The sequence below is a fragment of the Tachypleus tridentatus genome, chromosome 10 (genome assembly GCF_004210375.1).
Source record: "Tachypleus tridentatus isolate NWPU-2018 chromosome 10, ASM421037v1, whole genome shotgun sequence".
Taxonomy (NCBI): Eukaryota; Metazoa; Arthropoda; class Merostomata; order Xiphosura; family Limulidae; genus Tachypleus; species Tachypleus tridentatus.
The window spans coordinates 158,586,973-158,659,061 of NC_134834.1; the positions used below are offsets into that span (position 1 = coordinate 158,586,973).

A 72,089-nucleotide genomic window follows, 5' to 3' on the forward strand; every position below is an offset into this window, starting at 1 on the left:
AAAACATATAAAAAAATTATTTTTTCTGCTGTTTTGAAACAAATGACATTTTTTATAAAAGATAAATAGTACCTTTTTTGAATGCATTTAGTTTTTCATTTCAAATAAACTGAAAATACCATAAGTACCATTGCAAATTGAACTGAATAACAATTTTTCTTTCTGTATTATCTGTTAAGAAGTACTATAACATAATACTTCTAATATTTAGATACCTCCTTTTGTCTATAGAGAAACACAAATATGCTAATATCACTAATAATTACCCCCTTTGTTTTGATGGAATCCATATGTTAAGAAAGATTAAATTAACATGTAGTTTCATTGGCAACAAACCAAGAAATGCAAATTTCTGGATATGTTATATTCTGTCATATTTGATTATTTGGGTAGTCAGTATGTTCTCACTCTAAACCTTTATTTAACACTGAAAGTTTGTTTCTCTTAGGTTTTCAACGTTTAAAACGAAAAATGGTTAATACAGAAATCAGTGCAACTCCATTATATGTATTAGATATATTCTAAAGCAGTAACTACATTACAGAGGCTGAAATACAGCATTATTAAAAGAAATTGAGAAAGAAATGTAGCCTGTAGGAAGTAGTTTCCCAAACAATTAAAATTATCTATAAACTAATACTAATAACTCTTAACTCAGTATGCAAGATATAGAAGAAAATTACAATTTTTCCATAAACTATTACAAACAACTCTAAATCAGTGTGCAAAATATGGAAAAAAAATTACAATTTTTCCTCAACTACATTAGGTTATTTGTTCATAGCTGTCCCTAACTTTTAACTGATAGACTTGAGGAAAGGCAGCTTGTCAACAGTTTTCTTATGACCTGATAGTGAGATTTCATTGTCACTTTCATAGTAGTCTGGGTATATTAATTACTAGGCTGTTCCCAGGTCACTAAAAGAAGTGACAAACTATTAACAAGTAAATCCCTGCAAAAGTACAACTTAATTATAAGAGAATAGTTGAAAGAATTTTTTTCTTTGAAATAACAGAAAAACTAGTTCATAAAAAAATAAATAAAAAATAAATATACATTTTTACTATAAATATGGAGAAATGTCTCCTCAGCCATTTTCCTGAAGATTTAACTAAACCAAATATACACAACATAACTTTGTAGCCACAATGTATTCATTTATCCTTGAAAAAACATCTGAAGAGAGTGGAGAATGAAACCTCCACAAATTCCCTATAGAAGAAGGAAGTTTACCCTACACCAGTTTGTTTTCAATTTTAATGTTTCATAATTACTGTGTTCTGTATAAAAGTGCTTTGTATTTCTGAATATTAGATGAATTGTCTTTACTACTAAGATTAAATATTGTTAGTAGCTCATAATTAATGTTAGCTAACATACCATTTTATCTATATTTATTATGAACCTTAATGAAGTAAGTGCTACAAAACAAAACTGACTTTTAGAATGTGCAAATACTTGAAATTAAAAATAGTTTAGTTTTTGCCTATTTGCAATAATATATTGAAATACAAACAAACAAGAAGTACCAGAGCTTTCTTCAGTTTCATATATATAATAATTATTTGTTATTGTATTAAGTTCATAGCGACAACTGAATATTCTGCAGGATTCTGTCATGTTTCTTCTCAATCTATTTAAAATCCATTTGCATAAGTGAAAACAATTATCTTTAATTAAATAAAAATACAATTTTTTTTCTGACTTTCATTTAAACACTTAAGTTAATATTCTAAAACATTTTTATGATTTTTTTTGCTAGAACAATGTTTAAAAGCTAAAGTGTGTGTGTGTTTGTTTGGCTATTAAGGATAACAATACCTATGTTAATTTTACTTTTAAAAATGTAGATAAAGAGCTTTCTGAACACTTAAAGAATAAAAAAAGTAATTTATGATATAAATATTTATAGTGTTGTAAATAAAATAATTTGGGTTAAAATTCTAGAAGCAATATTCATTACAAATCAGTATAATTACAGTTAAAAGGTTAACATTCATGTGTTATGAAGCTATAAAAGACTTGATTGTGGATATGGGCAGTTACTTTATGGAGTGGATGTTATTACTATAATATGAACAAAGCAATGAAATAGTAAAGACTAAGTCAGTTGTAAAATTACAATATTACTTCAGTAGTAATGATAGTAGAAATCACAGATCTAGTGGTAAGATTTAAACTACAGTCTTTACTGGGACTAATGGATAGTACACCTCCAGGAGTTACAATTATTACACTAATACTTGTATATTTTGACATTTTTTTTCTAACTGGCATGGTGAATGAATGGTTTATATAGTTTAGCTGTTTCTTCTGTTTAGTGGCACAGAAATACTCCAAACAGATGATTAGACACCCTGTTCACTTGGAACATTTTGTAACATATTTATTTAAAATGTTAGCATTTGATATGGTATATATCTAATATTATGACTTTTCACATTAAAAAAAAACAACAATATAGTGGAGTATCTTTAAGTTTGAACTAATTAGGACTGAAACAAGTTGATAAGAATCACTTGGAGAAAGGTAGATATCTAGCCTATTGACGACATTTTTACCAATATATTTTGTATGGATTCTTGTATTAATTCAGTGTGTGTTTTGGAATTTCTTTATCCATGAACTTCTCCCCAGTTCTAGAGCTGGCAGGTGAACTTGGGATAGTTCATATTTACAGGTCATGACCCCTTTCCCCAACAAAGGGAGATAAAAGGTGCCCTGAGGGTCATTTAAGTATTATTTTGGTTTAGGAATAAGTTTTCAGGGTTGATGAACTTAAATTTGGTATCAATGTTTGTGTTCCTGGGGTGTTATGTTTAAAAAATATTTATATTCTTACTCAAAAACTAGCAGGACCAAACGTCGTGCATTGTGTCCTGGACTACATGGGTTGTTTCTTCCACTTATGTTTATGTAATTGTTTTTACTAGATACCTCACTTCACTTACCATGGCTGTGGTATGAATTGTTGAAAGTATTTCTGGGTGTTGCTGGTTATTCAAACTGCTTTGTTTTTCAATGCCATTCAGTGCAGAGGATATCTTAATCTTGGAAATCCTAAACCTCTAGTTTGAACAATTTTTATTATCTGAGAGTATTAATATTGTGTCCAAAAGAGCTGTTGCATAGCCTTCCAAAAAGTGATCAGTTTCTGGTGGCATCATGCTTGCCAAAAAGCACCAACAAATGTCAGTGTAATTCTGATACATAATGTTTCTTCGATTTTACTTCAACTTTAATTGCCACAGACTGTAATTGATTTTTCAAAATCGTTTTAACATAAAGTACTCAACCTGTTAATTTGGAACCCATACAAATGTTTTACTGAAAAAAGGTTCTTATCGTAGTGGTGGATAACTCACTTTTCACTTGTCAACACACTATCACCCAGCATAATAGTAACGCTGTCGTTTATATTTTCAACCTTTAAAGTAATGTCTGTTTGTTTGTTTTTGAATTTCGCGCAAAGCTATTCGAGGGCTATCTGCGCTAGCCATCCCTAATTTAGGAGTGTAAGACTAGGGGGAAGGCAGCTATTCATCACTGCCAACTTTTGGGCTACTCTTTTACCAACAAATAGTGGAATTGGCCGTCACATTATAACGCCCCCACGGCTGAAAAGGCGAGCATGTTTGGTGCGACCGGATTACGAGTCGAACGCCTTATCACACTTGGCCGTGCCGGGCCTTAATTAAAGGAAAGTGGGTAAGGGATTTGCAGGACTGTTAGTGAGTATGCAAGACTACCGCACCGATCTAGCATCACCGATGTGTTCACTGGGCACCAATGTGTTTTACGTGGACTATGAAAATGATGGGAGAGTGTTTATCAAGTTAACTCGACCATCGTGTTAATACAGTAAATATTAATAACAGCTATGGCAAATAATTCTACAAGAGAGGGGAAGAGGTCTTAAGCTTTCGACCTAATATACCGATACGGATTGACTGACTGACTGATTGATTGTCATTACTCGCATACACACGATACAGCCGTATTAAGTATCATTATTTACATTAATATCACACGATGTCAAATGCTCTTTCATTAGGAGAATTTAACAAAATTTAGCAAAATCGTGTTTAAAAGTTGATAATCAATAATAAGCATCCACCTGTATGATTCTTTGTAAACTTTAATTAGAAACTGCTAATCTAGTTTGCTTGGCCTAATCAATAATTGTGTATCTGCATGTACTTTTTACCCTGTATTAATCGTCTTTAATCCGAATGACAAAAACTAAAAACGATTTATTTTGACTCTTAGGTGAAGCTGTAGTAAAAATTTCAAACCATTAATAACTCGTGAATTTTTGAATAGACATGCGCCAAATAGTTCTCAGATTTGAGCCGTATTTTGTTGAATAACTTTCATATGTGGTTTATATTTACACCAAACAAGAAGTCGTAATTATAGGTTAAAGATCTATCAGTGTATCAAATTTGAAACAAAATCCATAAAATTTAAGTGTGTTTTCCATCAAATAAATCTTCGTACTTATGGATATTTCATATCTTGTGTATTTATTAATGGAGTGCTTTAAAATTTGGTGTGTTAAGAAAGGTCCAGTAGAGCACGTACACTGATAATATATGATAATTTGAATTTCCACAGTCCGAACCAGAGAAAGTGCTAAACTGTCACTTATGTTCATAACACAGAGTATCCTTTAGGCTGTTTTCGCCGCACGACACACTACCGTGTGTCTTAATTTTGTAAATATTTCCTGACGGATTGGACTTTTTGCAGCATGTATTTCAGTTTTGCATCTGGGATGAACAGGAACCTAAGTCACGCTTTCGTGTTAAGTTTTTACAAATTTTTAGAAGGGGTTTTCAGTATGCCAACATTTTCTACAGAAGGAATGATACTTGTAATTAAATTCTACGGTGTTTGGGCGCTTTTGTATTTATTATTTCTCTATCTATGTTTTTTCTCAATTAATTTACGGTTTGTAGAACTATTTCGGAGGGGATCTGGTTATTGACTGAAATAAATCTTACGAAACCTTTTTTTTAACATCAGTATTTTTGATATAATAGTTGGGATTCTTCTTAAGTGCACGGATACGAGGGTAAATGAGAAAACCTCTTCTCGTTGAAAGACTGCGTGTAAAATCAATCCATTATCAGACCGTAAATGATAAATCAAGCTGTTGTGAATTATTCGGAAACATTTTATGTGGAAGAGACAGCAAATTTTGATTCTAAGCAATGCGTCAACATGTCGACAGGGAAAAGAAAACTGTGGTCATAATTTTGTACTTGCTTGTTCAATTACTAATGATGTATTATTTAAAGTAAATAAAGATGTTAGAACGTAAGTTATAGGAATTATATGGAATACGTCTAATTAAAAATCCAATAAGCAAACCAGTCGACCACCGATTACAAATATTTAATCTCTCAGGAAAAAGGAAAAACTGAACTTTATCAGGTATAAGAAAACTGGATAAAGTGTATTTGGTTTCTTTGAATACATCACATGTATAATTTTCAAGATATGCGAATAAAGTTATAGGGTTTATAGAATGAACTGCTTAATGCGTACGTAATATTGACATTATAATTAATACAAAATTTTGTAACAAAATATATGAATATTTCAAATTATAAAATGTCTTGCATGAAGATACAATGTGTTCAGAAAGAGACGCTGTAGTTTTAATTCTTTATATTTACTGAACTCGCTACTACCATATGTACTTGTATTAGTGAAAACTGTAAATGCAAAGGTAGTCGCCAAATTGCTTTGTTTTGACTTTGTATTTAATATAATAAATTGTTTTTTTCAAAAGACTGATCTGTTTGCAATTTTGTTTCATTATAAACGTGATAATCCAATCAAATGACTTTCCACGTAGACAAAACTAAATGTTTGGCCTCTGGAAATCTGGACGTGATAGAAAACTTTCAATTTGGGGGGAAGCAATGAAATTCAATAAAATACAAATCTTTTGTACAGGGTGGCCCGTAAGTCCCTACCCATCCATATATCTTATGTATCCAGTGTATCTGTGTGCTGTCCCTCATTCTCGCTGCTGTATCCGACAAAATCGTCTAAACGTAAAACGTGCCAAAATCCTAGGCTAGAAATTAAGAAATATTTTCGTAAAAATCTAATTTGGAACCATTTCCGTGTCCTGGGTTTAAATATAACTTCAAAAACCCGTTTTAACGGTCTAAAAATTGGTGTATAGAAAAAAAATGTTGCATATAAACCAACTTGTAATATTTGTCAACAAAGTTGTATGGGTGTAGCTTACAAATTTATAAGTGATAGAATAAACTAACGTTTTCGAAACTAAAAGTATGTATTTTAACAACCTTTAGAACTACATTTCTGAACTAAACACAGCAGGAAATAATCTCCAATATTTCATTTACTACAGAAATATTTTACAGAGAGTTTAATTACAGAAGGTAGTTTGATCAAAACCCGTAAAGCCTCTATGAACAAAAAGCAGGGACGACAACAGTTGATCATTTATACTGAAAGATCTTGACTAGTTGAATAGAGTTGTAATCTTATTAGTGGGTCGTCATATATATATATATATATATATATATATAAAATGGTATTGAGCCATATGTTGTGTGTATGTGAATGTTTATATAAATTAGACAGTATCTGTTTGTGTGAGTGGGTTTATACACTCCACTCTATAAACATTTGAACTTGGTCTACACTTACATAAAACTACCACTACATACTACCACAATAGTGGCAGAGACCATTTGCGGGTAAATTAGTAACTTTATTGCAAGAGTATTTCTTTAAATACAGAATTCCTAGAATAATACAAAATAATTCTAATCGCGGAAACCGAAATCTATAAGTCCACTTTTCTTAGGTCTAATACTAGTTAATCCGTTAAATACAGCCTATATTCGATAGAAATAAATCAACATTGTAATTTGTGTATGTTTATTGCTTTACTTTAGCTAGGCTAATCTTTACCGTACTTAATGCTATCACTAAATAAACTTAATGTTATTCTACGACCTAACGTCAGACTTGTTTAAAAATTCTAATAAACTTTTAATATGCTGTTGTTAAAAATGCCTACCAAAGGTTATTTACATTTGTTTACATCCGTTAAAATGTATACGCATGTGCACATTTATATAGCATTATTATAACAGATTGTTAATTAATTTCCTCGAAAGGGAGCCGATGGCCGTTCAGAGGGGTCACCTATTTGAATTCACACCATTATACAGTAGTGTGTCGTCTGTCAGTCATTCTTTCAGAGGCCCGGCATGTTAAGGCGTTCGACTCGTAATCCGAGGGTCGCGGGTTCGAATTCCTGTCGCACCAAACATGCTCGCCTTTTCAGCCGTGGGGGCGTTATAATGTGACGGTCAATCCCACTATTCGTTGGTAAAAGAGTTGGCGGTGGTTGGTGATGACTAACTGCCTTCCCTCTAGTCTTACACTGCTAAATTAGGGACGGCTAGCGCAGATAGCCCTCGAGTAGCTTTGCGCGAAATTCAAAAAACAAACAAACAAACATTCTATCAGAAGAAACTAAAATGACGTCAGGCAAAGGACACTTTATGTTGTAATTTGAACTATTGCGATGTCAGTGAAACGTGCGTTTGTCATGAAAAATGAGAAGAATTATGTACTCTGTAGGCTACAACATAGCATGAAAAGCAACAAATAAAAAAACATTTATTACTCTTAATCTTGGTTTTATTTACTCTTGAAACAGAATGCTTTCGAGCACCCTGTAAAAGTATTTCTAGTTTATATTTTAGTTTTAATTTATGTTTAACATTATTACCGCTATGGAAAGCTTTTAATCGCACAAAATTGCCACGACATATGTTTCTGTTAGTTCAAACTGTAGATTTATTTGTACTAATACGTGGTTCAAATTGTAAGTGTCTCTTTTTAAGATAAATTGTACCTAAACGTGGTGCGGCCCGGCATGGCGAAATGGTTAAGGCACTCGAGCGAAATTCAAAAGAAAACATGATAGTGTGTTCGGTAGGCCAAGAACGTCAGTAATTCTTTAATCTGTATCATTGTTACAAAATGGTAGATTGTTATGTGATTTTTGTTTCACGTTCGTAGTTTGGGGTTGAGCAGAGTGAAATAACACTTCTGAGCAAAATCTAAAATTCTATGTTTAAGGGTAACAAGGACAAGCTCTATCTTTTGCAGTAGGTTTGAGGGATAATAACACTAAAATCGAGTTTCGATACTTTACACCTTCACAGATAGATAGCTTGTTGCGTAGTATAGTTTTGTGAGTAATAACAAACAAATTATTCGAGGCTTGGCGCAGCCAAATGGTTAGTATGCCAGATTGTGAATGCAAGTGTTAGGCTTGGAATTAATTTGCCGCAAAACAGTGCTCTGTAATTTGTGGCCATGTATAACACAATGCTTGTAATATTCCCGTAGCTGATTTTTCATTCATTTCTTCTCACTTTATGAATGATTTTTCTTAAAATCCTTGTTTTGTTAATTTTATTAAAGAACGTTTCTTTGTGAACATTATATATATGTATTTATAAATGGTTAAAATTCCCAAAGTTATTACATTAAGACATATACATTTCTAAGTTTCTTTGTTAGTCGTCCCATATTTAGCAGTGTAAGACTAGAGGGGAGGCAGCTCGTCATCACCACCCACCGCCAACTCTTGGGCTACTCTTTTACCAACGAATAGTGGGATTGACCGTCACATCATAACGCCCCCACGCCTGAACGGGCGAGCATGTTTGATGTGACAGGGATTCGATACTACGACCCACGGATTACGAGTCGAACGCCTTAACCCATCTGGCCATGCCGGGCCTCAGGAATAGAGTGTAACACGCTACGTATTAAAACTAACCTCGCCCGAGTCGCTGATTTATTATGTTACGTACGCTAGGTATTACGACTTAAAATAGCCGACAAGTTTAATTTTAATTTAGAAGTTAATTATATGTCGATATGTGTCAAATTTATGACACTTGCCAAAAATAATTGATACACAGTTTTCTTTATTACAAAAACAATACAATTAATAATAACGGTTATTACAAATAATGGTTTATATTTACAAGCTTATAAAGAATACCAAATATTCTATTTGGTCTGGAACTAAATCTTTTATCCACGTTCACGGAAAGCAAAAATTAATAGAGCAATTCTTTTTGCTTGGTTTTTTCTATTCTGATAAATCACATTACAGAAGTTTTTAACTATTTGATAACTAATACAAACAACGAGTACTCTAGTTTCATTATTATTCCCATCCAATAACTCAACGACGAGCTTGATAACGTTTATTGGTAAAATTCGGGATTCAGTTCCTGAGGTGGGTATGTTACAGTTTTGTGCTTAACTAGAAATGTGATTTACCCAGTATCAGTAAACTGTAGGCTTTTGTTAAATCACAAAGGAGAAATGCTCTGCTCGTGATTAGCAAAGCAAATTGTACATTTTGATGAAATTAAAGGTAGAAAAAAAACTAAACCCGTATTCGCCTCTGAAATTTAGCGAAAACTGAAATAAATTTGCATATTGTGATCTTTTGAATAATCTGAATAAAGAAATTGCCCCAAATCTCCACATTGTTCAGCTTTCCTTTTTATCACAATCGAAATATTCCAGGTTTACTCTTAAGTTATGGTAATAATATGGAATTAATGCTCATATATAGCAATTTTACGACTAAAACATACATACATTTCCTAAACCAAAGAACATCGAACAAAGGTCTTAAGCTATTACCATCGTTTATTCACACCAAGTAAAGAGGTGCAATGCAATTCCTGGTAATATTTTATATTTTATGTGGAACTTTACTCGACCAAGCTCTTTTGTAATGTCTGGACAGTCGTTCTTTCCAAGTGTTTCATTCTTTTGTTATTTCGTTTTCTCACTATTACTGATGCATTCAGTAATTTCTCATTTTCTGGTTTTGCACGAAACGAGTTATAGATTTCCTTTCTATCTTTCTATGAGAGCCGGTGAACACGAGACTTTATTTAAAGATTCACATAAATATTTAATATTTTCGAACTTTGACATGATAGTATATTGATGAAGAACGCATGTTCTGATGCGAAAATCTTCTGTATTTTTGTTTCCTACAGAAGAAAAAAAACATTTGTTAAGTTTTCTAAAGAATAGCTACAAAAGCTTGTCTGTATGTGAATGTTCTTTTCATCTATTTTTGTATGTGTATTGGGTATTAGAGTTGGTATTTGTAACACACCTAGACATACTTTGTTATAATACATTGTGATTTCAATAGCTGGGCGGATCTACACTTTCCTTCAATCACGACAAAGTTGTAAAGTGCAGACAAGACATTAATTTAGTTGCCGAATTTCGTTTGTGATACAACAACAAATGAGAGCTTATTTTGCTGTGCTTCTGTATGGTGTTTCAGATGATATAAAGTAAATTGAAAGATATATACCTTTCTTCATAGCGTAAAATTAAATTTTATTTTCTTAAGTCATAAATACATATTGTATTCTAACGTAACCTGATCATTGATAAAGTCAGGAAATCAATTGTTTCTGCTAAGCCTTAAACGACATTTGTTTGTTTCTTGAAGTTTCCTCATGTATAGTTTTCTTTTAAATGATTTATATTTATGGTTGAAAATACTGATCTTAACTCTCTTCCTTATATCTTCATTCCCAAGTGGCACAGCAGTATGTCTGCAGACATACACTGCTAGAAACCGGGTTTTGATACTCGAGGTGGGCAGAGCACAGCTAGCCCACTGTGTAGTTTAGAGTTTACGTACAACAAAACTTTTACCTGCAGTTTGTAAAATGTCAGGCCTGTAAAGACAAATCACAGTTTTTTAAGCTTTTTCCCGTAATATTTTACGTTGAGCGTCTGATATTATCACAGAATCGTCTTAAACTTCTACTTCAATCTGAATAAATATAAAAACTATATTTTATTAAAAAAAACCGGCGAATTGTACTTGTTTCGATTATCTCAATGAATGAAACTTAGTACGATTTCTAAAACGAAGAAAACAAGAAAACCAAACTAAACATTAATTAAAATATTACACGATGAAATCCGTGTGGACTACATTATTATGGTACTACACTGGGCATTATACCATCTTTCGTATGCCTACTTTTCATTGCAGAAATGGTATTTTAAACTTAAGAATCGCTAGGAAAGTAATCTCGTAATACTCCATACTTTATTCCTTTTCAATATGACTTTGTCGAAGCTTTTCTTACACGTTTTAACACATTATTAATGTATATTATGATAAGTTGAAGCTTTTCTTACACGTTTTAACACATTATTCAGTAAAATGATTTCAGTATAGAAAATTAAATAATTAATTAATCATTTAATAGTATGATGATCACAAAGATTATCGCTGACATCTTTACTCAGGATGTATAAAAATAATCTAAGGTTACCTAAGAATATAGATTAGTTCAACTGTATTACAGCCTTTTTTTGTCTATACAGATTGACTCTTCAGTTGTTTTGATCATGGAGGATAAATATTTATAGATGTATTTACTGGTTTTCTGGTGATAGATACTACGAAAACTATGCCGACAAAGGCAATATTTTACCTTCTGGAAAACAATATACTTCTTGAAAACTAAGAAAGAAAATGAAAGTAAAACTTTAATTAATTGTAACTGAAGAGTTAGGCGATGGTGATGAGCAAATCCAATGTAAAGACAAGAAATTGGGAAACAAGCATGTTGCAAAAAGTACCAGTAGAATAACGACTGGATGAATACATAATGTTAAACAAGTTTACACTCGTGGTTGGTTTGATACTAGAAAAAAAATTCAGTGTATCAAAAAATATCGACTATGATGGTCTTTTAGATGCGTCCCCCGCTGGGACAGCGATAAGTTTATAGAGTTACAGCGCTAAAATCAAGGGTTCGATTCCTCTCGGTGGATTCAGTATCTATATGAAAAAAAAAACACACACACTCTTTTAAATGTTGTTAAGGACCTATTCTTCCCAGATGGCCAGTCTAAAAAGGGGACGAAAATCAATTCACATTTGATATTTTGGATTTTAAAATATCTGCTGTCACATGATATTGTTTAGGGAATGTCTACGAAAAAGTAAAAACGTGAATAGTGCGCTTCTGTTTGGCATCTATAGATCGTGGCACAACTGCTATGGAACACAAAGTCCCAGAGAAAAGAAACTCTCTCTTCTGGACTCTTTTTCAACACAGCAAAAGGCACATGTCCCAGCGAGGGACAAATATATTTAGATGAACCATAAAACACAATATTACTTTCACACGATTAACTTAAATGGTGTTAGGTAAAACTATATGGCAAAAGATTTGTTTGGTTTGAATTTCGCGCAAAACAACACGAGGGCTATCTGCGCTAGCCATTCCTAATTTAGCAGTGTAAGATTAGATGGAAGGGAGCTAATCATCACCACCCACCGCCAACTGCTGGGCTACTCTTTTACCAACGAATAGTGGAATTGACTGTCACATTATAACGCTTTCACGGCTGAAAGGGCAAGCATATATGGTGTGACGGGGTGTGAAAAATCGTTGCTAAGGACTTAAACCTTTCTGACAAGAAAATACTAATAGTTTACACTTACAAACAGGTAAGAGAAGTGTTTCTAAGTATTGTGGGGGCTTTGGTTGAAGTGATTCTTTATAAACAGTAACTTGTAGTTTAGATACTGTGTTTCTCCGCATTTAATCAACCAAGTGGTATATTTAACTACAGACTAAATAAACATATCAGTGATAGTCATGGAGTGTTGAAATGTTTATATGAATTTACAGAATGGCACTTTTAATATTCCTTGGTGGTTCATCGGTCAACATGATGGGTCATAACGGTAAAATTCGGGTTTTGATTAGTGTGTGAGCACAGTGTAGATAGTCTATTGTATAGTCGTGAATTTTTATTTTGTTTTGCGACACGTTTGTTCAACTTTCCAAAAGTACAGCATAATGATAGATAAACTCTATTACAATAGTATGGCTTATCAGTGAAAATAATTTTACAAAATTAAAATGATAAAAAACAAAACAACAACAGTTCACATATTTTCAAAGTAGAAACAAAACGTAGAAATCACACAATATAAATTTTCAAAGTTTTCAGAAATCGAATAATAATAATACAAAAAGAATATTTAGTTAACTGAAAAAAACGAGAGCGAACGTTTAACATTCTATAAAAAATAGAATATTGTTTTCTTTACAAAATGTAGAAAAGTGGTTACATAATCAGAACAACTACTGTTAAATATAAAATTTAATTTGTTTTATAATAATTCACGTGTGCTGTTATTGTTTTTGTAATAAATGTACAAGGGTGTGAATTAAGTGCTAATAAAACTCTTGTGTAGAATAATAAAAAAAATTAGCTCAACTGGAACATCAGGTCAGACCTTAAACGATTTCAAGTAAAGAAATCCAGCGAAGCTGTTATTTCAAACTCCGAAGGATTATTTCAATAATTTACTTAATTAACATTCTCACGAATATTTACGAAACTGTAGATTTATTATTGATCCTGTCAAGTTGTTAGCGTTACGAATTTAATTTAGTTTCACAGCTCAACTCTACAAAAAATTGTTTGTGTTTTTGTTTTTCGCGCAAAGCTACTCGAGGGTTATCTGCGCTAGTCGTCCCTAATTTAGCAGTGTAAGACTAGAGGGAAGGCAGCTAGTCATCACCACCCACCGCCAACTCTTGGGCTACTCTTTTACCAACGAATAGTGGGATTGACCGTCACATATAACGCCCCCCCGGCTGAAAGGGCGAGTATGTTTGTTGCGACCGAGATTCGAACCCGCGACCCTCGGATTACGAGTCGAACGCCTTAACACACTTGGCCATGCCGGGCCCGCTACAAAAATACCTTCCTTATTTCGAGGCCGTGAGTGCACTACAATAGAAATGGTCAGATCCTAGTATACGGTCAAAGAAAACTAGCTCAACGGGCAGCAGTGGGTGATGTTGATTAGCTACGTTTCATCTAATTTAGGGTATTATTTCAAAATTCTTTAGTGCGGGAATTCTTAAACAAACAAGTGAATAGTTTAGCCAGGGTAAAAAAAGGAAAAAAAAAGTGGTAACAATAAGCATTTAACTAAAGGGGCTGAAATACATGTACGTATAAACGGGTGTAAAAATACAATATTGTTTAATTAGATAATGAAAATAAACACCCAAGATAAAAAAGCAACACACCAAACACTGACAAATAAAATACTTAAACGTTTGTGCATTTCGGTCGTTCGGTGGGCCAGCAATACATTTACGACCTAATATGGCTAAAATACGGGGCTCAATTCCCTGCGGTGGACACAGCAAAGAGCACATTGTGGCTTTGCTCTAAAACGAACAAATTTTGCACTTCGCATATGCGTATAAAGAATTTACTCGCGCTATTAAGATATAATTTTTATTCGTTTTTCACATATGACTTGTAATTTATAATTAGAAATCTAACCAGAATATAAACGCATATAAACGTTAATCTATTTGTACAGAACTCCTTCACGCATGTTTAGTTTAATTTATAATTCCTTGGAGTTCTCGCTAGAGGGAACTAGTGAGTTTTACACTGTTTTACAATGAATTTGATAGATTATAAAAGTAACGTTGACCGAACTGTAGCCTGTATACGAGCGGAGCGCTAAAGCCAGTGATGTTTTGGGCGAAATCCCTTGTTCTGACCAACCTCCTGAGCTTGACCTATGGTCAAGGGTCATCATCTTCAGCTATATCTGTTGTGACTAGTCTTATTCTTCACTTACAAGTATGGGACATCAACCTTCTCTACGATAACGGTAATTGTCTAATTTCGATGGCGTTTTAGGCAGGGTAGACATTTTAATTTGTAGGCCTTATCAAATAAATGGAAAGTTCGAAACGTTGTCTCACTCAAGAAAAGGTGCCAGGCTGTTGCATATTTAATTTCTACAACAATAATTGTGTTTTTCAGTATATCTAAAATACACTGCACGGTTTCCAAAAAAGAACATAACGCGATACATCTTTGGTAACTAACTACACGACACTGTAGTGTCACTGTCGTTTCATGGCGATTCCTGAGATGGAAGTGAATTATAAGCACTTACTAATATTAAGTCTGATGTATTCTGAAATAAAGTATACATGCCATTACAAACAACTGTTTTAATTTAAATAAGTTATTAATATTGATTCAACTTTTAAAGCTGACTGGAACATTAAAGATATGGAGTCAGTGGTTTGTAAATGTAATTTAATGTTGTTTGTTTTATTGTAATTGAATTTTATCGTTACAATATAAAAAGAAAACACAGAGGTTGATCCATGTTTAATACGTTTCAGTGTCTTTTTTTTTTTTTAATTTCGCGCAAAGCTACACGAGGGCTATCTGCGCTAGCCTTCCCTTTAGTCTTACACCATAAAATTAGGGTCGCGGATTACGAGTCGAACACCTTAACCCACCTGGCCATGCCGGACCGTATTTCTGTATCAGAAATGTCGTCTGTTCAACACATTTTTTGTTTATGTTAATATTATTTTTCCTCGAAATATCACGTGTTATAAAGAATATTACATTTATTTTATTAAATCTCACAAGTGTAATTATTAGGAAATAACAATTAAAGTCGGAAAAATGTAAATTTATTAGGCTCTGATGTTAAGTTCTTGAATGTGAAATGTTAATGTTACAAAACTACTTTAAATTGCCGGACGCTAGAAAGATAAGAGAACTTTACGAAGGAAAATAGGTTTAAGTTTTGATTGTTGTTAAGCCCCAGACTGGACTATTTGCGCTGCGCTCACTGTGGGGGTTGAACCTCTAATATTATACGCTCCTTGTTTACTGAAGAGTCACCACAAGCAATGGGCTTTGAGTTTACAGATGGGTTATTAATTCGTATTATAACCTTGTGAATACTTTTTTGTATGTAAATTGGTTTTGGAGGAAGTTAATCAACATTTTCAAATACCTTTAGTTCCATTAGGGGTTGATAAAATACCAAAACAGCAACAAACTTTTTTGTAAGATTGTTCTGGGTATATTTGAACACTTTTCTTTTTACTGTCGATTTGTTTATGTGTTTTGAATTTTGCACAAAGCTACACAAGGGCCACCTGCGTTAGCTGTTCCTAATTTAGCAAGGAAAGACTAGCAGGAAGGCAACTAGTCTTCACCATCCACCATCAACTCTTGGGCTACTCTTTTATTAACGAATAGTGGGATTGACCGTGTCATTGTAACGCCCACACGGCTGAAAGAGGTAGCATATTTGGTGGGGCGGGGATTTGAACACTCAATCCTTAGATTGCGAGTCGAGCGCCCTAACCACCTGGCCATGTTTTATTGTTGAAGTAAAAATAATAAATCCCAATTGCGATATATGACACTGAGAAACAGAAAAGAGTTAAAACAAACACATGCTAAGAGTGAGTTAAAATTAAACGCTAATTTATCAAGAAGTTAAAACGATTCCTGCTAGTTGGTCTAGAACTTAAAAATATTTTAGAGCTTTTGTCTGTAGGTTAGAGAAGAAATTGTTGTAGTGCTAAAACAACTGAGTACCAAATAAAAATCGATAATATTTTAAGACGTTTTAAAAACGCATGCCTTGCTAAGTTACTATATTTCTAATTACACTACAGTACTAACAACTTAGACTTTTATAATGCTTTACCAACACGTATGGCCTGGCATGACCACGTGATTAAAGCACCTGTTATATTGTGAAGGTCAATCCCACTATTCGTGGGTAAAAAGAGTAGCCCAAGAGTTGGCGGTGGGTGGTGATGACTAACTGCCTTCCCCCTAGTCTTACACTGCTAAATTAGGGACGGCTAGCACAAATAGACTTCATGTAGCTTTACGCGAAATAAAAAAACAAACAAACAAACACGTATAACTAGAGAAAGCGACTTTCGTTTTATATAAAGTTAACAGTGAGCCTTTTAAAAATATGTACGTTTTAACATACAGCATAATTTTAAAATGTATTTTATTAAATGTTTTAATACCATTTTAATAACCAAGCGACGTATGATAAAAATATTTTACCATTTTATTAACGATCTGGCACTTGCTGTTAAGCCAGAGTGGTCCCACGGTTCCTGACACCAATTCCTGGGGGAGAGTGATAAGGTGTGTGTTGGATGGCCTGAGAGAGTGGACACTGGGAACTACAAACAGCTAGTGTTCTCTAACACTCTGATAATTTGTTTATGAAAGACAGTTAATTTCGGATTACTAATTATTCTATATATATTTATATACATATTTTATATTTTTGAAGTGCCAGGATTCAGCTCCAATGGGTCAGGCAGTACAACATTCTCGATCATCACATGTTGGTGCTGAAAAAGTTATTTGTCTGCATTAAAATCAACATGGTTAATAGTCTGTTTCATTGTGTTACTTTCAGTATAGGATTGCCTCTTACCTTCATATTGTTAATGAATAATACTTATTAACCAATTTTTATGACAGCTAATGTTAGACAAATAGATTTCAAAAGAAAGACACGGAAACGTGACAGCTTTCGAATATTTGAATATTCTGTAACATATTTGCTATTGTACATTTATTTTAGTGCTTACGTTCGTTTCCTATAGTTGTGTCACGAAAACGCGGTAGAACATTGTTAAAATTTCTACAAACACGTGTGATTCCTATAAGAACAAAACGGCTAGCTGAGAGATAGAAGAGGAAGGATATTGTTGGCTCGCTACAGTCAGTGTACTATAGGCCTAAGAAGCTATAATTGTGACTAAAGCATATTAATCCAGAAACTACAGAATCTAATGGGAACATGTAAAGATTTCGAACGTTACAAACCGTTCAACTTAGTGAATTACTTTGGATGTTATTATTGCTATGAAGACATTAAATATATTCGCAGGAAGGAGTCAGCTCTTGTACCTGGTGTGATGCTTGCCGAGAAAAGACATTCGTTAGTTTAAACGGGGTGCAACAATAACAAACTAAATTAATTTGTTCGTAGTGGACCTGAATCTCGATAAAATATTTAGTTCTAGACAGGATACAAGACTTAGTATTAGGTTTGTAAAACAGTTTTATATAAACTATCATTTGTAATAACTATTACTGCCTATTTGTAAAACTCTTGTATATAAACTATCATTTGTAGTGACTATTAGTAATCGTTATTACAAATTGTATTGTTTTTATATTTGTATATTAACATATATTTGCGTTAAAAAAGGAAATTGTTATGTATCACTCTTGTTGGCAAATACCAACAAGTTGCGTAATTTGAGACGTATTAACCGTTAATTAACTTCTAAACTCAAATTTCCGGTTATTTTAAATAGTAATACGTAACAATTCTTTGTATTGAGGAATAGTAGTCAACTATTCGAAATTGCTGAAATTTCTCTTTAACATCCTTTTGTCTGAAGAAGAACAGTCAATTATTTTAAAATGTTCAGATACATCAGTATCATAGATCGTACATACATAATCATTGTTTATGTGCATTGTGAATATTCTCTTGTTAATTAGTTTGTGATTTCGTAATTAAGTAACAAAAATAATCTTCCACCGAGCTGAACAACACGAATAACTAGAAAACACGACCATCGTTTTATACTATGTATATATTAAGCCTTTTAAAAACGTGCACGTCTTTAACAACATAATTGTAAAATGTATTTTACCAAGTGTTGAATACCATTTTAATAACCTCGTGACGTATGATAACTATTCGAAATCGCTTGAGTTTCTGTTGAATATAATTTTTCCTATGGCAGAACAGTTAACTATTTGAAAATTCTCTACATTTTAAAAGATCCAGAAACTTGAGAGTTAATATTTAAATATTATTTTTATTGATGAATAATAGTCAGCTATTCTAAAGTGCTTTAATCTTTGTTGAATGTGATATTTCCTGCATTGTGAATATTATCTTGTTTATTGGTTTTTAATTTCGTAATTAAGTAACAAAAATAAACTACCACTGAGCTGAAAATAGTAATTATCATTGAAACACAAGGGACTGTTATTTTTTATTGCTTTTCTTTGAATTGTGCCTATTTGCATTGAACATTAAATGCAATATATTAGGAGCTGCTATTCATGAGTGATAAAACAGACATCGCCAAACGTTGTATAATGACATATTTTTTACATGAATGGAGATTCATTTTCTCAAATCATAATATAAAGGACAGGAGAACATCCGGAATTTTTTATATAGCATTCCAGTAAATGATGTAAGTAATACATAGTAATTCGTCAACCACTGATAGATTAGTTAGAAATTTGACAGCTTAAAACGCCAGAATTCGGACTTCGATACCCGAGACGCACATAGCAGAAATACCCAATTCTTCAGCTTTGCTCTAAAGTAACAATAACAATAAAACAAACTAACTGCTTGGGAAATTTACCAAAAAAAATTATTGTATGAGGTTTGACAAAGTAGCTATATGACATAATGGTTGTTACATGCCCAAAGATACTTGTAGCATTACGTTAAGGCACTGCTAGCTACGTGCCGTGTGATATTAATAGATGTATGAAGTATGTTACTTTCTAAACTACGTTATCAGTAAAACCACAAATATTAAAACTGGTAATTGTACGTTATTTTAACTAGATATTTTGATAACATTTTTTTTTCTCGCAGTAAAATAGTGTAAACAAACGTGAGAAGTGTAGCTTTTTTCACGTGTAATGTATGTTTTTCCTAACAAACAATGATTTATTTTCTTTAAATATTATGATTGTGCAAAATAAGAGAAAGGTAAAGGTTGGGACATAATTACTAAAACGGAAGCAAAATAAATAAATTGTTCGTTATAAATATTTAACAACTAACCAGGAGAGCTTACATAGCTAATCAACTATTTATAGCTTTGGAAATTAAGCAGTTTCCAGACTTAGGAATATTAATTTAATAAATGTGTGAGGTACTTTTGAACTACAGAGTGTTACTGCATGATTTTGTAACTAATAATTTAACAGGATTAAATATTTATTTTGATGTTTTTTTCCATATTTTGTGCTTCAGATAAACATTCAAGAACTATTTTTTTTTTTTTTTTTTAATAGAGGCAAGCATTCATTACTTAGAAGAGACTTTGCAGAAAAAAGGAGTTTCTACAACTAGTTACACCTTGGAGGGACTGCATTATTTGGTTCCGTCAAATCATACTGCCCTCTATCGACCGAAGAATAAACTAATTTTGTGGATACCCAGTAGAGGAAATATTACAGAAACCTTTCTGAAGGTATATAATGAAGAATTTTGGAAACATGTAATTATTGTTGTGCATTTTGAAAAGTATATAGTTATGTAAAATTAAGTTCTGACTTAATTACTTGCTTTAGAAGACTAAATTTTGAAAGCAGGAATGGATAAGTAAATACTTATGTAAGTTAATATAAATAATTAAAATAAAGGGAAATTGACGTGATCAAGTTGTGCCCTCAGCCTGTTCGTTAGTAAATTCTCTTTCGAGGGCGCCATTCATCATATACGTGCTTTTATATTTATCCATTCGTAGCAGCCCGGCATGTCCAAACGTGTTAAGGCGTTTGACTCGTGATCTGAGGGTCGCGAGTTCGAATCCCGGTAGCACCAAATATGCTCGCCATTTCAGCCGTGGGGGCGTTATAATGTTACGGTCAATCCCACTATTCGTTGGTAAAAGAGTAGCCCAAGAGTTGGCGGTGGGTGGTGAGGACTAGCTGCCTTCCCTCTAGTCTTACACTGATAAATTAGGGACGGCTAGCACAGATAGCCCTCGAGTAGCTTTGCGCGAAATTCAAAACAAACAAACAAATCCAATCGTAGCTAGGCCTAACTAACCCAATATTTTTGTTGTTTACTTTTGAGTTACTTAAAGAGTTATTCGGTCATTGATGAATTTTTTTGCTATCAAAGATATCTTATAACTATCGCAAATAAAACACAGAAGTAATATATTAAGCCTAGAATGACTACATGAACTCAAGAACGTAGTTTCCTTCTTTAACTTGGAATATTACATATTTTACAGAAAAAAACTGTTAAATCCAACAATAAATCAGTAAAGTAAAACATTTACAGACTGCAAGTCACAAAATATTCACAGATAGGTCACAGCAATATTCTTTAAGACTAGCCTTTATGTTATCTCCATGACCTTGTTTACCGGAATTCAAATGTTTTTTGTTTTTTTTTGTCTGAATACTTTATTATGTACATAATCAAAAACTTAATCCTATTTGTTGAATATTTGACATCGTTAAAACTGTTATTGTTATTAACGCGATTTATTCACTGAAAATATAAGTGTTGTTGATACTTACTTTTTGTAGCATAAACTTTCTGTGTTTTGAAATAAATAAATTTCACTCTGAACAGCCTGTACAATGAGCTATGAATTAGAAACGTGTAGCTTAGACAAGTTTATGTGTTTTGCCAGACCTAATCAACCGCGTATAAAAGTTTTATTAGGTACAATTTAAATTGAAACATAGTGTTTTAAATAGGTATGCAATAGACATTAATATTAGGCTTGTTAAAAACTACGATAGTGAAACCTTTTACGTGGTAACGATGTAGAATATAAACAACAACAACGTGTTTAAGTGTATATAGCATATGTGGGAGACAAATGCTGATTTCGTCGTTACGTATTATGATTTACCTCGCACGAATCGCTGATTTATTATGTTACATACACTGGGTATTACGACTTCAAATAGCCGACAAGTTTAATTTTAATTTAGAAGTTAATTATATGTCGATGTGTGTCAAATTTATGACACTAACCAAGAATAATTGATACACAGTTTTCTTTCTTAACACAAATATATTTTAATATACAAGGTACAACACAATTTATAGTAACAGTTATTATAAATAATGGTTTATATACAGGAGATTTACAAACAATATTGAGTCTTCTGTCTGGTCTGTAAATGAATCTTTAGTCGATGTTCTCAGAATTATATATAGGTTCATACACCAACGACAACATTGATTGGATTGACGTCACATTATAACGCGACCCCACGGCTAAAAGGGCGAGCATGTTTGTTGCGACGGGGATGCGAACCCGCGACCCTCCGATTACGAGTCGCACGCCTTAACACGCTTGACCATGCCGGGCCCCAACAGATAAAGGAACGAGAGCTTGTGTTGTGTACTCCTCTATCATGTAAATATTAGGTTGAGGAATAATTCGTGAGCGTTTTTAAATAATTTCATTCAAGCATTACATGCAAGACTATACAATACTTCAATGCATGAACACATTACACCCAAAACATTTATTATGATACTTTATTTCATGTAATACCTAGGTATATAGTATGCATTGTTTGAAACGAAACTGCAAGAAATTAAATGCGAAAAGCAGATGGTGTCGAAAATGCTCGATTTTGTCCACTTGACATTCCATTTAATGAACTGAAAATGAAAGCAAAAATTAAAGACATATGAAAATCAAACACACCATCTATTAGAGCAAAAAATTATCTACCAAATGACATGAAATATTTTGCGAAAGCGTTTCATTTATGAATATATTTTTTAACTTGAAAAAAACGCTCACGAATTATTCCTCAACCCAATACATAAAACAAGTAGTGAGCTACGTGACATTATTGGACTTATTAAATACTTTAAAGGTGAATTTTCAACAAATTTTATAATTGCCTTAGAAACTGTACTTTGGTTAGGTATAATTCCTGTGTGATTGCCATATTTTTAAACACTTTAGTTTTTGAGTAAAAAATGAAACAAAATATACGGGTCCTCGAACTCAAGTCCCTCTCGGTCGTTCGGCTGTTTCCGTGACGTTTTACAACTGTGACGTAATAGTTGCTAAACACGCTGGTGTTTTATGTGAATCTATCGGTGCTTTTTTCGGATTATATACTTTGTGAGACTATTTTTGTCTTGATATTGCTACTTTATGTTTTTTATGATAACGTGGTTACTGGTCAACAAATTCATGGGCCTGGCATGGCCTAGCGCGTTAAGGCGTGCGCTTCGTAATCTGAGGGGCGTGGGTTCGCGCCCGAGTCGCGCCAAACATGCTCGCCCTCCCAGCCATGGGGGCGTTATAATGTTACGGTCAATCCCACTTTTCGTTGGTAAAAGAGTAGCCCAAGAGTTGGCGGTGGGTGGTGATGACTAGCTGCCTTCCCTCTAGTCTTACACTGCTAAATTAGGGACGGCTAGCACAGATAGCCCTCGAGTAGCTTTGCGCGAAATTCCAAAAACAAACAAACAAATTCATAGTATGATGCTTCCAAGACATCGATATTCAGGCAATTTCCATCAAAGCCTCGAGTCTGGGTAATGCACTCTTCATCTTTTAATGGGTTTGACACCTTGTCGTATGAGCGACAACAAACGCACTCTCTCCTGGTTGGCATCTGCTCGCATAAACCACGCCTACATCTTGCACAAACATACGGAATATGTCATATAAATTATACATTTATGGTAAATATTGAATTAATTATTCAGACTGCTACATCTAGTTCGATTTTATAGACAGAATTATGACGTATGATTCAGATTCATTTTGTTACGAGTTATAAATACCCGGTACAATGATTGTGGAAGGGCCGAGTACTAGTTACCATAGTCGGCAAAGTATAAACAAATAAAACCCAGTCTGTGATACCAATAATTTATAAACACCAGAGAGGTTTCGAGATGCTTAAAATTGCACGTGAAATAATACAGACCATACTTGTTGTCATGACTTAGGCTTACTATTCTTCCACTGGAGATATGACCGACTCGCAACCGGCCTGGGCGCTATCAGTATCACTCACAGTTCCGCTACTCTCACTCGTGGAACTGTCCTCATCACTAGAACTTGTCAGATCTGTGTCAAAAGTAACTGTTCTCGGTTCGTTCAGAGTAGGTTCGAATTGATATGGTGCTACTCGACACTGTTCAGAACACAAAGTCAAAACAGATTCCGCCTCTGTTTCTCCGTATGCACTGGCCATGTTTATTTACATTTAACGCGCTGGAGTTGGCGATCTATTTGTCAACTATTACGTCACAGTACTTTTCCTAGCGGCAAACGTAAAACCAAAAACGTTCGGATTGCCGCTCGGAAAGGTCTCTTTTTGCAACAAGTTCTATCTAAAATGTGAACCTGCAAAATTAATCAGTATGAGTAGTTCTTTTGACTGCAAATTTTTCTTTTTTCTGTAAAATTCACCTTTAATACAGCGACGTTAGGTATTAATGACGTAGCTACAGTGTCAGACATGCTATAAATAATAATATACAGGCGTTAGATACGAAAAGAACCTGAAAAAACATTACGGTGTAAATTACTATATAGTGTTGTTAATCATGGAATTATCCAGAAATAGTATAAATTATTGTGTTATTAGAATGTAGTGTCTTTGATGTTGCAGCCATTAGATAATTTGTGAATTATCTATTTAACTATTACTGACGGTTTTTATTTTCCATTTTTCTCAACTATTCACAAACTATAAAAGGTTTATTCCCTTTTTCTCTCTGTCGGGAACGTTTTCATGCTCCTTTTTGGGTAATGCTCAGCAAAATATATCATCGCTTAGTGACAAAACTATCACCAGATTGTTCTTAGGCCAACTGTGGTTTATGTTGAATGTTTAATATTCATATTGATTTGTTATAAAAGTTTGTTTTTATTCTTAATTTTTTCTATAACTTCGCTGATGTAACAATAAAATAGTTTAATTCAGAAGTTAAATGATACTGAGTTGTAAAAAAAAGCAAAATGAAATACCAAGTAGTGTTTCAGGTAAGTCTTACGTTACATTTCTATATTAGGCTTAATGTTTAAATTATACTATAAATAGGCCTACTAACATTATAGAATTAATGTTTTAAAAAATTAAATTGTAAATGAATATCAATAAATAAATATTTGTTTGGTATTTTAACACACATATCACCTACTTGGCTTAAAAATATAAAGAAAAATAAACGTTTGGTACCATCATATATCTTTTATTCTTTGTGCAGTCGAAAGAATTAAAAATGTCGGCACTACGTTTTCCACTCACTGACCTAGAATACAGTGAAGATGTACAACACTGATATATGTCTTTTTCAGAGTTCACACTGTTTTCACGGTGACATTTCATTTTATTGCGTAGTTTTGACTGAAATGTGTTGATTAAAATAACTATTTCGAGACTGATCATATAAATGAAATTAGGTCCTTTTTCGAGGTACAGAGAGATTCGTTTTAGTCAAATGCTACAATTTTCGTTAACCGTTCAACAATGATTCGATTTTTTTTATGGACTTTTATATTCGTAAATAATCTGTAGTTAATGGTGTAGTTACCCTGTTAAATGATAAAACTTTACTAAGCTAAACAAAACAGCATTAAGTACGTATCAAATAGAAAAGTGAATTGTTAGGGTTCCCTTACGACTGTTGTGATAGCTGATATGGATAATGATTGTTGTTTGTTCACATCAACAGCTTAAGCAACAGCTAATCATCTCTGTGAAAACACGTGTCATCGTCCTTTTACCATTTGATGATGCACTTATTAAGAATCAGATGGTTGCCATGGCAACAGAAGGGGACAATCTAGTTTTCATTCAAGATGAGGGAATAAAATCACAGGTAACAAGTTAATGAATCACAATGGTTTATTCTCTTTCTTAGTTTTACTTTAAGCTTATTTAATTTCGTCTAGAGTTTCTCGAGGGCTATTCGAGTTAGCCATCCCTAATTTAGAAGGGCTAGATCTGAGAGAAGGGAACTGAACAACAACACCCCGCTAACTCCTGGATTACTCTTTACCAATGAAAAGTAGGATTGGCCGAATATTATAGCGCTCCTCACAGTTGAAAGGGCGAGCAAGTTCGGTAGTGGGATTTGAACCCGCGACACGTAGAATGTCAATTGAGCGTCCTAACTGCCAGTCTACTTCAGGCAAGTTTAATCCAAAGTGATTACAATGTTATTGATAGAATCTACAAGATCTAAGAGTATATACGTTTTAATACTTACCGTATTTGGTTAGCGTGGTGGACTGAAGAGCTGCGTGTTTCGTTACAGCCAAGAAAATAAGTCTCGTTGCATTTCTAATGTTGTAAGTGCGTTATAAGAGTGAAGGTGCTACTGTTTTGTCTTACAAGAGTAGCCCTATAATAGCTGTGGGTGTTGTTATCTAGGTGCTTTCCCACAAGTATATTACTTCAAAATTGAGGATGACTATCACAAATAGCTTTCGTGTAACTTTGCACAAAATCTGACAAAAAAGTTCTAAATCTATTTCAATGTTAACCTCTGCAATAACAACAACAACAGCAACAAAAAGAAAAAGAAAAAAACTATAATAAGTAAACTGTTAATATTTAATGCAATTTATCTCAAACATCGAACAAGAGTTATAACAAATAGGGTATTGTTCCCTTACATATGACCATACCGTACATTTAATTACACCATCATAACGTTGAACATGTGAGGTGCTTTTCTTATAGCAAAGCCACATCGGGCTATCTGCTGAGCCCACCGAGGAGAATCGAACCTCTGATTTTAGAGTTGTAAATCCGTGGACGTACCGCTGTACTAACGGGGGGGCATGTGAGGTGAAAAACAGGGATAATCCATTCAGATAGGAGAAATAACCATTGATCAAGTTTAAGAAATACAGCGTAAACAGTTGTAAATACAGGATTAATTTTTGAAATAACCTGCTTAGTGATAGATTTTTTTTTTTTGCTTGAGGCAGTAACATAAGTTTCATATCGCATAAGTTTTAGGAAATTCATCAATTATTATTAAATATTCGTGTCTCTTTCCACCGGAAGCTAGAACTCCTCTACCGAAGTGTTACCATGTAAACTGCTGCTGTATTGTGATTGTTAAAATAAGTACGCTTGCCTTTGGTCGTTCGATGCCATAGTTACGCTTCTTCCAGTAATTACTACACAATAGATATAACATTTACTCTCTGTAACTTTTTACGAAGGAAATAACAACGAACACAGTCGCGGTTTCAAACACTGCTTTAGGTAGCGTAACTTTGACTCGAGGCTTAGTTCTATAATTAGAAACCAATTATTGAACCAAGAATCAAACCGTTTAGTCAGTGGTTTCCAAGCATCAAATAAATGTTAAGTGCAATACCCCTGTTCAGTTTATTGTGATTATATATACATATGCATATATTAATTTACTTGTATGTATAACTCATTGACTTATTGGGAATAAGATGGGATTTGCCGAATTGTTCGAGGCGTTAATACGAACTTTTTGTGTGTAAGTAAAATATATTCCAAATTTTTTAATACAAGACGTCTTTGTATAGTAAAATTGCTGTTATCGAAGATAAGTTTACTGTGTTTAAAGTTGTTCTAAACGTAACACTAATTCATTCATACTGATATAACAGGTAGTTTTAAGTAAAGATATCATTTATGTATATCAACATTATTTTAATTTTTGAGTTAGTTTGAAACAAATATAAAGTATGTGCAATTCCATTTTGATTTTGTTAACTTCATTCTTAATTTGTTTCAAACACTTTTTGTACTGAAAAATCTATATTCATATATTTCAATATAAGTTTTTTTATCGTAATAGGAATTTTAGCCAAAAACGTCTCTTTAAATCATTACGATGATCTGATTCATTTTATTCAATGTTTATTAAAAATATTTCTATGATTTTTCTTTCAGGTATCAGAGTATAAAGTAGAGTCATTAAGATGGACTCCACATGGACAGCGCAGTCTGGTGGTCGCTTGTAAATGGCTAGAAAATGTTTTTCAGTGCGACCATCACGTGTTCCAAAAAACCAACATGGAAATTCAATGGTCGAAGTTTTAAAATAACTTATCCGGTAAAATCTACAATATCGACGTTTATTTGCTTTAATTTAACTTTTATAGATATATTTGCTTTTCGAAATAAGCTAATTTATAATAAAACTGAGTGATGTCGCTCTTCAACTTTGACGTTTTATAGTTGAGGTTTATGGTAAAGTGATTTGTTTCTTCTCTCTGGAAAAAACGAAATATGCAATAAAATATTTTTACGTTATTTTTTTGTATTATCAGAACTACTTTAGTACATGTATAAAGGTAAAAATATGAAGTGTTATTGGGTTAACTGTGTTTTAATTAATTTTAAGCACTGGTTTGAAAAAGCTTTTACATTGGTGTCCTTGGAACTTCTTGACGTACTGGCAGAAGACGCTGAGTTCAGGTGAACTTATAAGTAATTCACATTTGTATAATCATACATGGATTTTCTGTATATTTAAATACTTTTATTTGTGTACTTCCGGCCTTCTTACTGGATCTTTCTTCGGGCAACAGTGTATTTTGTTGCCCGATAAAGGCACTGATAGAAGAGCTGAAAACTGAGAGCTGAAAGTACTTAAAGTCCATGTATAATTCTGTATACTAATTTATATATTCTATGCAGTTTTATTTTATATACAGACATTTAATACCTGTATGTTATTACTTTTTATTTCCTTCTATAAATTAAGAATTGGCTGTCATTAATATCTGGTATTAGACGAAATGTATTGCTTGTCGCCACCAGATGTAGCAAATATATTGTTATACACTCTTCGTTACTCACACAAATGGCTGTTAAAACATGTATATCTTGGTATTTGTGTGTATGTATAAATATGTTACCAGAAAAAACAAACTTTGACATCACCTTTCACAGCTAATTGGCTTGTTATTAACTGATGTATTTTTCACATGAAATTATATACTGTACACAGTATAATACAAAACTCCATCTCCTGGCGTGGCCAGGTGGTTAAGGCACTCGATTCGTAATCCGTGAGTCTCGGCTTTGAATCCCGGTCGCACCAAACATGCTCGCCCTTTCAGCTGTGGAGGCATTATAATGTGACGGTCAACCCCACTATTCGTTGGTAAAAGAGTAGCCCAAGAGTCGGCGGTGGTTGGTGATGACTAGCTGCCTTCCCTTTAGTTTTACACTGCTAAATTAAGGACAGCTTGTGCAGATAGCCCTCGTGTAGTTTAGCGCGAAATTCAAAACAAACCACAACGCCATTCCTTGAGTAAATTAAATAATACACTTATTATCTGAGAAACATATTTTTTTTTGCGTGAAATGATCAGAAACATATTACTAAAGGATAAAGTGAAACTATTAACTTTTATTGAAAATCATTAAAAGTAATGTTTTCAGCAACTGAAATTAGTATTTAGATTTAGAGATCTAACAAGAAATGCGAATTGTAAAATTTAAGCTATATATTGTTTTTAATGCGTTTTGTTAATTATTGAATGAAAACTGTTCAAGTTAGAATTGTTCCTTTTAAAGTTTTTTTTTTATGAAATGAAATCAAATATCTTTCAATTCGTTAGGTATACTGCACCACATCCTTTAGGTGTCACTTTTGGTTCTTATGAGAATGGTTCTTGGACTGGTGTTGTGGGAGACTTAGAAAAGAGAGTAAGTAAGTTCTTATTTGAATATCATGGAAATATAAATAATTTCAAGTTTTTTACAATATTACACTTTATTCTCCATTCTTCCATGTAACCTTGATCTTTGAACTTTTAAAAATCGGACAACCAACCAGCAGGTGCTTGGGTAACTTTGATATTTCTACAGATACTAATTTTAAATGTGATAAACAACTTTTAATTACGAAAATCTTTAATAACTGTATACTAACCGTAACCTGCATAAGATTTACGGCAATGTATATGCCCCTCGTTTGTATTTTCCTTATTCTATCAGTTCTGCGCATGACATTTAAGCTAGGATTTCTTGCAGACATGATGTGTAAGACTGATAAATACTATTTGAAAAAACTTTTGTGTGATTAGATAAATAAACCCACGTAAACGTAACTTTATTTAATAAAACTACAGGTACGTGACTTTACCGAATAAAACTATATGTCAAGTAAACGAAACAAAAAAAATAAAGTAGTAATAGCGTATGAAACAGTTACGGGCCTTCAGTGAATGACAACGTTTTATGAATTGAAACAAAGACTCTCACAAAAACGAAGAATCAAAGTGTTAGTAAAGACAAAATGAAAAGCAGCTAAAGGGTGTTTATAGTGGTCTAGAAAATGAACCAAAGCTAAATGATTGCAAAGTAACGTGAATGTAAAGTTATAATGAAGGCAAACGTAGCTGAATAAACAGAAACGTTTGAATGCGTATTCCTAAAATAACAAGCATATTGTTTTGAAAAACTGCACATAACTCGAAATAGCCTATAGCAATCGTATATAAATGTAATGTTCTGTTTTTTTTTTGAAAATTACACGAGGGTTAATTTGGTTTTTATAAGAAATACTTTGGAAAACAAAAAAAAACAACAATAACTGAAATTGAAATCAAAACCAATTGTCACTTGATGACATCGATACTATACCATCTATCTTTTTACCAATACAAGATTTGTAGCGTTTCAAAAAAGCAAACGTATCATTTATACAGATACAAAGAAGTTGCTTATAGACATCTACAGATGGATACTGATTTTAACACTACGCCAACAACCATTGTTTAATATATTTGGTATATTGTTTTACCAAAACTTAATTTCACTCTATTTTTTGTACTGCTTATAAAAGGTTATATTTTTACCGAGTAAAATAAATCTTAAGTGATATTTACGTTTTTTGTTATCTAATCAAGTTAAGACACTGTTATTTAATCACTTAACGTGTTGTTCGCCAGTCAAGTTGAATTAACAGTTATTGAACACCGTTTTCCAATGCTGGAAGATAATGATATCCATTCACATAAAACAACTGTTATTCAGGCAAGTTAAATCATATTATTGTAACACCTTTGAAAAATATTAACATTCAGCAGAGAATTCTCAACATAGAATTTTCGTGCAAAGGCGAGTAGCTGTCTCTAATTTTGAATTGAAAAATAGAGGTAAGGCAGTTAGGTAGTCAACACACTCATCGGCAACTGTGGATTTACCTTTACCTGACCAAATACTGGTATTTGACTGCCGCCTTAATTGCGCACACACTGTCCACAATACTGAATGCGCTTTTGTTACTACGAGACGCGGACAATAAATTTTCGGATTCAATAACCATACGTGCTAATCATTAGGTCGTGTCAAATAGTTTCTTCATTAGTAAAACAAATCCGAATTGTACATTCTTACTCATATGCAAATAACAATAAATAAGGTTTTGAATTTTGGAACAGAGGAAAACAAAATAAGAATCCAGTTCTTCTTTTCGACAACAAATCTAAAACCAACAAAATATTAGCAAATTATTGTTTTTTATTTAGGGGTTGAACAATTTTTCTTGACGTTTAAATACTTAAAGACATATCTTAAAATGAATAAATGTGAAGGTTAAGGAGTTTAGTTCGGACGTTAGCCATGCGATAATTTTACGACGCGTTGGACACTTCTAAAACACTCTTACGTTTTGTCGAAAGCTCAAAAAGTCTCGAAATTCTCATGACTCTGAGAGCATGTAATCGAAACTTACTGTGAAGCGAAAAACTTAAGCTGTGATATAAACACCAAAACAGGGACTGGCATGGCCTAGTGATCAGTGGATCCGGACTGTGATTTCGACAGTTCGTTTGTTTCTAGTTAAGTCCAAAGTCTCACAATAGGCTATTTTGCGCTGTGCTCGCCACGGGTATCGAAATCCGAATTTCAGCGTCGTAAATCTGCAGACTTACCGCCAATCCGGGGGTTTAGCGTCGTTCTCACCTTACTGCATCAACACACTGCATCCTATGGGGCAATGGGTGATCTTTAGCAGTGTCAGTCACATGGCACTATTCGATCAAAGAAGCCCAAGATGGCGGCATGTGCCTTTGACAACCTGCCTTCCCTCTAATCTATCATTTTAAACTTAGGGACAGCTTTATAGGGATGCGTAGCTTTGTACGAAAGTTTTAAAAACAAACACGTAACGAATTAAATTTCATGACCTACCTCGTTCACAAACATTTTGGGAAAAGAAAATATTTTGGTCAATTTTTGTTGTAGATCCGTGACATAGGAGTGACGGTATTATCATGGAATGAGGCGAGACAAGAAGTAATAGATTACACTCGTTATTTCTCGACCGATTACGTCACCTTCGTTGGACCTGCACCCAGAGCAGAACGCCGTTTTGGAACCCTAATACAGCTATTTCAGGCAAAGGTATGACAGAACCAGGCTCATATTTTAAAATAAATCACTTCTTTAGAAGTATGTTTTTGAGCAAAATTTTTGGTATTTAAATATTTAATATACTTTAAACCTTTATTGTATTTGGAATTATAAATGACTTTAAGGAATGTTTGTTATTATATTGATATAAAAATAATAATACATTTAAACATACGCATAAATAAGCCATGTTTCAAATATTATTTGTGAAACTGTATACGCCTAGTGTGTAATCTTAAGATAACGGGCGAAAAACAATCCGTTACTGTTAGAGTACCGCTAAATTTTGCACACAAATATTACGCATTTTCATGTGTTTGGATGTTTAGTTTATTTAATAAGTAATAATTAGTGTAACCAACTGCTGTGTTGTACTAAATATATCGACTAGTTGTGCTCCGACTAAACAATTGTATGTTCTAGTGTTTTTTTTTGACGAGTTGTTCGTATGATCCACTACTTTATCCCAACTAACGTTCATATGATCCAATGTTGTATTCCAAATAAACTTTAATATCGTTCAGTTTTGTGCTCCGATAAACATTCGTATGATCCAGTGTTGTGTTTTGACAAATCGTTCATATGATCCAACGTAATTCGACTAAATGTCGTATCACCTGATTAAACATTTACGTGGTGTCGTATTTTGTCCTCATAGATGACGTGTGTGATCCATTATTTCGTTCTGATTATACACAAAAATATAGTATATTATAGTTTATAGTTTGATCAGGTCTTGCTCTGCGTGAGGATATGCATTTTCATTATAGCCCTACAGCGTAGTTTTTATTGCAAAAAATGCTTCGTCATAAGGCAGTAATGCCCAAAACACAGTCCTTCTCGTGGCGTGCTTTCCGTGATCCATCTAATCTACAATAATGACAGTTTTCAAGCACCCATTTAAACAATCCGATGTTACAGAAATATTTAAGCACTGCAAGCGGTCGCTTGACTGTTTTGTCTTCTTATGGAATAGCATGAATATGAGTTTAATTCTCCAGCTATTAGAGGTATGCAAGGTTGGAAGAGAGAGAGGGGCAGGAAAGGAAACATTAACCTGATGAATCCATATCCTGTCAGTTTGTTTCCAAATGGAGATTCTATTTTATTATGTTGCATACAGTTACCTCGGTCACGTGGATGGCTCTAACCACAGATATTTGTGTTTGTGGATCCTCATCTGTTACAAGACGCTGGATTTTGCTTTTTGCAGCTGGGACACGACTTATTGCAGGTCTCATCCTCGATGGCGTTGATGCCCAGAACTAATTCATGGTTCTTTAGTTTCCAGCGATATTATTTATAAGAGATATCCCCATCTTGAATATTATAACTCCGAGGTATGAACACATCTGTTTAATGATCTGAATGCATTAATATTTTATTTCGGAAAGATTGACTATGTACCATTACTAAGAATGGTACATTGTTAGTGAAATCACACTACCTAAAAATGCCAAGTGGGTCAAAATGTAATTCTGGTACATGATATTCCACGTGGACATTATCCAAGCTGTAGTTGTCACGTAACTGTCTGATTTGCTTTTTCAAACTCGTTTATATAAGTACCCAATATTGTGAAATATTATGTTACAGTTGAACATGCATATAGTTCAATAATATATAGTGTTAAAGAGCAAGGTACATACTATTTTTCAGGATAGTTCTTCATTATTAACAAAATAATATGTAAAAGTAAATGCATGGTTTTCATCTCACAATTGAAGAATTAGTATTCTGTCACTGACCTGTAGGAAATTGTATATCCTTGGTATTAATAATAGATTTGTAGAACATAAAATGTATTAACGGTACGATGCTTTGTAAAATTCTTATCAATGTTGTAGGTGTAACTACAGACAGTAACATACATTAGCTTCAGCTAATGTTTCTATCTCAAGTTTTCAAAAGAATCGCACTGGTAGAAAGTTATTATTGATCATTAACTGCTAATCTGGTGTACTTGAGCTAATGAATAGCCCCCCGCTAGTACAGCGGTAAGTCTCCGGATTTACAACGCTAAAATCAGGGTTCGATTCTCCTCGGTTGGCTCAGCAGATAGCCCGATGTGTCTTTGCTATAAGAAAAACACACAAACACAGCCTAATGAATACTTATATACCTGCATATTGTAGTTGTAGGTTGAAAATATCTATCAGTTTACCAAATTTAAAAATATCCATGAAAGTTAAGTATGCCTCTCAATTAAGTAAAGTTTCCGTACTTGTGGTGCGAAAAGAAAAAAAGACGTCTGGTTTGAATTTCGCGCAAAGCTACACGAGGGCTATCTGCGCTAGCCGTCCTTAACTTACCAGTGTAAGACTAGAGGGAAAGCAACTAGTCATCACCACCCACCGCCAACTCTTGGGCTACTCTTTTACCAACGAATAGTGGGATTGATCGTAACATTATAACGCCTCCACGGCTAAAAGGGCGAAAATGTTTGGTGTGACGGGAATTCGAACCCGCGACCTTTGGATTACGAGTAAAGTGCATTAACCACCTGGCCATGCCAGGCCTGAAAAAATTGAATAAAACTTAATCAAAATTGGAGATGTTATATCTTAGGTATTTTTGAATTGATTGCATTGAAAAATGTTATTTGAAGTAAGAGTCCAGCAGAACACATTTACACAAAACATTTATTAGTTTAGATTACCACAGTCCGAGTTTTGGAAGGTGAAAAATCGCTAAAACTATAACCCTTGTTAATAATAACACACTATGTACTGCAGCAGATTGTTTTGGCCGCACGACACACTAACGTATGTCTTGATCCAACCTTCTAAAGATACCAGTATAGTAAAGTATTCTTAAGATTTGTTACAGTATGATCAGGGATGAGGGAAACACCTTCTCTAAAAGCCGATAAAGGTTTTTCTGTAGCTTATCTGAATATTAGTACAGTGATCTGTAAGTTAAGTGTGTGGTGTTTGGGTAAACCATATATTACAGAAGCAAAATATCGTACTTAAATAAAGTAGTTTTTTTTTTTTTAGTTTTAGTCTACAACGTGTTAAGTTGGGTTATCTAACAACGTATTTTATTTATTAAGGAAGTCAAACGAAATTTCGTGGTTATTATGGATGGCCATTGCACCTGGGTTTCAGATTATTAGATATATACTACGTTTACTGAGATAACTCACTGATGACTATGAAATTATCTATACTTATCAGAGAAGATGAACAATGAATATGTGGATGAGGACACTTATATTTTAGAATGTGTCTTTAGTTAGTTGTATTCATGTCATTTTTCAAAATGTTCGTGCAGATTACCTGCATGTATTTATGAAGTTGACTTAATGTCGGGAGCTTGTAAACATGATCCTGACCTTTTTAACAGGTAGTGGCCGCATATTCTAACTGTTAACGTTTCATATCATTTTGGTCCTGTCTCCTTACTCCTTAGGGAAAAGCAAGCCAATTTCAATGGATGACACATGCTTCTACAAAATGGTATGAGTTAGGGTTTTTCTCCCTGTAGATGTCACTTGGAACAGTTGGTGACATATAATAAAATAATTATTTCTGTTTTTGTCCTCTACGGACAGTGTCAGAAAAATGTTTCACACCAGCAACAAATGAAAGTCATTATACAGAATATAGAAGCCGTTTACTAAGTAAAACCAAAAACAGAAGTAAACTTAGTTATTGTAAGACCCCATATGTCTGTGGACTTACATCACTATAAACCTGCTTTCGATACCCGCGGTGGGCAGACCAGAGACACCTCATTGTGTAATTTTATACAAACGAACAAAATGATTTTAAATAATGATTTGTTCACTTTTGTGTATTTCTTTTTAATTCACTTTAATTTCTGCATAAAATGTTTTGAACCCGCGTTTTGCAAATATTTTAAAACTTAGTTGTTGGATATCAGTGAAAGTGAATACCCCAAATGTACTTTGTTAAAGTGGATAAAAAAAACAACTGGTTTGTTTGGCTTTATTTAACTGTGTTTGTTATAAACGGTTATGCTGCTATCATATCTTTAGAGATACCTAGTAGTGTACTATGTTACTTTTGGAAAAAAACTCACAGAAGACTTTAGAAATAAACAATTTTAACAAAAAGATATACTGGTCATCCTTTGTAATTTTGTTACTCTAAACTGTATTTCTTATGAAATAAATAGATTAAGTTTTACTGATCATTGCAATTTTTTGTGAGTTTATATTATTTTTTATGTCGAATTTTTTTTAAAATCAGTCAAAAGAAGAGTTATAGGTTTAGCGTATATTTTAACGGAATTGTTGTGTTCTCCTAAAGAAAGGGTATAGATTTACTGTATATTTTAGTGGAATTGCTGTGTTCTTTTATGTATTTAATTTACAGTAATAAAATATTTTTAATGTTGTTGCATAGCTCTGGTTACTGTATATATTCGCTGGAATTTCCTCTGCGTTTGTTACAAGCCTGACTTGGTGGTTTTATCGAGTGAAAATAGAAAGAGATACATCTGAAGGAATAATAAAGATTATACTTTGTGAAACACTTTGGATCTCCATGCAGGCTGGTGTGTGGCAAGGTGAGTTATTTACATGGACTGCCTGCGTATAAGCTGTCCATAATTTGGAACTGATGAACTCTTGGGCTACTTCTGTGTGTCAAAATAAGTGGCAGCAGTGTTAGTATTAATTACTGATCATGGAGTAAACAGAACCACACTGCAGAGTTAATAACACATTTAACAAACTGCTAATGGGGGAAGTTAATACAGTAGATCGATGATCTTGGAGCAGTTAAATCAATTTAACGTAGTTAGTAAGACGTTGAAGAAATTGGATTATGAAGTAAATATGTATATTGGTAAATAAAGTTAGTATACAGGATCACACACAACACATATAATACCATAAACTATTCCTTCTTCAGTGTTCGAAAGCACTCAAGTTTGTAATTTTGTTCATGGTCAATTAACACAGTTAACCTTGGAGCAACATCAATAAAACAAAAACAGTGAAACAATATTCGAGAACAAAATTACACATGGAAGAGACTAAGAGTCAGAGTCTGAAGTAAAGAAATACAACAAGGTTAATAAGACAGTCACAGTGACTAATAAAATAACTTAAAACAAAAACTTTGAATTGGAATTACTTCTTGCATGTTGAGAAGTCTCGTTTAAAGTAAAACAAGACGTATTCGCACTAGTCATCCCTAATTTAGCAGTGTAAGACGAGAGGGAAGGCAGCTAGTCATCACCACCTACCGCCAACTCTTTGGTTACTATTTTACCAACGAATAGTAGGATTGACCGTCACATGATAACGCCTCTATAGCTGAAAGGGCGAGAGTGTTTGATGTGACGGGGATTCGAACCCGCGACCCTCATATTAAGAGTTGAGCGCTCAAACTACCTGGCCGTGCCGAGTCGGGCCGAGGATAGAAGGAAAGCAGTAGCTATTAAAAAATGCCCATTGTCACATGTAGGGTTACTGCAGTGAAATTGTACAAATTTTACTCTGTCACCTCTACGAGTCACGTTGTCCATTTTTTCTATTAACTCATAGAGACAGTTTTTAGAATATAAATGCTATGGATTAGACGACACAGTTTTCTAGAAGATGAACCAACGTTGAATGAACAAAGTAACTCTATGAATAAATTAATATTTGAGATTAGTAGGGACTAAAGCGTTGAGTAAACCATACGTACCTAAAGTTAGCATAACAATGAACAAAGTGCTTCAAGAGGAGGCCCCGCATGGCCATGTGGGTTAAGGTGTTCAACTCGTAATCTGAGGGTCAGTGGTTTGCATACCCCGTCGCACCAAACATGCTCGCCCTTTCAGTCGTGGGGGCGTTATAATGTTACGATCAATCCCACTATTCGTTGGTAAAAGAGTAGCCCAAGAATTGGCGGTGGGTGGTGATGACTAGCTGCCTTCCCTGTAGTCTTACACTGCTAAATTAGGGACGGCTAGTATAGATAACCCTCGAGAAACTTTGTGTGAAATTCAAAAAAACAAACAAACAAAACAAACAATAAAGTTAATTTTCCCAACGTTACAAATTATGTGTAATTTATTTAATTATTTATACAACTGCAGGTGCAGAGCGATTGCCCAAGGCTCATGGAGCAAGAATAACACTAACCAGTTGGTGGATGGTCTGCCTTATCGTACTAAACGTTTATTGTGGGAATATTAGAGCTTTTTTGAGTATTAATATGCCCGAAAAACCATTAAATACAATTGAAGAAATACTTAAAACAGGAGAAGGCAAATTATTAGCAATTCCTGGAGCTTCAGTTGTGTCACTTATGGAGGTAGGCCACTATTTCCTATTTAATCTACGTAACATATTAATGTTAGAAAATTGTAAATGTTGCTTATTTAATAGGTATATAAAATAATAAGTACTTCTAATGCTATTGTAATCAATTTTCTTTATATTTTGTAGCATACGATAGATCGTTAAGGGCTTCTTAAAATACTGTAAAAATAGTTTTATCTCATTGCTTACAAATTTGTTTTAGTTCAAAATAATTGTTCAAGAGAAATTTATTTTATGCAGATTTATTTACACACACACACACACACACACACACACACTTAGGCAATTTCATTTTCAAGATAAAAGTGAGTAGCATTTTTGTAATATGTTCTGTCTGTGGACAGGTTCTTATGAATTATTTAGTAAAGTCCAGTCCACGTGACTATAACTCATTTCATTCCTTTTTCAATAAAATTTGCAACAGACTACATTCAGTTATAGGCCTAACCTTTCATACAACGTTTCAAATTAAATACGAAATTGATTAATCCCAACTCACAAATAAACTTACTTGCAGAATTTCCATACTAAATGATCTGCCGCAAACAAGTTGACTAATTCATTGACAAACTGAATAGTCGGTGAATAGACGCAGTAAGTATCACTGTCACTAACGTACCCTGATCTGATAAACACAGTAACTTAATAATATAGTCAGTCTAATTATATTCTACGTACTACACGAAACTTTTAGATTCCGAGAGGCCTCTGTTTTCATGGAATTTCTACGTATTGCGTCGTCATGAGATGAGTTTCATAGCGTCCTGCCTCTAGCAAACAAATACCTGAGCTGAAATATTTAAAACGGAGCATATTAATATTTTCAGCTGTAACCTAGGTGGGCTGTTGAGAGCTGATATAGCACGTACTATTAACTGATTGTAGAACAGTTTGTTATAAAGCTAAAGATATTGCTATTATATTTAATATCGCAGTTTCTTTGTAATGCATTTGATTGTATACTGAATTCTCCCGTCACACCAAACATGCTTGCCCTTTCAGCCGTGGGGGCGTTATAATGTGACGATCAATCCCACTATTCGTTGGCAAAAGAGTAGCTCAAGAGTTGTCTGTGAGTGGTGATGAATAGCTGCCTTCCCTCTAGTCTTACACTGCTAAATTAGGGACGACTAACGCAGATAGTACTGGTGTAGCTTTACACGAAATTCAAAAATAAACAAACACAATGAGTTTAGGTGTCTTGAAAAGTTAATATGTCAGCTTGAGCACTTAAGTTTTCAAGTCCTTAATGGAAACATCATTTCATTCTATGTCATAATGCTGACGTTTTCTCGTTTGTTTATGAAATTCCTTAATGATACATAAAATTAAGTACTTTCATAATCGAATTGTTGTGTGGTTAGTATTACTACAATCGCGATGTTATCATGGTTGGTAATTAGTTGGTCAATTAGGCCTAAAGTAGTTTACAAAAAAGATCAAAACAGTGTATATATATATTAATGTCTTACAAGTATATTGTTTGGAAATTCATTCTGCAGGCCATGAACATTTCCAATCTCAATAGAATTAAACAGAATCTGTAAAATTGGAACATTATTTTCATTTGTTCAACAGGTCAAGATCAGCATGCTTTATTTATACTGCAAGATGAAAGAAGTAACATTAGAATGTTTTAATATAACGTAGAAGGAAATTGCTTTTGGAAAATTATCATAATTTGATATGAAAAGAAAAACCATTAAAGTAGTGTATCACTAAGTATAGATAAAGGAAATTAATTATGTCGGTGTTCTGTTATAACGCAGAGAAGAGGGAGTTAAGGTTCGTGTAATTTGTCACCACAGGAGAAAGTGTATTTGGATAGTTTGTGATATAGAAGGAAATGACATCAGGGTGTTTTATCTAACTGTGATTTAGGAGGAATGTACCTCGGGGTATTTTACTATTATTTAATGTAAACAAATTGATGTTAAAGTATTTTGTTGTACTTAGAATCCTCTATCAAAGACAAATTATAACCGTAGTGTGCGTTAACAGTCTTAATGTAGGGGTTATAAGACGCCCGTATTAAAGCAACGCAAAAGTCGTTTTGACTTTCTTCTCTACAGGTCATAAAAAGTTACATATGAAGAGCTACCTGGCATAGTCGCTCTATCTCAATTGTGTGAGCCGCTTTTCAGCTATACAGAGCATCCCAAAGGCGAATAGCTAGAATAATTTTTCTTCCGTTTATCATCTTTTTTCAACAGGCCTAGCGTCTACCTTGTTCTAGCATATACTGTAATTTCATCATATTTGATAGAGTAAGACAGCCTTCACGATTTTTGACTTCCCATTTTATTATTATTGTATTAAAAACTTATAAGGCTTCAGAATATGCTTTGGTAATTCACGTACGTCATTTTATATAAAAGAAGACAGTATAAGGAAAACATTATCGCTAAATAAAAAAGCTATGTAGGAATGGCTACTGAACTTGAAGAAAAGGAACCAAACAGAAGTGGAATGGAAATGGACATATCACTTGATCCAGTTAATGATCACATAGTAGACTAAACTGTTTCGACTTTACATGGTGAATAAAATCCCTGCATTACTAGCTTCCTCACTGGCAGAACATATCGAACCAGAATTACAAATCGTAAAATGTTGTAAAATAGTAGTAAAAGTAGTATTCTGTAGTTAAGTAAAGAAAGACATAATGATGAAAGCTGAGATTTTATCGAAACACCTACTTTGGAAGTGGGAAAGTCAGTAATGTAGGGATTTTATTCACCATGTAAAGCTAAAACAGTTTAGTCTGTTATGTGATCGTTAACAGATCAATTGATATATCCATTTCCGTCCATATTTTATTGTGCTCCTTTTTTTAAGTTCATTAGTCAGCCCTGCATAGTTTTTCATCTAGCGATAAAAATTTTTCCTTGTTCAAGATGCGATAACAACGAAGAGTAAAGATTGTATTTGTTTTAATGTTCAGTTTAGTGTTATTTTAAGATTCATTTTTTGTATGTGCATTAAATCAATGTTGAGACCTCTACCAATGAAGTCTATCGAGAAGCTTGGAGAATTCATGCAAAATATAACCAGGGACCGGCTCTTCAGTTTCTGCATTATTTCGAAGAGGTTAAGAAAGGTAATTACTTCCTGGGAACCGGAAGTACTTTAAGATACTTCTCACAGCTGTGTGCCACAAATATCAGTGAATGCCCTTTTCACGTGTCCACAGAACCAATAAAACTGGATTTTATGGGCTTTGGACTCCAGAAAGGAAGTCCTCTGGAATATGCTTTAAGTGAAAGGTTAGTGTAGAATGTGAAGCAAAATTTCATTGTAGCAAACCAATAATATTACGAAAACTGTCTTTTAATGCGTCAATTTATAAACTTTAGGCTAGGTTCTTGAAAGTTCAGTTGGTAACAATATTTTACACACATTTAGAGAATAGGCGACACTATTCCTGATGACGAGAACCCCACTTGAAGTAAAAAATGTATTCTCAAGACGGCTGGTATAGATATTAAAACTTTAATTAAAATACAGCACAGATCAACGTTTCGACCATCTTAGGTTTGCTACCAAACCAAAATTATCAATATAAGAAATAACATTTATTTCGTCCAACAGTGCCGAAAGTAAAAACTGGTTCCTAATTTTGTGAAGATAAAACTATCCAAGAATTTTAGTCAGTGTACAAACGCTATCCATAACTTACAGAAAAAACTTCTAGTTGCAAACTATCTTTGTTAACATCAAGATGACCGTCGATACGTTGTTCTGTACTTTATTTTAATTAAAGTTTTAATACCATACCGAGCAGTTTTGAGAATACAGAATAGGCGGGAATTTCGAAACATGTATTTAACACTATAAGTTACATGCATTTTTTAAAATGTACATTTAACTAAAATATCGACATTAAAATAAATACATAATAATAAATCAGTTGCAGCCGATTCATTAACTAAACTATATTTGTATGATATGAATGTTATTTCTGATGTCATGTAAACTGGTAATAAGATGATGAAAGTAAAAGGTTAAATACTTTACATTAAAACGATTTTGGAGCTTTTCACATCGTCACAGTCCATGTCACTAAGTCTGACAATGATTTATTTGACGATTGTGCATCTTGACAACAGCTATGCAGCGTCGTTTCCATTGAAAAAGCCTTTGTCTTTATGGTATTTGGTACAAAGCAAATCTCTCAAGATTGCGTGCTTTCCACAATTCATCTAGTATACGAGATTGCTGGTATTCCAGATCTCGTTTTAACAACGCTGTTACGCTGTATGCATTCGTATAAAATAGCTTGAATGTCTTATCCTTTAGCTGCTTGGTACATGCGAAGGATATGTTGTGGAAGCATTTTGTATCAGAAATGCTGTTACATACCATTCTGCAAAGTAATCAGTTTTCAAGTAACAAAATATTACTTACGAAATTACAAGCAAGGTCAAAATGTGTTCTTATACATCAATTTCAAAGCGACTTTATATTGTCTCTGGCTGTCACATAAGGGTTGCTGATTGGCATATTCAAAAATCGTTTTAATATAAATAAACCCTATGTAAAATGTAATAATTTCAACAAAACTGTCTACTACTACTCTGGAAGTACGTAAGATAATATATAGAAACAAAATGTTGGTCGCCGCATAGATACTAGATTAACGTTAACTGTAGGTAGTGATCAATTTAAAATTGTTTAGTTTGTTATGAGAAACATGTTAGAATTCCAGAGTTTTGAGAAAGTCTCTGTATTAGGTTTCATGGTTTTCTAATACAAGTTTTTTTTATTATATTGTATTAGTTATTATCCCTTTGTGTTACTTGTTGGATTTAGTAAATAACGTCATGGTTTAGTGATTTTTAAGACGATTTTGATTACTTATGATCGCCCTATATAATTATTATATAAATACATATATATTTACCATACATTATTTACAAACCAACTGATTCTTAAAGAATTTGTTTGTTTGTTTTGGAATTTCTCACAAAGCTACTCGAGGGCTATCTGTGCTAGCCGTCCCTAATTTAGCAGTGTAAGACTAGAGGGAAGGCAGCTAGTCATCACCACCCACCACCAACTCTTTGACTACTCCTTTACCAACGAATAGTGGGATTGACCGTAACATTATACTCCCTCACGGCTGGGAGGGTGAGCATGTTTAGCGCGACGCGGGCGCGAAGCCGTGACCATGCCAGGCCTCTCCTTGAAGAAATAGAATCCTGTTGTGTTTTGTAACGTATGACTCATTTTACTTTAATTTAAAATCACATAAAATGAAGGTACGTAATGGAAGAATTAAAATGATTTAAAGTATCTTAATTCGTTTATGTCTAGTGTCCTCATCACAATCTCCGTGGGTTTCCTTTTGGTTGATTAAAGTCACTTTGTGACCAGCAAGTAAAGTACACTTTGCCATAATAATACTTGGACTTTTAATTCTACCTTTCTTCGACATTTCCGAGAGGCCAGTTTATAACATAAATATATGGGAAATTAGTAACGTAATTATTTGATTTCTGTTTTATTGCAAAGCTACACAATTGGCATTCGTGCATTGTCTATCACGGAGAATCGAACTATGGATTTTAGTGTTGTTAATCCGTAAATTTACCACTGATCCACTGCTGGGCAAGCAACATAGTACAATAATTTTTTTTTTCAAAACAAAATTAATGTTCTTACAAATGAACTGACATAATGAGAATTTTTTGAAATTATAATAAAATATAAAAAATATAGAGATAAATTAAAGTTGAAACTGGAGCTATAATTGAAACATAAAAATTTAATTTTTATATTTATGTTTCAAACGGTTTTAAGTATGAATTCTAATCTATAATATTACTTCATTTTAGGATTGTTTGGCTGGTTCAGACAGGATTTGTCTTGAGGTGGTACCAAAAACATACTAACCTTTTCAAGCTTCAGAGTCCATGTGCTTTTGCCAATACGAAGTCCAACGATAACTTGGTTCCTTTGTCTCTGCATGACCTTGGGGTAACTTTTCTAATCCTTCTCAGTGGACTTGTTGTAGCTACAGTAACGTTTATCTTTGAGTTTCTCATCTGCAGATCTAAGATAAGTTCTTTTTTCAGACAAGCTACTTTGATTCACTCGACTTAGAATGCCATAAATGTTTCTCATTCTGATACACATTATTAATCTTAGTGAACATAGTATGATTTCATAGGATTTGAATTCATCACCAACTTACTTCTAGTCTTCTATTCATTACTGAGATTTTTTGAACAAAAACATGTTCTCGTGTGACCTTTAAACTTTGAAATAAACGCTTACACATCAGTCGTTTCTGATTATTTCTTGATGAGTTAGTTAATGTTACCAAAGATGATTTTTTAAAATAAATTTTTACAACAAAGTATAATTTTATAATTAACGTTAATAAATTTTGAAAATACATGAGTTGCTGAACATTTTCTTCATATTAACATATACTTTGTTTATTTGGTCAGTTCCTTTGAAAAACTAATGTAATTTTACCTATTATGTAAGGAATTTCGTACTGACCATTTATAATATAAAATTATAAGTTTAATATTTTTGTTTGTTTCTTTTAAAGTCTAAAGCTGTCTATGCTGTGCCAACCTTAAGGATCGAACCCTAAATTTTGGCATTATGAATGTTAGTTTTACCACTGAGCCATCAGGTAGTACTATAGTAGTGGAGGGGTGCGTCTAGTTAAAGAAAACCTTTTCTTTGTGCATACGAAACTAGAAGTTCCTTACAGTTACTAACTTTTGGCACAAAAACGTCATCAGTATGACAGTATTATGAGAAACACATGCCAAGTTAAGTTCTTGCATGTAAACGTTTCATCACGTGCCTGCTTATATGCTTGAGACTGTACAAGAGGTGTTATATAAGAGATGTAATTATAATTTATTTGCTTAATTAAGCTCTGTTGCTTAGACTTGAATGTTATGATTTACTGAACTAGGCAGCTCGTCTACTTATCTATTATTATAATCTTAATAATTTTTAGTGTTGTTGGCTATATCGTATCTGTTTGTATACATGTTGTAGAATTTACTAACCCTCCTTCCCAAAACCTGAGTTTGTTGTGTAGATCATATGATAAAGTTTATGTTATTACTTGTTTGTTTGTTTTTGAATTTCGCACAAAGCTACTCGAGGGCTATCTGTGCTAGCCGTCCCTAATTTAGCAGTGTAAGACTGGAGGGAAGGCAGCTAGTCATCACCACCCGCCGCCAACTGTTGGGCTAATCTTTTACCAACGAATAGTGGGATTGACCGTCACATTATAATGCCCCTACGGCTGAAAGGGTGAGCATGTTTGGCGCGACGGGGATGCGAACCCATGACCCTCAGATTATGAGTTGAACTATGTTATTACTATGTTTTCAGCAGAATAAATGATCTCTGTTTGCTCTGTGGTAAGAATAAAGGATTGGGACTAAAATTATGGGTTTATTCCTCCACGGTTGGCACAGCACGGATTTCCTACTGTGTAGCTCTGCATTACAACAAACAGATAATCAACAGAAAAAGATACCTTCACAGACATGTTGGGATAAATCGGAGAGGTCCGTCACAATCACTTTTTGATTTTTCTGCTTCATTATATTACTGTTTCACAAAGATAAACGGGAAGAAAAACACGTTATTAAGTATGTTTTTAATTATTTATCCAGAGGTTTTCTCTTATATCGTCCCGAAAACTAAAGTTATGAGCTATGAAGAAGTCTCAAGGTATATCTTAAATAACTTGTATAGTGACTGCCTGTAAAACATACATCACTTTTATGATATGTGTATCACGATGAATAAATATAAATATAATTGAGAGCCTTGAGTCTCAAAATGTCGCACAGTAAAGGATGACACTCTGAAACCAGAAAAAAACAAACGATCTTGACACAGTTTCAACAAGAATGTTCAACATGTCAAGGGCATTGACTTAATTTGTACGTAAACAACATTCGAGGACTTGTTGCTAAGCTATATAGCACTATGTAACACAGATTTTGTTCCTGGATAGTATGTGTTATTTCTTAATTGCTTATGTTGTAAAAGTACAGAAAATGGCCATTATTTCCTTCAAACTCTGCTTTTGTGACTTGAGTAATGAAATTTAGAAATCAACCTATTTTCTATGTAAAGATGGGCAAATTTGTATATTTTCACTTACACAAGGTCTGAATAAAACAACATATGAATAAAGATTTACATGTATATATACTAAAGTTATACAAAAAATGTTTAGAAGTGAGTAGTTTCTCGAGACTTGTGACTGTAACGTAAATCACTTTCACGTATCAGTTTTCATATATAGTCTCCCATCATGTTTTCGTTATACGCTTTTTGGTAGCGGCGTTCAAAGTCCAGTATATCTTGGTGGAAGCACTCGCCTTGCTCCTCTGAGTATGCTCCTTTGTTCTCCTTGAATTTATTAAGATGAGCATTAAGGATATGGACTTTCAGGGACATCCTGCAGCCCATAACGCCGTAGTTCTTCACCAGAGCCTCAACCAGTTCCATATAATTTTCGGCCTTGTGATTACCCCAAAAGCCCCGAACCACTGCGACAAAGCTGCCCCAAGCTTTTTTTTTTATTTTATTTCTACCAAGCTTCTTGGGGAATTCTGTGCACCCCAGGATCTTCTTAATTTGTGGTCCAACGAAGACAACAGTTTCGACCTTTGCCTCAGACAGCTTAGGTAAGAAGTCTCGAAGGTACTTGAAGGCTACAGACTTCTTATCAAGAGCTGTGACAAATTGTTTCATAAGACCCAATTTTATGTGCAATGGTGGGAACAATACCTTTTTGTAGGTCCACTAGTGGCTCACACTTGACATTGTGCCTCCCCACAGAGAACTCGGTCCATTGTGACCAGTGCTTCCTATTATTGTGCGCTGCGTTGTCTTCTGCTGTCCCAAAGGCCAAGATAACAGGGAAACTTGGTAAAGCCTCCTTGGAGACCCGTCAGGAATGCCACCATTTTGAAGTCTCCGATAACCTTTCAGCCATACTTATCGTACTTCAAGGCTTCTAGCAAGGCCTTGACGCTGTTGTATTCCTCTTTGAGGTTTACCGAATGAGCCAGGGGAAGAGACGGATACTTATTCCCGTTATGGAGCAGCACAGCTTTGAGGCTTCTGGATGAGCTATCAATGAAAAGGCGCCATTCGTTCAAGTTACAGGCAATTTCAATTGCCTCGCACAGATCGGATACATTGTGGCAGGAGCAGAGTCAACCTCGATGAGCGAAGAAGCTTGAAAATTGTCGGTGACGCTTCCTCTGACTTGTGACTTGCACACTTTTATCTAACAAATTCTAACTCCTTAAGCCTAGATGTCAAAAGCTCGGCATTCGACTTTGTTAGACCAAGATCTCTGATCAAGTCATTGAGGTCTCTTTGGTTGGGGTAGTATGGGTTTCTCTCACCAGCTGCACCTCTGAAATTGTAATCTGGATCATCAACATCTACCTCCTCTTTTGATTTGCTGTTCTCTTCTGAGGATGGCTGCTTCTTTCCGGCGAAGTGGGTACAGGGAGCTCAGGGCAGTGTGGCACTGGGGCGATGGATGATGGAAGATCTGGATACATGATAGCTGATGCATTCTTGCCAGCCCGATGTTTGGAAGGATTCACCATGCAGAAGTAGCAATTTCTTGAGTGGTCAGTGGGTTCACGCCAAATTTTTGTAATAGCGAACTTCATGGCTCTCTTTTCCCCTTTGTACCATCGTACGAAAGAGCAAAATAAAATTGTTATTATGAAGAATAAACGTATTTTAACCACATCTAATGTGTAAGAGGTTCATGCAAAATATTTGTAGTGAAATTTTTTCTATACTATTGGAAATTTAAAAAATAAATTTATAAAGATATTTAAATTTGAAAGGTCTAAAATTTGTGCATTATAAAATTTTACTATTCAAGCAAGCAAGAGTTGTCTGTCTTACCTTTCAGAGTTTTTTTGCAGTGCTCACAGGTAAAATGAGGTGCTCATGGTTTGTCTTGATCCCTGACAGGCATGTCGAAATATGTTTTGTAGGTTTCACACATTTTATCAGATGCTGTCACAGAGTACTTTTTCGCTCTTATCTTGATAAATTGGCCACATACATAGCAGAATGCGTCTGGAGAATGTTTACAGCTTCTTAATGCTATCTCTGATAAAATCAGATAGGTCTATATGTTCACTTAGGCAGCTAAAACTAAACTGAAGTGGTGAGTGGTGAGCCCTTGTATATATATTACTATGGAAAGAACTTTCTTGAAAATTCTTGTAAGTTCGAGAAAATTCTCTAGCAGCTACTCAGCACTAAATCTACCTGGAATGTTTTGGAAAATGGATAAATTTAATAATTTCCTTATCCAGGTCACAAAAGCAAAGTTTGAAGAGAAAAATAAGTCTTTTTCATTTACTTTAGGCATAATCAATTGGGAAATAACACTTTCTGCAAAGCTGCACGAGGTTTATTTGCGCTAGTCGTCCCTGTTTTAGTAGTGTAAGACTAGAGGAAAGGCAGCTAGTCATCACCACCCACCGCCACCTCTTTGGCTACTCTTTTACCTACGAAGAGTGAGATTAACCGTCATCTTATTACGCTCCCACGGATGAAAGGGCGAGCATATTTGGTGTGATGGGGATTCGGACCCGCGACCCGCGGATTATGAGTCGAGTGCTTTGACCACTTGGCTTTGCCGGATTCGCAAAATCTAAGAAAGACGCACACATTTAACTGATTTCAAATCCTGATAATAATGTCCTGTGAAAATAAATCAAAAACATTTAGTGCATGAATTATTTTTACATATATTTTTTAGGATAACGATATAAAAAGTTGGGGACCAAATGTTTGATTTCTGCATATTATTTAATTAGATTTATCATACAAGACCTCAGTTTGTAGGCTCATAACACCTGTTTATCAACTGTGTTTTGCATTTCAAAATAGATATTTTTCTCATATAGATAGTTAAGGAATAGCAAACTGATACGTGAATAGACTATACAATACTGAATTGTCAGAATAACTTTATTTTAATAGAAATATGGTAGCTCTCAGCTAGTGTACAATTCTTGAATACTTTTCCACTCAGTTAGACCCATGAACTGAATGTTTCTAATATTTCAAGTAATAGATAGGGGATTACAATCTTAGATCAATTGTTCAGGTTCGTAGTTAAATATTCATAGTAAATTTTCAAGATAACTTATCAAAGATGAAAAACTAAATCTGCACAGTTCAGATGTTGTTATTTTTCTTCTCGTATGAATCGGTAGTAAAGGGTTAGTAAAGAGAGATTTGTAAAGAAATGTTATCTGTCTTATTGTCAGGCATTCTGACGTTCTTGTAATTAAAACCTCGTACGTTTTTGGCCAAGGATAGAGAAGTGCTATCATAACCAGTGAGTAGTTCTCTCTTACAGTAGGTGACAACAACACAGTGCTCTTTGAAGTTTTACACACACACAAAGAAACACTAACTTATCATAATTTTACGAAAACATACTAGACTTTATTAAATTATCGGAACGTTTTAGGTTACATTTCGAAATAAATGCTGGAATGTTCACGCATTTAGATTACAATTTGTGTTCTAATCTTGGATGACGTGTAAAAGTGTAATTTGAAAGGTAAGATGTTTCCAAAATGCACTTCAGAAAAGACAGAAAGTCACAAAATGGTTGTAAAAAATTGCTGAAGCACTGTGGTTGTAGGAGTTTCCGACAAGTGCTAGAGAGGTTACTGCAAGAAAAGAAAAGATATTCCACGGAAGTTAAATGTTATATTAATACTAATGTCTATGATGTTGGAAGAAGTTTAGAACATGCCACCGAAACTCGAGCTTTCTTCATGAATAATCACTTAAAAAGGAAGTTATAGCTGGCAATACCACCACTTATGTATGAAGTGCCACATTATACATTACTGGATATATTTTACAAAGAATGATGGTAGGGTTCAGTTTCCAATGAATCAAATCTTTTACTATATGACAAATGGATTAATTTAAAATCAGTTATTACCTACTATAGTACTTTTAATAAAACTTACCACTTGGAATGTAGTTATGATGAGAGAACTATTCTAGAGTGGAACGTTAGAGGTTTCCACACTGTTTATCAACAAGGCAAGGACTTGTGAACATATATGAAAAAGAACTAGACTTATATGGAAGGTACTTTAATCTGGGTGATTTTTATAATTCATATATGTTCACTTTTTACACAAACCTAGCCTACTATTGGCATCCTAGAGGTGATTTTTTATTACTCTCTAACTGAAAATTGATAAGACCATGTCCAAGGCAGTTTTTCAAGCCTATACTTAGACACAGTGGTGGTCATTTTGAAAACCTTAACTTGTATATATTTGGGCATCACGTTTTGTTATGTAATGAGCAGTGAAGGTTTACGCATCACTTTGTTTTTAAAGAAATTTTAGAAGGTTTAGTTGCCTAATTGTAAAATATATCCTTTATTTTCCCGTATTATCGTAAGAAACTATAAATTGAAACACGTTGTCAAGAACGTTTTTATTTTTATCATGATGATTTAATAATTTTTATTTGTTCTTTACATCTTCAAAGATAGAACGTATGCACGTTATGCTGATAGAGTTTCTTTATCTATAGTGTCCGAGAAGGTTCCCTTGATAATTAATTATGAAACAAATACTATCAACCAAAATAAATAAAATAAAAAAGACAAGAGTCAATAATGCGTCATCCGGTGTGATGACATGTTCATAGTCTCTTTATCTATAGTGTTGAGAAGGTTTCTTTGGTAATTAATTAAAAAAGCAAAGATTATAAATTAAATGACATAATATGAAAAATATAAATGTTTTTAACTGCCATCTAGTGTGATTACTTTTTCATATGATGCCACCTAGCATTGTAGCCATAATAACGTGCTCCTACTGTTGCTGATGTAAATCTATTTTACAACCCAGCAACGTGAACACATGTTCTCTGGTGTTAATACCGTAATCCTATTATATCGCCTAACAACACTCTCTCTGGTGTTATTGATGTACAAACTAAGTCAATGCCCTTGACATGTCATGGGAATTGGTAGAAATTGGGGCAAGGCCATGTTTGTTTATTTCCGGCTCCAGTTTGCCATCCTATACTATTCGAAGCGGTGTTTGAGTGGTACTAAAAGATGAATAAATATGACGTCAAAAGACCAACCTGTTTTAGTAACTTTAAAACAATCACAACATTATTGTGAAATTATCGAAAAATGAATTTATTTTTGTTGCTAACTAAGGAATGACAAACTACTCCAGTAAGGTAGAACTAAGGAATGACAAACTACTCCAGTAAGGTAGAACTAAGGAATGACAAACTACTCCAGTAAGGTAGAACTAAGGAATGACAAACTACTCCATTAAGGTAGAACTAAGGAATGACAAACTACTTCAGTAAGGTAGAACTAACGAATGACAAACTACTCCAGTAAGGTAGAACTAAGGAATGACAAACTGCTCCAGTAAGGTAGAACTAAGGAATGACAAACTGCTCCAGTAAGGTACAACTAAGGAATGACAAACTGCTCCAGTAAGGTACAACTAAGGAATGACAAACTGCTCCAGTAAGGTACAACAAAGGAATGACAAACTGCTCCAGTAAGGTAGAACTAAGGAATGACAAACTACTTCAGTAAGGTAGAACTAACGAATGACAAACTGCTCCAGTAAGGTAAAACTAAGGAATGACAAACTGCTCCAGTAAGGTGGAACTAAGGAATGACAAACTGCTCCAGTAAGGTAGAACTAAGGAATAACAAACTGCTCCAGTAAGGTAGAACTAAGGAATGACAAACTGCTCCAGTAAGGTAGAACTAAGGAATGACAAACTGCTCCAGTAAGGTAGAACTAAGGAATGACAAACTACTCCAGTAAGGTAGAACTAAGGAATGACAAACTGCTCCAGTAAGGTAGAACTAAGGAATGACAAACTACTCCAGTAAGGTAGAACTAAGGAATGACAAACTGCTCCAGTAAGGTAGAACTAAGGAATGACAAACTGCTCCAGTAAGGTAGAACTAAGGAATGACAAACTGCTCCAGTAAGGTAGAACTAAGGAATGACAAACTGCTCCAGTAAGGTAGAACTAAGGAATGACAAACTGCTCCAGTAAGGTAGAACTAAGGAATGACAAACTACTCCAGTAAGGTAGAACTAAGGAATGACAAACTGCTCCAGTAAGGTAGAACTAAGGAATGACAAACTACTCCAGTAAGGTAGAACTAAGGAATGACAAACTACTCCAGTAAGGTAGAACTAAGGAATGACAAACTGCTCCAGTAAGGTAGAACTAAGGAATGACAAACTGCTTCAGTAAGGTGGAACTAAGGAATGACAAACTGCTCCAGTAAGGTAGAACTAAGGAATGACAAACTGCTCCAGTAAGGTAGAACTAAGGAATGACAAACTGCTCCAGTAAGATAGAACTAAGGAATGACAAACTGCTCCAGTAAGGTAGAACTAAGGAATGACAAACTACTCCAGTAAGGTAGAACTAAGGAATGACAAACTACTTCAGTAAGGTAGAACTAAGGAATGACAAACTGCTCCAGTAAGGTAGAACTAAGGAATGACAAACTACTCCAGTAAGGTAGAACTAAGGAATGACAAACTGCTCCAGTAAGGTAGAACTAAGGAATGACAAACTGCTCCAGTAAGGTAGAACTAAGGAATGACAAACTACTTCAGTAAGGTAGAACTAAGGAATGACAAACTACTTCAGTAAGGTAGAACTAACGAATGACAAACTACTCCAATAAGGTAGAACTAAGGAATGACAAACTACTCCAGTAAGGTAGAACTAAGGAATGGCAAACTGCTCCAGTAAGGTAGAACTAAGGAATGACAAACTACTTCAGTAAGCTAGAACTAAGGAATGACAAACTGCTCCAGTAAGGTAGAACTAAGGAATGACAAACTACTCCAGTAAGGTAGAACTAAGGAATGACAAACTCCTCCAGTAAGGTAGAACTAAGGAATGACAAACTACTCCAGTAAGGTAGAACTAAGGAATGACAAACTACTTCAGTAAGGTAGAACTAAGGAATGACAAACTACTTCAGTAAGGTAGAACTAACGAATGACAAACTACTCCAGTAAGGTAGAACTAAGGAATGACAAACTACTCCAGTAAGGTAGAACTAAGGAATGACAAACTGCTCCAGTAAGGTAGAACTAAGGAATGACAAACTGCTCCAGTAAGGTAGAACTAAGGAATGACAAACTGCTCCAGTAAGGTAGAACTAAGGAATGACAAACTACTCCAGTAAGGTAGAACTAAGGAATGACAAACTGCTCCAGTAAGGTAGAACTAAGGAATGACAAACTGCTCCAGTAAGGTAGAACTAAGAAATGACAAACTGCTCCAGTAAGGTAGAACTAAGGAATGACAAACTGCTCCAGTAAGGTAGAACTAAGGAATGACAAACTACTCCAGTAAGGTAGAACTAAGGAATGACAAACTACTTCAGTAAGGTAGAACTAAGGAATGACAAACTGCTCCAGTAAGGTAGAACTAAGGAATGACAAACTACTCCAGTAAGGTAGAACTAAGGAATGACAAACTACTCCAGTAAGGTAGAACTAAGGAATGACAAACTGCTCCAGTAAGGTAGAACTAAGGAATGACAAACTACTTCAGTAAGGTAGAACTAAGGAATGACAAACTGCTCCAGTAAGGTAGAACTAAGGAATGACAAACTACTTCAGTAAGCTAGAACTAAGGAATGACAAACTGCTCCAGTAAGGTACAACTAAGGAATGACAAACTACTCCAGTAAGGTAGAACTAAGGAATGACAAACTCCTCCAGTAAGGTAGAACTAACGAATGACAAACTACTCCAGTAAGGTAGAACTAAGGAATGACAAACTACTTCAGTAAGGTAGAACTAAGGAATGACAAACTACTTCAGTAAGGTAGAACTAACGAATGACAAACTACTCCAGTAAGGTAGAACTAAGGAATGACAAACTACTCCAGTAAGGTAGAACTAAGGAATGACAAACTGCTCCAGTAAGGTAGAACTAAGGAATGACAAACTGCTCCAGTAAGGTAGAACTAAGGAATGACAAACTGCTCCAGTAAGGTAGAACTAAGGAATGACAAACTACTCCAGTAAGGTAGAACTAAGGAATGACAAACTGCTCCAGTAAGGTAGAACTAAGGAATGACAAACTGCTCCAGTAAGGTAGAACTAAGAAATGACAAACTGCTCCAGTAAGGTAGAACTAAGGAATGACAAACTGCTCCAGTAAGGTAGAACTAAGGAATGACAAACTACTCCAGTAAGGTAGAACTAAGGAATGACAAATTACTTCAGTAAGGTAGAACTAAGGAATGACAAACTGCTCCAGTAAGGTAGAACTAAGGAATGACAAACTACTCCAGTAAGGTAGAACTAAGGAATGACAAACTACTCCAGTAAGGTAGAACTAAGGAATGACAAACTGCTCCAGTAAGGTAGAACTAAGGAATGACAAACTACTTCAGTAAGGTAGAACTAAGGAATGACAAACTGCTCCAGTAAGGTAGAACTAAGGAATGACAAACTACTTCAGTGAGGTAGAACTAACGAATGACAAACTACTCCAGTAAGGTAGAACTAAGGAATGACAAACTACTCCAGTAAGGTAGAACTAAGGAATGACAAACTACTCCAGTAAGGTAGAACTAAGGAATGACAAACTGCTCCAGTAAGGTAGAACTAAGGAATGACAAACTGCTCCAGTAAGGTTGAACTAAAGAATGACAAACTGCTCCAGAAAGGTAGAACTAACGAATGACAAACTACTTCAGTAAGGTAGAACTAAGGAATGACAAACTACTCCAGTAAGGTAGAACTAAGGAATGACAAACTGCTCCAGTAAGGTAGAACTAAGGAATGACAAACTACTTCAGTAAGGTAGAACTAAGGAATGACAAACTACTCCAGTAAGGTAGAACTAAGGAATGACAAACTGCTCCAGTAAGGTAGAACTAAGGAATGACAAACTGCTTCAGTAAGGTGGAACTAAGGAATGACAAACTGCTCCAGTAAGGTAGAACTAAGGAATGACAAACTGCTCCAGTAAGGTAGAACTAAGGAATGACAAACTGCTCCAGTAAGGTAGAACTAAGGAATGACAAACTGCTCCAGTAAGGTAGAACTAAGAAATGACAAACTACTCCAGTAAGGTAGAACTAAGGAATGACAAACTACTCCAGTAAGGTAGAACTAAGGAATGACAAACTGCTCCAGTAAGGTAGAACTAAGGAATGACAAACTACTCCAGTAAGGTAGAACTAAGGAATGACAAACTACTCCAGTAAGGTAGAACTAAGGAATGACAAACTGCTCCAGTAAGGTAGAACTAAGGAATGACAAACTACTTCAGTAAGGTAGAACTAAGGAATGACAAACTGCTCCAGTAAGGTAGAACTAAGGAATGACAAACTACTTCAGTGAGGTAGAACTAACGAATGACAAACTACTCCAGTAAGGTAGAACTAAGGAATGACAAACTACTCCAGTAAGGTAGAACTAAGGAATGACAAACTACTCCAGTAAGGTAGAACTAAGGAATGACAAACTGCTCCAGTAAGGTAGAACTAAGGAATGACAAACTGCTCCAGTAAGGTTGAACTAAAGAATGACAAACTGCTCCAGAAAGGTAGAACTAACGAATGACAAAGTACTTCAGTAAGGTAGAACTAAGGAATGACAAACTACTCCAGTAAGGTAGAACTAAGGAATGACAAACTGCTCCAGTAAGGTAGAACTAAGGAATGACAAACTACTTCAGTAAGGTAGAACTAAGGAATGACAAACTACTCCAGTAAGGTAGAACTAAGGAATGACAAACTGCTCCAGTAAGGTAGAACTAAGGAATGACAAACTGCTCCAGTAAGGTAGAACTAAGGAATGACAAACTGCTCCAGTAAGGTAGAACTAAGGAATGACAAACTGCTCCAGTAAGGTAGAACTAAGGAATGACAAACTGCTCCAGTAAGGTAGAACTAAGAAATGACAAACTACTCCAGTAAGGTAGAACTAAGGAATGACAAACTACTCCAGTAAGGTAGAACTAAGGAATGACAAACTGCTCCAGTAAGGTAGAACTAAGGAATGACAAACTACTTTAGTAAGGTAGAACTAAGGAATGACAAACTACTCCAGTAAGGTAGAACTAAGGAATGGCAAACTGCTCCAGTAAGGTAGAACTAAGGAATGGCAAACTGCTCCAGTAAGGTAGAACTAAGGAATGACAAACTACTTCAGTAAGGTAGAACTAAGGAATGACAAACTACTTCAGTAAGGTAGAACTGACGAATGACAAACTACTCCAGTAAGGTAGAACTAAGGAATGACAAAGTACTCCAGTAAGGTAGAACTAAGGAATGACAAACTGCTCCAGTAAGGTAGAACTAAGGAATGACAAACTACTTCAGTAAGGTAGAACTAACGAATGACAAACTACTCCAGTAAGGTAGAACTAAGGAATGACAAACTACTCCAGTAAGGTAGAACTAAGGAATGACAAACTGCTCCAGTAAGGTAGAACTAAGGAATGACAAACTACTCCAGTAAGGTAGAACTAAGTAATGACAAACTGCTCCAGTAAGGTAGAACTAAGGAATGACAAACTACTTTAGTAAGGTAGAACTAATGAATGACAAACTACTCAGTAAGGTAGAACTAAGGAATGGCAAACTACTTCAGTAAGGTAGAACTAAGGAATGACAAACTACTTCAGTAAGGTAGAACTAAGGAATGACAAACTACTTCAGTAAGGTAGAACTGACGAATGACAAACTACTCCAGTAAGGTAGAACTAAGGAATGACAAAGTACTCCAGTAAGGTAGAACTAAGGAATGACAAACTGCTCCAGTAAGGTAGAACTAAGGAATGACAAACTACTTCAGTAAGGTAGAACTAAGGAATGACAAACTACTTCAGTAAGGTAGAACTAACGAATGACAAACTACTCCAGTAAGGTAGAACTAAGGAATGACAAACTACTCCAGTAAGGTAGAACTAAGGAATGACAAACTGCTCCAGTAAGGTAGAACTAAGGAATGACAAACTACTCCAGTAAGGTAGAACTAAGGAATGACAAACTGCTCCAGAAAGGTAGAACTAAGGAATGACAAACTACTTTAGTAAGGTAGAACTAATGAATGACAAACTACTCCAGTAAGGTAGAACTAAGGAATGGCAAACTACTTCAGTAAGGTAGAACTAAGGAATGACAAACTGCTCCAGTAAGGTAGAACTAAGGAATGACAAACTTTTCCAGTAAGGTAGAACTAACGAATGACACACTACTCCAGTAAGGTAGAACTAAGGAATGACAAACTACTTCAGTAAGGTAGAACTAAGGAATGACAAACTACTTCAGTAAGGTAGAACTAAGGAATGACAAACTACTCCAGTAAGGTAGAACTAAGGAATGACAAACTGCTCCAGTAAGGTAGAACTAAGGAATGACAAACTGCTCCAGTAAGGTAGAACTAAGGAATGACAAACTGCTCCAGTAAGGTAGAAGTAAGGAATGACAAACTACTTCAGTAAGGTAGAACTAAGGAATGACAAACTACTTCAGTAAGGTAGAACTAAGGAATGACAAACTGCTCCAGTAAGGTAGAACTAAGGAATGACAAACTGCTCCAGTAAGGTAGAACTAAGGAATGACAAACTGCTCCAGTAAGGTAGAACTAACGAATGACAAACTACTCCAGTAAGGTAGAACTAAGGAATGACAAACTGCTCTAAGGAATGACAGTAAGGTAGAACTAAGGAATGACAAACTGCTCCAGTAAGGTAGAACTAAGGAATGACAAACTACTCCAGTAAGGTAGAACTAAGGAATGACAAACTACTCCAGTAAGGTAGAACTAAGGAATGACAAACTGCTCCAGTAAGGTAGAACTAAGGAATGACAAACTACTTCAGTGAGGTAGAACTAACGAATGACAAACTACTCCAGTAAGGTAGAACTAAGGAATGACAAACTACTCCAGTAAGGTAGAACTAAGGAATGACAAACTACTCCAGTAAGGTAGAACTAAGGAATGACAAACTGCTCCAGTAAGGTAGAACTAAGGAATGACAAACTGCTCCAGTAAGGTTGAACTAAAGAATGACAAACTGCTCCAGAAAGGTAGAACTAACGAATGACAAAGTACTTCAGTCAGGTAGAACTAAGGAATGACACACTACTCCAGTAAGGTAGAACTAAGGAATGACAAACTGCTCCAGTAAGGTAGAACTAAGGAATGACAAACTACTTCAGTAAGGTAGAACTAAGGAATGACAAACTACTCCAGTAAGGTAGAACTAAGGAATGACAAACTGCTCCAGTAAGGTAGAACTAAGGAATGACAAACTGCTTCAGTAAGGTGGAACTAAGGAATGACAAACTGCTCCAGTAAGGTAGAACTAAGGAATGACAAACTGCTCCAGTAAGGTAGAACTAAGGAATGACAAACTGCTCCAGTAAGGTAGAACTAAGGAATGACAAACTGCTCCAGTAAGGTAGAACTAAGAAATGACAAACTACTCCAGTAAGGTAGAACTAAGGAATGACAAACTACTCCAGTAAGGTAGAACTAAGGAATGACAAACTGCTCCAGTAAGGTAGAACTAAGGAATGACAAACTACTTTAGTAAGGTAGAACTAAGGAATGACAAACTACTCCAGTAAGGTAGAACTAAGGAATGACAAACTGCTCCAGTAAGGTAGAACTAAGGAATGACAAACTGCTCCAGTAAGGTAGAACTAAGGAATGACAAACTACTTCAGTAAGGTAGAACTAAGGAATGACAAACTACTTCAGTAAGGTAGAACTGACGAATGACAAACTACTCCAGTAAGGTAGAACTAAGGAATGACAAACTACTCCAGTAAGGTAGAACTAAGGAATGACAAACTGCTCCAGTAAGGTAGAACTAAGGAATGACAAACTACTTCAGTAAGGTAGAACTAACGAATGACAAACTACTCCAGTAAGGTAGAACTAAGGAATGACAAACTACTCCAGTAAGGTAGAACTAAGGAATGACAAACTGCTCCAGTAAGGTAGAACTAAGGAATGACAAACTACTCCAGTAAGGTAGAACTAAGTAATGACAAACTGCTCCAGTAAGGTAGAACTAAGGAATGACAAACTACTTTAGTAAGGTAGAACTAATGAATGACAAACTACTCCAGTAAGGTAGAACTAAGGAATGGCAAACTACTTCAGTAAGGTAGAACTAAGGAATGACAAACTACTTCTGTAAGGTAGAACTAAGGAATGACAAACTACTTCAGTAAGGTAGAACTGACGAATGACAAACTACTCCAGTAAGGTAGAACTAAGGAATGACAAAGTACTCCAGTAAGGTAGAACTAAGGAATGACAAACTGCTCCAGTAAGGTAGAACTAAGGAATGACAAACTACTTCAGTAAGGTAGAACTAAGGAATGACAAACTACTTCAGTAAGGTAGAACTAACGAATGACAAACTACTCCAGTAAGGTAGAACTAAGGAATGACAAACTACTCCAGTAAGGTAGAACTAAGGAATGACAAACTGCTCCAGTAAGGTAGAACTAAGGAATGACAAACTACTCCAGTAAGGTAGAACTAAGGAATGACAAACTGCTCCAGAAAGGTAGAACTAAGGAATGACAAACTACTTTAGTAAGGTAGAACTAATGAATGACAAACTACTCCAGTAAGGTAGAACTAAGGAATGACAAACTACTTCAGTAAGGTAGAACTAAGGAATGACAAACTGCTCCAGTAAGGTAGAACTAAGGAATGACAAACTTTTCCAGTAAGGTAGAACTAACGAATGACAAACTACTCCAGTAAGGTAGAACTAAGGAATGACAAACTACTTCAGTAAGGTAGAACTAAGGAATGACAAACTACTTCAGTAAGGTAGAACTAAGGAATGACAAACTACTCAGTAAGGTAGAACTAAGGAATGACAAACTGCTCCAGTAAGGTAGAACTAAGGAATGACAAACTGCTCCAGTAAGGTAGAACTAAGGAATGACAAACTGCTCCAGTAAGGTAGAAGTAAGGAATGACAAACTACTTCAGTAAGGTAGAACTAAGGAATGACAAACTACTTCAGTAAGGTAGAACTAAGGAATGACAAACTGCTCCAGTAAGGTAGAACTAAGGAATGACAAACTGCTCCAGTAAGGTAGAACTAAGGAATGACAAACTGCTCCAGTAAGGTAGAACTAACGAATGACAAACTACTCCAGTAAGGTAGAACTAAGGAATGACAAACTGCTCCAGTAAGGTAGAACTAAGGAATGACAAACTGCTCCAGTAAGGTAGAACTAACGAATGACAAACTACTCCAGTAAGGTAGAACTAAGGAATGACAAACTACTCCAGTAAGGTAGAACTAAGGAATGACAAACTACTCCAGTAAGGTAGAACTAAGGAATGACAAACTGCTCCAGTAAGGTAGAACTAAGGAATGACAAACTGCTCCAGTAAGGTAGAACTAAGGAATGACAAACTACTTCAGTAAGGTAGAACTAAGGAATGACAAACTACTTCAGTAAGGTAGAACTGACGAATGACAAACTACTCCAGTAAGGTAGAACTAAGGAATGACAAAGTACTCAGTAAGGTAGAACTAAGGAATGACAAACTGCTCCAGTAAGGTAGAACTAAGGAATGACAAACTACTTCAGTAAGGTAGAACTAACGAATGACAAACTACTCCAGTAAGGTAGAACTAAGGAATGACAAACTACTCCAGTAAGGTAGAACTAAGGAATGACAAACTGCTCCAGTAAGGTAGAACTAAGGAATGACAAACTACTCCAGTAAGGTAGAACTAAGTAATGACAAACTGCTCCAGTAAGGTAGAACTAAGGAATGACAAACTACTTTAGTAAGGTAGAACTAATGAATGACAAACTACTCCAGTAAGGTAGAACTAAGGAATGGCAAACTACTTCAGTAAGGTAGAACTAAGGAATGACAAACTACTTCAGTAAGGTAGAACTAAGGAATGACAAACTACTTCAGTAAGGTAGAACTGACGAATGACAAACTACTCCAGTAAGGTAGAACTAAGGAATGACAAAGTACTCCAGTAAGGTAGAACTAAGGAATGACAAACTGCTCCAGTAAGGTAGAACTAAGGAATGACAAACTACTTCAGTAAGGTAGAACTAAGGAATGACAAACTACTTCAGTAAGGTAGAACTAACGAATGACAAACTACTCCAGTAAGGTAGAACTAAGGAATGACAAACTACTCCAGTAAGGTAGAACTAAGGAATGACAAACTGCTCCAGTAAGGTAGAACTAAGGAATGACAAACTACTCCAGTAAGGTAGAACTAAGGAATGACAAACTGCTCCAGAAAGGTAGAACTAAGGAATGACAAACTATTTTAGTAAGGTAGAACTAATGAATGACAAACTACTCCAGTAAGGTAGAACTAAGGAATGACAAACTACTTCAGTAAGGTAGAACTAAGGAATGACAAACTGCTCCAGTAAGGTAGAACTAAGGAATGACAAACTTTTCCAGTAAGGTAGAACTAACGAATGACAAACTACTCCAGTAAGGTAGAACTAAGGAATGACAAACTACTTCAGTAAGGTAGAACTAAGGAATGACAAACTACTTCAGTAAGGTAGAACTAAGGAATGACAAACTACTCCAGTAAGGTAGAACTAAGGAATGACAAACTGCTCCAGTAAGGTAGAACTAAGGAATGACAAACTGCTCCAGTAAGGTAGAACTAAGGAATGACAAACTGCTCCAGTAAGGTAGAACTAAGGAATGACAAACTACTTCAGTAAGGTAGAACTAAGGAATGACAAACTACTTCAGTAAGGTAGAACTAAGGAATGACAAACTGCTCCAGTAAGGTAGAACTAAGGAATGACAAACTGCTCCAGTAAGGTAGAACTAAGGAATGACAAACTGCTCCAGTAAGGTAGAACTAACGAATGACAAACTACTCCAGTAAGGTAGAACTAAGGAATGACAAACTGCTTTAGTAAGGTAGAACTAAGGAATGACAAACTGCTCCAGTAAGGTAGAACTAACGAATGACAAACTACTCCAGTAAGGTAGAACTAAGGAATGACAAACTACTCCAGTAAGGTAGAACTAAGGAATGACAAACTGCTCCAGTAAGGTAGAACTAAGGAATGACAAACTACTTCAGTAAGGTAGAACTAACGAATGACAAACTACTCCAGTAAGGTAGAACTAAGGAATGACAAACTACTCCAGTAAGGTAGAACTAAGGAATGACAAACTGCTCCAGTAAGGTAGAACTAAGGAATGACAAACTGCTCCAGTAAGGTAGAACTAAGGAATGACAAACTGCTCCAGTAAGGTAGAACTAAGGAATGACAAACTGCTCCAGTAAGGTAGAACTAACAGTGACAAACTACTCCAGTAAGGTAGAACTAAGGAATGACAAACTACTCCAGTAAGGTAGAACTAAGGAATGACAAACTGCTCCAGTAAGGTAGAACTAAGGAATGACAAACTACTTCAGTAAGGTAGAACTAAGGAATGACAAACTATTTTAGTAAGGTAGAACTAAGGAATGACAAACTGCTCCAGTAAGGTAGAACTAAGGAATGACAAACTACTCCAGTAAGGTAGAACTAAGGAATGACAAACTACTCCAGTAAGGTAGAACTAAGGAATGACAAACTACTCCAGTAAGGTAGAACTAAGGAATGACAAACTACTCCAGTAAGGTAGAACTAAGGAATGACAAACTGCTCCAGTAAGGTAGAACTAAGGAATGACAAACTGCTCCAGTAAGGTAGAACTAAGGAATGACAAACTACTTTAGTAAGGTAGAACTAAGGAATGACAAACTACTCCAGTAAGGTAGAACTAAGGAATGGCAAACTGCTCCAGTAAGGTAGAACTAAGGAATGACAAACTACTTCAGTGAGGTAGAACTAAGGAATGACAAACTACTTCAGTAAGGTAGAACTAAGGAATGACAAACTACTCCAGTAAGGTAGAACTAAGGAATGACAAACTACTCCAGTAAGGTAGAACTAAGGAATGACAAACTGCTCCAGTAAGGTAGAACTAAGGAATGACAAACTGCTCCAGTAAGGTAGAACTAAGGAATGACAAACTGCTCCAGTAAGGTAGAACTAAGGAATGACAAACTGCTCCAGTAAGGTAGAACTAAGGAATGACAAACTACTTCAGTAAGGTAGAACTAAGGAATGACAAACTACTTCAGTAAGGTAGAACTAAGGAATGACAAACTGCTCCAGTAAGGTAGAACTAAGGAATGACAAACTGCTCCAGTAAGGTAGAACTAAGGAATGACAAACTGCTCCAGTAAGGTAGAACTAAGGAATGACAAACTACTCCAGTAAGGTAGAACTAAGGAATGACAAACTGCTCCAGTAAGGTAGAACTAAGGAATGACAAACTGCTCCAGTAAGGTAGAACTAACGAATGACAAACTACTCCAGTAAGGTAGAACTAAGGAATGACAAACTACTCCAGTAAGGTAGAACTAAGGAATGACAAACTGCTCCAGTAAGGTAGAACTAAGGAATGACAAACTACTTCAGTAAGGTAGAACTAAGGAATGACAAACTACTTCAGTAAGGTAGAACTAAGGAATGACAAACTGCTCCAGTAAGGTAGAACTAAGGAATGACAAACTATTCCAGTAAGGTAGAACTAAGGAATGACAAACTACTCCAGTAAGGTAGAACTAACGAATGACAAACTACTCCAGTAAGGTAGAACTAAGGAATGACAAACTACTCCAGTAAGGTAGAACTAAGGAATGACAAACTGCTCCAGTAAGGTAGAACTAAGGAATGACAAACTACTCCAGTAAGGTAGAACTAAGGAATGACAAACTACTCCAGTAAGGTAGAACTAACGAATGACAAACTACTCCAGTAAGGTAGAACTAAGGAATGACAAACTACTTCAGTAAGGTAGAACTAAGGAATGACAAACTGCTCCAGTAAGGTAGAACTAAGGAATGACAAACTACTCCAGTAAGGTAGAACTAAGGAATGACAAACTGCTCCAGTAAGGTAGAACTAAGGAATGACAAACTGCTCCAGTAAGGTAGAACTAAGGAATGACAAACTGCTCCAGTAAGGTAGAACTAAGGAATGACAAACTACTTCAGTAAGGTAGAACTAAGGAATGACAAACTACTTCAGTAAGGTAGAACTAAGGAATGACAAACTACTCCAGTAAGGTAGAACTAAGGAATGACAAACTACTCCAGTAAGGTAGAACTAAGGAATGACAAACTGCTCCAGTAAGGTAGAACTAAGGAATGACAAACTACTTTAGTAAGGTAGAACTAAGGAATGACAAACTACTCCAGTAAGGTAGAACTAAGGAATGACAAACTACTCCAGTAAGGTAGAACTAAGGAATGACAAACTACTTCAGTAAGGTAGAACTAAGGAATGACAAACTGCTCCAGTAAGGTAGAACTAAGGAATGACAAACTCCTCCAGTAAGGTAGAACTAACGAATGACAAACTACTCCAGTAAGGTAGAACTAAGGAATGACAAACTACTCCAGTAAGGTAGAACTAAGGAATGACAAACTACTTCAGTAAGGTAGAACTAACGAATGACAAACTACTCCAGTAAGGTAGAACTAAGGAATGACAAACTGCTCCAGTAAGGTAGAACTAAGGAATGACAAACTGCTCCAGTAAGGTAGAACTAAGGAATGACAAACTGCTCCAGTAAGGTAGAACTAAGGAATGACAAACTACTTCAGTAAGGTAGAACTAAGGAATGACAAACTGCTCCAGTAAGGTAGAACTAAGGAATGACAAACTACTCCAGTAAGGTAGAACTAAGGAATGACAAACTGCTCCAGTAAGGTAGAACTAAGGAATGACAAACTGCTCCAGTAAGGTAGAACTAAGGAATGACAAACTACTCCAGTAAGGTAGAACTAAGGAATGACAAACTACTTCAGTAAGGTAGAACTAAGGAATGACAAACTGCTCCAGTAAGGTAGAACTAAGGAATGACAAACTACTCCAGTAAGGTAGAACTAAGGAATGACAAACTGCTCCAGTAAGGTAGAACTAAGGAATGACAAACTGCTCCAGTAAGGTAGAACTAAGGAATGACAAACTGCTCCAGTAAGGTAGAACTAAGGAATGACAAACTACTTCAGTAAGGTAGAACTAAGGAATGACAAACTACTTCAGTAAGGTAGAACTAACGAATGACAAACTACTCCAGTAAGGTAGAACTAAGGAATGACAAACTACTCAGTAAGGTAGAACTAAGGAATGACAAACTGCTCCAGTAAGGTAGAACTAAGGAATGACAAACTACTTTAGTAAGGTAGAACTAAGGAATGACAAACTACTCCAGTAAGGTAGAACTAAGGAATGACAAACTACTCCAGTAAGGTAGAACTAAGGAATGACAAACTACTTCAGTAAGGTAGAACTAAGGAATGACAAACTGCTCCAGTAAGGTAGAACTAAGGAATGACAAACTCCTCCAGTAAGGTAGAACTAACGAATGACAAACTAATCCAGTAAGGTAGAACTAAGGAATGACAAACTACTCCAGTAAGGTAGAACTAAGGAATGACAAACTACTTCAGTAAGGTAGAACTAACGAATGACAAACTACTCCAGTAAGGTAGAACTAAGGAATGACAAACTGCTCCAGTAAGGTAGAACTAAGGAATGACAAACTGCTCCAGTAAGGTAGAACTAAGGAATGACAAACTGCTCCAGTAAGGTAGAACTAAGGAATGACAAACTACTCCAGTAAGGTAGAACTAAGGAATGACAAACTACTTCAGTAAGGTAGAACTAAGGAATGACAAACTGCTCCAGTAAGGTAGAACTAAGGAATGACAAACTACTCCAGTAAGGTAGAACTAAGGAATGACAAACTACTTCAGTAAGGTAGAACTAAGGAATGACAAACTGCTCCAGTAAGGTAGAACTAAGGAATGACAAACTACTCCAGTAAGGTAGAACTAAGGAATGACAAACTGCTCCAGTAAGGTAGAACTAAGGAATGACAAACTGCTCCAGTAAGGTAGAACTAAGGAATGACAAACTACTTCAGTAAGGTAGAACTAAGGAATGACAAACTACTTCAGTAAGGTAGAACTAACGAATGACAAACTACTTCAGTAAGGTAGAACTAAGGAATGACAAACTACTCCAGTAAGGTAGAACTAAGGAATGACAAAGTACTCCAGTAAGGTAGAACTAAGGAATGACAAACTGCTCCAGTAAGGTAGAACTAAGGAATGACAAACTACTTCAGTAAGGTAGAACTAACGAATGACAAACTACTCCAGTAAGGTAGAACTAAGGAATGACAAACTACTCCAGTAAGGTAGAACTAAGGAATGACAAACTGCTCCAGTAAGGTAGAACTAAGGAATGACAAACTACTCCAGTAAGGTAGAACTAAGTAATGACAAACTGCTCCAGTAAGGTAGAACTAAGGAATGACAAACTACTTTAGTAAGGTAGAACTAATGAATGACAAACTACTCCAGTAAGGTAGAACTAAGGAATGACAAACTACTTCAGTAAGGTAGAACTAAGGAATGACAAACTACTTCAGTAAGGTAGAACTAAGGAATGACAAACTACTTCAGTAAGGTAGAACTAACGAATGACAAACTACTCCAGTAAGGTAGAACTAAGGAATGACAAACTACTCCAGTAAGGTAGAACTAAGGAATGACAAACTGCTCCAGTAAGGTAGAACTAAGGAATGACAAACTACTCCAGTAAGGTAGAACTAAGGAATGACAAACTGCTCCAGTAAGGTAGAACTAAGGAATGACAAACTACTTTAGTAAGGTAGAACTAAGGAATGACAAACTACTCCAGTAAGGTAGAACTAAGGAATGACAAACTACTTCAGTAAGGTAGAACTAAGGAATGACAAACTACTTCAGTAAGGTAGAACTAAGGAATGACAAACTACTTCAGTAAGGTAGAACTGACGAATGACAAACTACTCCAGTAAGGTAGAACTAAGGAATGACAAACTACTCCAGTAAGGTAGAACTAAGGAATGACAAACTGCTCCAGTAAGGTAGAACTAAGGAATGACAAACTACTTCAGTAAGGTAGAACTAAGGAATGACAAACTACTTCAGTAAGGTAGAACTAACGAATGACAAACTACTCCAGTAAGGTAGAACTAAGGAATGACAAACTACTCCAGTAAGGTAGAACTAAGGAATGACAAACTGCTCCAGTAAGGTAGAACTAAGGAATGACAAACTACTCCAGTAAGGTAGAACTAAGGAATGACAAACTGCTCCAGTAAGGTAGAACTAAGGAATGACAAACTACTTTAGTAAGGTAGAACTAATGAATGACAAACTACTCCAGTAAGGTAGAACTAAGGAATGGCAAACTACTTCAGTAAGGTAGAACTAAGGAATAACAAACTGCTCCAGTAAGGTAGAACTAAGGAATGACAAACTTTTCCAGTAAGGTAGAACTAACGAATGACAAACTACTCCAGTAAGGTAGAACTAAGGAATGACAAACTGCTCCAGTAAGGTAGAACTAAGGAATGACAAACTGCTCCAGTAAGGTAGAACTAAGGAATGACAAACTGCTCCAGTAAGGTAGAACTAAGGAATGACAAACTACTCCAGTAAGGTAGAACTAAGGAATGACAAACTACTTCAGTAAGGTAGAACTAAGGAATGACAAACTGCTCCAGTAAGGTAGAACTAAGGAATGACAAACTACTCCAGTAAGGTAGAACTAAGGAATGACAAACTGCTCCAGTAAGGTAGAACTAAGGAATGACAAACTGCTCCAGTAAGGTAGAACTAAGGAATGACAAACTACTTCAGTAAGGTAGAACTAAGGAATGACAAACTACTTCAGTAAGGTAGAACTAACGAATGACAAACTACTTCAGTAAGGTAGAACTAAGGAATGACAAACTACTCCAGTAAGGTAGAACTAAGGAATGACAAACTACTCCAGTAAGGTAGAACTAAGGAATGACAAACTGCTCCAGTAAGGTAGAACTAAGGAATGACAAACTACTTCAGTAAGGTAGAACTAACGAATGACAAACTACTCCAGTAAGGTAGAACTAAGGAATGACAAACTACTCCAGTAAGGTAGAACTAAGGAATGACAAACTGCTCCAGTAAGGTAGAACTAAGGAATGACAAACTACTCCAGTAAGGTAGAACTAAGGAATGACAAACTGCTCCAGTAAGGTAGAACTAAGGAATGACAAACTACTTTAGTAAGGTAGAACTAATGAATGACAAACTACTCCAGTAAGGTAGAACTAAGGAATGACAAACTACTTCAGTAAGGTAGAACTAAGGAATGACAAACTACTTCAGTAAGGTAGAACTAAGGAATGACAAACTACTTCAGTAAGGTAGAACTGACGAATGACAAACTACTCCAGTAAGGTAGAACTAAGGAATGACAAACTACTCCAGTAAGGTAGAACTAAGGAATGACAAACTGCTCCAGTAAGGTAGAACTAAGGAATGACAAACTACTCCAGTAAGGTAGAACTAAGTAATGACAAACTGCTCCAGTAAGGTAGAACTAAGGAATGACAAACTACTTTAGTAAGGTAGAACTAATGAATGACAAACTACTCCAGTAAGGTAGAACTAAGGAATGGCAAACTACTTCAGTAAGGTAGAACTAAGGAATGACAAACTACTTCAGTAAGGTAGAACTAAGGAATGACAAACTACTTCAGTAAGGTAGAACTGACGAATGACAAACTACTCCAGTAAGGTAGAACTAAGGAATGACAAAGTACTCCAGTAAGGTAGAACTAAGGAATGACAAACTGCTCCAGTAAGGTAGAACTAAGGAATGACAAACTACTTCAGTAAGGTAGAACTAAGGAATGACAAACTACTTCAGTAAGGTAGAACTAACGAATTACAAACTACTCCAGTAAGGTAGAACTAAGGAATGACAAACTACTCCAGTAAGGTAGAACTAAGGAATGACAAACTGCTCCAGTAAGGTAGAACTAAGGAATGACAAACTACTCCAGTAAGGTAGAACTAAGGAATGACAAACTGCTCCAGAAAGGTAGAACTAAGGAATGACAAACTACTTTAGTAAGGTAGAACTAATGAATGACAAACTACTCCAGTAAGGTAGAACTAAGGAATGGCAAACTACTTCAGTAAGGTAGAACTAAGGAATGACAAACTGCTCCAGTAAGGTAGAACTAAGGAATGACAAACTTTTCCAGTAAGGTAGAACTAACGAATGACAAACTACTCCAGTAAGGTAGAACTAAGGAATGACAAACTACTTCAGTAAGGTAGAACTAAGGAATGACAAACTACTTCAGTAAGGTAGAACTAAGGAATGACAAACTACTCCAGTAAGGTAGAACTAAGGAATGACAAACTGCTCCAGTAAGGTAGAACTAAGGAATGACAAACTGCTCCAGTAAGGTAGAACTAAGGAATGACAAACTGCTCCAGTAAGGTAGAACTAAGGAATGACAAACTACTTCAGTAAGGTAGAACTAAGGAATGACAAACTACTTCAGTAAGGTAGAACTAAGGAATGACAAACTGCTCCAGTAAGGTAGAACTAAGGAATGACAAACTGCTCCAGTAAGGTAGAACTAAGGAATGACAAACTGCTCCAGTAAGGTAGAACTAACGAATGACAAACTACTCCAGTAAGGTAGAACTAAGGAATGACAAACTGCTCCAGTAAGGTAGAACTAAGGAATGACAAACTGCTCCAGTAAGGTAGAACTAACGAATGACAAACTACTCCAGTAAGGTAGAACTAAGGAATGACAAACTACTCCAGTAAGGTAGAACTAAGGAATGACAAACTACTTCAGTAAGGTAGAACTGACGAATGACAAACTACTCCAGTAAGGTAGAACTAAGGAATGACAAAGTACTCCAGTAAGGTAGAACTAAGGAATGACAAACTGCTCCAGTAAGGTAGAACTAAGGAATGACAAACTGCTCCAGTAAGGTAGAACTAACGAGTGACAAACTACTCCAGTAAGGTAGAACTAAGGAATGACAAACTACTCCAGTAAGGTAGAACTAAGGAATGACAAATTGCTCCAGTAAGGTAGAACTAATGAATGACAAACTACTTCAGTAAGGTAGAACTAAGGAATGACAAACTACTCCAGTAAGGTAGAACTAAGGAATGACAAACTGCTCCAGTAAGGTAGAACTAAGGAATGACAAACTACTTTAGTAAGGTAGAACTAAGGAATGACAAACTACTCCAGTAAGGTAGAACTAAGGAATGACAAACTACTCCAGTAAGGTAGAACTAAGGAATGACAAACTACTTCAGTAAGGTAGAACTAAGGAATGACAAACTGCTCCAGTAAGGTAGAACTAAGGAATGACAAACTCCTCCAGTAAGGTAGAACTAACGAATGACAAACTACTCCAGTAAGGTAGAACGAAGGAATGACAAACTACTCCAGTAAGGTAGAACTAAGGAATGACAAACTACTTCAGTAAGGTAGAACTAACGAATGACAAACTACTCCAGTAAGGTAGAACTAAGGAATGACAAACTGCTCCAGTAAGGTAGAACTAAGGAATGACAAACTGCTCCAGTAAGGTAGAACTAAGGAATGACAAACTGCTCCAGTAAGGTAGAACTAAGGAATGACAAACTACTTCAGTAAGGTAGAACTAAGGAATGACAAACTGCTCCAGTAAGGTAGAACTAAGGAATGACAAACTACTCCAGTAAGGTAGAACTAAGGAATGACAAACTGCTCCAGTAAGGTAGAACTAAGGAATGACAAACTGCTCCAGTAAGGTAGAACTAAGGAATGACAAACTACTCCAGTAAGGTAGAACTAAGGAATGACAAACTACTCCAGTAAGGTAGAACTAAGGAATGACAAACTGTTCCAGTAAGGTAGAACTAAGGAATGACAAACTACTCCAGTAAGGTAGAACTAAGGAATGACAAACTGCTCCAGTAAGGTAGAACTAAGGAATGACAAACTGCTCCAGTAAGGTAGAACTAAGGAATGACAAACTGCTCCAGTAAGGTAGAACTAAGGAATGACAAACTACTTCAGTAAGGTAGAACTAAGGAATGACAAACTACTTCAGTAAGGTAGAACTAAGGAATGACAAACTACTTCAGTAAGGTAGAACTAACGAATGACAAACTACTCCAGTAAGGTAGAACTAAGGAATGACAAACTACTCCAGTAAGGTAGAACTAAGGAATGACAAACTGCTCCAGTAAGGTAGAACTAAGGAATGACAAACTACTTTAGTAAGGTAGAACTAAGGAATGACAAACTACTCCAGTAAGGTAGAACTAAGGAATGACAAACTACTCCAGTAAGGTAGAACTAAGGAATGACAAACTACTTCAGTAAGGTAGAACTAAGGAATGACAAACTGCTCCAGTAAGGTAGAACTAAGGAATGACAAACTACTCCAGTAAGGTAGAACTAAGGAATGACAAACTACTCCAGTAAGGTAGAACTAAGGAATGACAAACTACTTCAGTAAGGTAGAACTAACGAATGACAAACTACTCCAGTAAGGTAGAACTAAGGAATGACAAACTACTCCAGTAAGGTAGAACTAAGGAATGACAAACTACTTCAGTAAGGTAGAACTAAG

At 35.1% G+C, this 72,089-nt stretch overlaps 1 protein-coding gene across 1 annotated transcript; it reads left to right on the forward strand.

The window, feature by feature from the left end:
• The first annotated feature begins 14,637 nt into the window (after nt 1-14,637).
• LOC143230751 (glutamate receptor-like) lies at nt 14,638-44,717 on the forward strand. Its single transcript, XM_076464859.1, has 11 exons — nt 14,638-14,807; nt 20,060-20,238; nt 25,455-25,601; nt 27,668-27,830; nt 28,122-28,195; nt 29,347-29,434; nt 31,979-32,137; nt 36,520-36,682; nt 38,207-38,424; nt 41,430-41,698; nt 44,270-44,717. The coding sequence occupies exons 4-11, from the start codon at nt 27,750-27,752 to the stop codon at nt 44,535-44,537; spliced, it is 1,320 nt and encodes a 439-aa protein (XP_076320974.1). The 5' UTR covers nt 14,638-14,807; nt 20,060-20,238; nt 25,455-25,601; nt 27,668-27,749; the 3' UTR covers nt 44,538-44,717.
• The last annotated feature ends 27,372 nt before the right edge of the window (nt 44,718-72,089 follow it).

Bases quoted from the DNA above. Each gene is read 5' to 3' on its own strand.
- LOC143230751 (XM_076464859.1), top strand. From the start codon at position 27,750: ATGTTTTTCAGTGCGACCATCACGTGTTCCAAAAAACCAACATGGAAA. The intron at 36,683-38,206 runs GTGAGTTATTTA...ATACAACTGCAG, and splicing joins GCAGGCTGGTGTGTGGCAAG to GTGCAGAGCGATTGCCCAAG. The intron at 38,425-41,429 runs GTAGGCCACTAT...ATCAATGTTGAG, and splicing joins CAGTTGTGTCACTTATGGAG to ACCTCTACCAATGAAGTCTA.